The sequence below is a fragment of the Zingiber officinale genome, chromosome 4B (genome assembly GCF_018446385.1).
Source record: "Zingiber officinale cultivar Zhangliang chromosome 4B, Zo_v1.1, whole genome shotgun sequence".
NCBI lineage: Eukaryota > Viridiplantae > Streptophyta > Magnoliopsida > Zingiberales > Zingiberaceae > Zingiber > Zingiber officinale.
In genome coordinates this window covers 131,911,302-131,983,390 of record NC_055993.1, presented here as the reverse complement: position 1 = coordinate 131,983,390, position 72,089 = coordinate 131,911,302, and the positions used below count along the sequence as shown (strand labels likewise).

The 72,089-nt window shown below is 41.5% G+C and overlaps 2 protein-coding genes, 1 non-coding gene and 1 pseudogene across 5 annotated transcripts; 2 read left to right on the top strand and 2 right to left on the bottom strand.

The window, feature by feature from the left end:
• The first annotated feature begins 9,380 nt into the window (after positions 1-9,380).
• LOC121978707 (F-box/LRR-repeat protein At1g67190-like) lies at positions 9,381-10,742 on the top strand. Its single transcript, XM_042531009.1, has one exon. It carries the CDS (start codon positions 9,381-9,383, stop codon positions 10,740-10,742), a length of 1,362 nt encoding a protein of 453 aa, XP_042386943.1.
• Positions 10,743-17,078: 6,336 nt separating this feature from the next.
• Positions 17,079-17,184, bottom strand: LOC121978963. The gene has a single exon (XR_006111273.1). It is a non-coding gene; the product is annotated as a small nucleolar RNA R71 (small nucleolar RNA).
• A 9,473-nt stretch (positions 17,185-26,657) lies between these two features.
• Positions 26,658-32,499, bottom strand: LOC121976798 (F-box/kelch-repeat protein At1g55270-like). Of its 3 annotated transcripts, none has more exons than XM_042529152.1 (2): positions 32,237-32,499; positions 26,658-28,621 (listed from the first exon to the last, which is right to left on the bottom strand). In XM_042529152.1, the coding sequence occupies exon 2, from the start codon at positions 28,360-28,362 to the stop codon at positions 27,220-27,222; it is 1,143 nt and encodes a 380-aa protein (XP_042385086.1). In that variant the 5' UTR covers positions 28,363-28,621; positions 32,237-32,499; the 3' UTR covers positions 26,658-27,219. The 3 variants fall into 3 exon arrangements, with proteins under 3 accessions (XP_042385086.1, XP_042385085.1, XP_042385084.1); XM_042529151.1 differs by having other exon boundaries at positions 26,658-28,473; XM_042529150.1 differs by lacking the exon at positions 32,237-32,499 and adding an exon at positions 32,064-32,229 and having other exon boundaries at positions 26,658-28,473.
• Positions 32,500-33,059: 560 nt separating this feature from the next.
• Positions 33,060-47,111, top strand: LOC121978706 (annotated as a pseudogene).
• Positions 47,112-72,089: the final 24,978 nt, after the last annotated feature.

Sequence of the window (72,089 nt, the reverse complement as noted above, 5' to 3'; positions counted from 1 at the left end):
CTGTTGGTACATCATGCCTAGCATCTGGTCACTCCCTTGACCTGCCAGGACTCCCTAACAAGTGTCCGGTCAATCCCTTTGACCCACTTGGACTTTTCTTTCATGCCAAGTATCCGGTCACTCTCTTGACCTACTTGGACTTCCCAACACCAGATGTCCGATCATCCTTGATCCATCTGGATTTCCCTTGCCTGGCTTCACTCACCAGGACTTTCACCTAGCTTCACTCACTAGGATTTCCATCTGCCTAACTTCACTCACTAGGACTTTCACCTGGCTTCACTCACCAGGATTTCCATCTGCCTAGCTTCACTAACTAGGACTTTCACCTGGCTTCACTCACCAGGATTTCCTTCTGCCTAACATCCCAGTCAGGACTTTCACCTGGCTTCACTCACCAGGATTTCCTTCTGCCTAATATCCCAGTCAGGACTTCCCAGTCAAATATCCAGTCAACCTTGACCTACTTGACTCTCCTTCAATCAGTATCTTATTGTCAAACATCTAAACCCAAACCAAGACTCAGCTTGGTTAACCAGGTCAACCTTGACCTGAGGGATATTGCACCAACAATCTCCCCCTTTTTGATGTTTGACAATACCACAATAACACTTACAATCCCACATGTAAGTTAGGCTAATCCTATAGCCTCCTTCTTCATGCCACTAGGTAATGAACACATAAGTTAAGCTTTTCATTCTCTCCCTAAGAGGGCAAACTCCCTCTAGGTAATGAAAACCTAACTTACTTCCTTTCATTCTCCCCCTATTGGCACACATCAACCCCCTACTAATAAAACACATCAACCCGTCTTTGGACACACATCAACCTATGCTCAAATTTTGGGCACACTTCAACAACTCCATTTGTTGAAGACTCTCCCCCTGAAGAGTTGCTCATCATGATCACAACTTCACTCATTGTGATCAACACAATAATGAAGGTCCCATACCCTTCATTTTTCCTTAACTTCTCCCTCAATGTTGACAAATACCCAACCTTGAGCATTTTCAACCACTTGAGTTGCCACTTGAAATGATGAGGATATCCACTCCCCATTTCTTCCCATTTCAAGTTTAAATGCTCAACCTTGAGCAAGTTCACAACAGAAGTTTAACCACCTTCCAAGGTTCATGAAAAATAATTTTCATGTCTTTAAATAGTCCCTCCCCCTAAAGACATGGTGGTAACTTCTGTCATTGCACTAACAATGACTTGGAATCCCTAAACCATTAGGAAAACCAATTTTAGAAGTTTTGAGGTTCAAATATTCAAAATTTGAAACAAACCTCAACCTAAACTTCAACTTAGCCTTCCTTAACCAATCCATCCTTGTTTTCACATGAAAACACCCTTTTTATGTATACAAATGTATTTTAGGGGTTTGGAATGGTTACCTAGACTAAAATAGGTTCAAAGATGCTGAAATCAGGCCTTCCCAGCCAAAATCAGCAACTTGGATCGATTGGAGTTGGGTTCCAATCGATTGAACCTCTCTGAATCGATCCACTGATCGATTCAGACACCCTGGATCGATCGGCTGATCGATCCAGCGAGCTTCTTCTTGCGGGAATTGCCTTCTGAATCGATCCACGGATCGATTCAGGAACTCCAATCGATCCATGGATCGATCGGAGCTCTGATAGTTGCTGAAATTCCATTTCAGTCAACTTCAGAAACCCCTAGAAAATTCTACAAAAATCCAAAAATTATGAAATTTCGTGTAGACATTATTTAGGGTTTATATAATTAAGGAAAAATAGTTTTCTATGAAAATAATTCATATTTTCAAAGATTGACACAAACTTGAAAACTTGCAAAAACTTTAGTGTTTTCTTCAAGTTTGTGTCTAACTATTCAATGGTGATTACTATCAAAAGATAGCCTTCACCAAGGTTTTCCAAAAGCATTTTGAAAACATTTTCAAAACCAATATCCCATCATGTTCCTTGGGCATAATGCACATGACTTGTACATTAGCTTTCCCAATGATGGAAAAACACATAACTATGTGTTTTGATGAATTTAAAACTCAAAAGAATGCACTAAATCAACATCTTGAGTTTTGTTCATCATCCTAACATCTCACTTGTATCTAATGTGCACTAAAACACATACAAGTCATCTTATAGGTCTTTGTGAGATGTAGAGATTGGTTTTGCTCTAATCTAAGGATCATGCATATCTATCTAGGCATTTTGAGTGGTAAACATCCACCAAGGATGTCACTTGTTAATAAGTGTTGTTAAATGCCATTTGTCCTTAATTACAAGGAATTAAACTAATGCATGATAATGTTATGGCATACATCAAAATAAAATAACTTTCAAGAGAAAGATTCCTATAACTACATGATGTATGCATGTCATGACATGATATTTTTGGATTTTTCATAATAAAACATGAATGCAAAAATAGACATGATGTCATGGCATATGATGGGCAAACAATCATGGCAAGATTTAGCATAGATAAAATATACCTAGATTAACTATCTAAGTATCCTTAAAATCTTAGCTAAACTTACAACTTAAACCTAGATTGCCCTAACATGCTTCAAGAAAATGCCAACGCCTGAATTGGCATTTCTAATTCCCTTGATTAATGTATGCCAATTGAAAATAGGCATTTCCTCAAATGTTGGCATATTTCATTTTTCCACAAGAGTGATTACATAAATCAAGGCCCGGATTGCCTTAAATTTCCAAGAGAATGCCAAAATCCCAACTTGGTATTTCTCAAGGTTATCCCAATTTGTGCCAATTTAAGATAAAATCAAATTTTTCACAATTAGGCACATGTTACTCTTTACAAAGAGTAAACAATAATTCCATTTCATTTTCAAAGGTTAACAAAAACCTTGAAAATGCTCCTTGAGTGTCAATTTCCTCAAAGTTGGGTTAACTACCCTTCTAATCGGAGTTGACACTCTCTAACCCATCTATGGGGTAGAGAAGATGCTCCTAGGAACCCAACACCTATTGGTGCTCCTTGAATGCTCTAGGTACTCACTAGGGATTACTTCCCTAGATACCTTCCTAGTGACCTTATTTGGCTTCTTAGAAGCCTTGGTCACTTTTTCTAGGTCAACTCTAGGGATAGCCTCCCTTGTAACCTTGCTAGTGACTTTCTTAGACTTCTTAGAAGTCTTAGTCACTTTGGTTGCAAAGATACTTCTAGGGATATCTTCCCTTGTATCCTTGACTTGACCTCTAGGCTTAGGGTTTGTTCCATAACTATATGGAACCCTATGATAGCTAGGCACATCCTTTTTAGCTTTGGGTTTGTATCCCAAACCTCTATAGCCATTGGATGGCTTTGACTTTCCTAGCCCTAGGTTTTGCTCATTTTGCCCTTTTTGCCCTTTTAGGATATTTTCCATCATTTTTAGGGTCTTTTCCATTTTATTAAGTCTTGACCTCAAGACTTGATTTTCTATCATTAAATCCTTAGTATTTGGTTTTTCATTTGATCCGTGAGCATTTTTGTTTCTAGGCTTGTATCTAAAATCCTTAGAGTTATTGCCTAGATTTTTACCTACATTCCTAACCTTAGGTGTAGTCTTGGCATGTAGGGCCACATGCTTTTCCTTAATGCTATCATGCTTCCTATGTTCATGGTAAATAGCATTGAAATGATATAAATTTGACCTAGCATGCTTTTTACCATAATGTAAAGGGGTGGGCTCAATAAATGTTACCTTTCTTTTTACCTTGGAGGCTCCCCCTTGAGATGAGCTTCCTCCATGAGCCTTGACCGTCTTCTTCCCCTTGGGGCATTGACTCCGGTAATGCCCCTTTTGATTGCAAGAGAAGCATATGATATGCTCCTTGCTCTTCTTCGTTCCGGGGACGGTCTCCTTGGGCTTCACTTTGCCCTTTTGTGCCACTTGGCCCTTCTTCTTGGCCAACTTGGGACACTTGCTCTTGTAGTGCCCACTTTCTCTACACTCAAAACATATAATATGATTTTTATTTTTAATTGAAATATTTATACCTTTGCTTGTAGGGGTGGCATCTTTTCCTTTGGATCCGGAGGTAGAAGCTTCCTCTTGATCGGACTTTGATTTTCCTCCATTTGATTTTTCTTGACTTGTGGAGGTAGAAGCTTCTTCCTCCTCTTCGTCTCTTGACCCGGATGTAGAAGCTTCTCCTTCTTCTTGATCCGGTGTCACCAAGGATTGCTCCCCCTCAATCCTAGAGGTGGAGGCTTCATCATCTTGAATATGAAACAAGGAGTATGCTCCCTCCTTGTTCCCTTCGTTGCATTCCCTTGAGGATGAAGCTTCTTGGATTTCCTCTTCTTCGGAGGTTGAGCATCTCTCAACCTCGGAATCCTCCTCTTGGTCTTGCTCCAAAGAGTCACCCTCTCTGGATTCTTCTTGATCTTGTACAGTGGAGGGGATCTCTTCATGAAGCTTGGCCAATTTGCTCCAAAGCTCCTTGGCATCTTCGAATTCTCCAACTTGAGCCAAGATGTGGCTAGGCAATAAGTTGACCAAAAGCTTGGTCACTTTGTCATTTGCCTCGCCCCTTTGAATTTGCTCCGAGCTCCATCTGCTTTTCTTTAGAAGCTTTCCCTTGGAGTTTGTCGGAGCTTTGAAGCCTTCCATTAGAGCAAACCATTGCTCTATCTCCATCATAAGAAAATTTTCGATTCTTGATCTCCAAGAATCGAAGCTTGCCGATGTGTATGGTGGAGCCACCCTTGTGTCAAATCCAAGTCCATCTTGGAATTGCATCTTGAAGTTGAGCTTGATAAAATCTTGAACTTAAGAATTTGCTCCAACTTCTTCACCCTCTAGCTTTTCTTGATATGCTTGACCCTTCCGGCGATGATTCCGGTGAAGAGCAACCTCGCTCTGATACCACTTGTTAGGACCAAAAGTAGCTAGAGGGGGGGGGGGGGTGAATAGCTCGTCGCGTTCGCTCGGGTGTGCTTCGTTGCTTGTTTCTTCAAGGTGATGCGCAGCGGAATACAAAGAAACAAAAACAAACGCTAACAAAGTTGGTTTACTTGGTATCCACCTCACAAGAGGTGACTAATCCAAGGATCCACACCAACACACACACCCTCCACTATGAATAACACTCCTTTATGGTAACTACCAAAGGCGGAGAAGCCCTACAACACTCTCAATACAAGAAGAAGAAAGGGAAATACAAGATAAGCAAAAGCTTACAAGATGTGCAGTAAAAACCCTAACCCTAACTTCTTCCTCTTGGCTTTGATCCGCCTCTTGACTTGGAAAGCTTCTAAGAACCTTCAAGAACTGGCGATCACGAGCTTGGAGAGTGCTGTGGAGGAGCTGGCGAAGAGCTGGAGTGAATCGGAGAAGAGATTACCGAAGGAATCGTGCGCCTGCGGCCTTTATCGACGCCAACGGTCGGATCCCGATCGATTCGAATGTTCCCAATCGATCGGGGAGACTTTGGATCGATCCACGGATCGATCCAGAGCGTCTCTGTGCTCTGGGAAAACGCCTGGATCGATCCACGGATCGATCCAGCGCTTATCGCGCGAAGCAGCATCGTCCCAATCGATCGGCTGATCGATTGGGACCTCTGGATCGATCCACCGATCGATCCAGAGCCTGGATCGATCCACTGATCGATCCAGCACTTGGTTTTTGCCCAAAACCAAGTCCCGAACCTCCCAAACCAACATCCGGTCAACCTTGACCTGTTGGTACATCATGCCTAGCATCTGGTCACTCCCTTGACCTGCCAGGACTCCCCAACAAGTGTCCGGTCAATCCCTTTGACCCACTTGGACTTTTCTTTCATGCCAAGTATCCGGTCACTCTCTTGACCTACTTGGACTTCCCAACACCAGATGTTCGATCATCCTTGATCCATCTGGATTTCCCTTGCCTGGCTTCACTCACCAGGACTTTCACCTAGCTTCACTCACTAGGATTTCCATCTGCCTAGCTTCACTCACTAGGACTTTCACCTGGCTTCACTCACCAGGATTTCCATCTGCCTAGCTTCACTCACTAGGACTTTCACCTGGCTTCACTCACCAGGATTTCCTTCTGCCTAACATCCCAGTCAGGACTTTCACCTGACTTCACTCACCAGGATTTCCTGCTGCCTAACATCCCAGTCAGGACTTCCCAGTCAAGTATCCGGTCAACCTTGACCTACTTGACTCTCCTTCAATCAGTATCTTATTGTCAAACATCTAAACCCAAACCAAGACTCAGCTTGGTTAACCAGGTCAACCTTGACCTGAGGGATATTGCACCAACACTAATTGCCCCTCAAATTTTTTAGGTACAAAAGGTCCAAAAATGAGTATAATTTCTCTTAAATTCAGCACTTTATACTAGAATCGAGTATATTTTCTATTAAATTGAGCATATTTTTTTTTCTGTTTTAATTTAATTCCTCTAAAATTCAATACTATGTAAAGAAAATCTAATATATTTTCTATCCAATTAAGTATCATTTAAAGAAAATTTAGTATATTTTCTATCGAGTATCATTTAAAGAAAATATAGTATATTCGAGTATATTTTCTATTAAAATTGTCCTTCATATTTTTAGGTATAAATAGTCTAAAAATGAGTATAATTCCTATTAAATTCAGTACTTTAAACTAGAATTGAGTATATTTTCTATTAAATTAAGTACGACTTTTTTCCTACTTAATATAATTTCTTCTAAATTCAGCATCATTTAAAGAAAATCTAGTATATTTTCCATCCAATTGAGCACCATTTAAATAAAATCTAGTATATTTTCTATCCAATTGAGTACTATTTAAAGAAAATCTAGTATATTTTCCATCCAATTGAGGTGGAAAAAGAATCGTGCTCAATTTGATAGAAAATATACTAGATTCTATTTTAATGTACTGAATTTAAGAGGAATTATATCCATTTTTAGACTTTTTATACTTAAAATATCAGGGGTAATTAGATAAGTATATTTGACTAGGGAGTAGAAACAAAGATTTATTTTAATAGGGATTACATATAAAATTATGTTTGTCAATGGTGACTGCATTCAAATTTTTCCATATAAATATAAGAGAGTGGACTACTTATTCGGTATAAAAAAGTACAAAATTTATAGTTTAATACTTTAATTTGTAATAATACTATCGTACTTGTAAACTATTTTTTATGACTGTAGTTTAATACTTTAATTTGTAATAATTTTATCCTACTTATAAATTATTTTCAAGTAATATTTATGATTTATATTTTTTTTATTTATATTTTGGTTGGCCGTAGTGTTACAGTGCTTGTAAATTATTTTCAGTAAAGTTTATTACAGACAGATTTATAGTTTGATATTTTAGTTAGTAATAATTTTATCATACATGTAGATTATTTTTAAATAATATCTGTGGTTGATAATTTTTAATTTATATTTTGATTGACAGTAATTTTATAGTGCTTTTAAATTATTTTCAACTAAAATTTATTATCGACACTTTTTTATGTTATTTTCAAAATGGATTGATAATTTCAAACTATAAATTGTATTTTGGTTAATAATAAACTTTTAATTATCAAAATAAAATGAATATTATTTTAAAAATTCTAATACAAAATTTACAAGAAGTAGAATATATTCAATTTTAATATTATTCTTATGCATACGTGAATTTAATTTTAAATCATGATTAATTTTAAGTTAGCATTAGCCTTAGAGTGAGAAAGATAGAGTGTTTTAGACTAGGTTAAATAATTTTTAACCCCTCTGTGTTTTTTATCCAAAAGCAATTTGCCCCCCTATATTTAAAAAATGACATTTTGCCCCCTATGTTTTAAAGAAAAAAGAAAAAAAATAATAAATGACCAAAATAACCCTTACTTTTATTTAAATGTTAAAATTATGGTTAAATAAGTCCCTTTTATTTTTCATCCAAAAGAAGTTTCCCTCTTGTATTGAAAAAATGACACTTAGCCCCCTATGTTTTAAAGAAAAAAAGAAAAAAAAAATAGTAAATGACCAAAATAACTTCTTTACTATTCTAAATGTTAAAATTATTCTAACTGGACATCCTTATTTAAAATAACCTTAGATTTTTAGATAAAAAGAAAAGTAAACAATAAAAAATCTTACATAATCATTGAAAGCTTAATCTTAATCAAACATGATTTATATATAGGTTAAAAATTTCACTTCTTCTTAAAAAAACTCTCACAAAATTTATACATGCACCAGTAAAAATTTTGTGAGAGTTTTTTTAGGAACAAGTGAAATTTTTGACCTATATATCAATTAAGTTTGGTTAAGATTAAGTTTTCAAAGATTATGTGAAATTTTTTATTTTTACTTTTCTTTTTGTCTAAAAATCTAAGATTACCTTGAATAAGAATGTTTTTAGAATAATTTTAACATTTAGAATAGTAAAGGAGTTATTTTGATCATTTATATTTTTATTTCTTTTTTTCTTTAAAACATAGGGGGCTAAGTGTCATTTTTTAAATACAGGGAGAAACTACTTTTGGATGAAAAATAGAAGGGGCTTAACGTTATTTAGCCATAATTTAACATTTAAATAGCAAAGGGTTATTTTGGTCATTTATTATTTTTTGTCTTTTTTTCTTTAAAATATAGGGGGGCTAAGTGTCATTTTTAAAATATAGGGGGGCAAACTGTTTTTGGAAGGAAAACATAAGGGGGTTTAAAGTTATTTAGCCTTTAGACTATAAATAATTTAATTTTCTTTTTCATTTATCTAAGTAAACAATTCAAGATATTATCTTATCCACCTTCCTATAAACAAACAAACACAGCAGATATGAAAAAATTGCTTTTACTTTACACGCCTTTAAGTTTTGTTTTATTCATCCATCATCAAGTTTGTTTAATTAAATTAGAAGTTTTAAAAATTATTCAAAATAATTAATATTTAACTTTTATTTACCCCTATTTACGAGTGTGTTTCTTTAAACCCTAAACTACTACTCGTTTCTGGTTTCTCTTGAGGTCCGTATTTTCCCATCGACCGGCCGTTTCATTGATTGACGTGACTGGAAGGTATGCCCCGAGATCAAGTGGATTCGAACGGTGCATCTAATTCTGAATCTGTTCGCTGAGTGTATCTAATTGTGAATCTCGCTGAGTACGGATTGAATTGTGAATCTGTTTGATGCCAATGGTATCTAATTGCGAATCCGGTCGTTGAGTGTGTCTAATGAATCAAATCCTGTTTGATGTGAATGGTGCATCTAACTGTGAATCTGGTCGCAGTGTGCCTTAATGGTTAATTATTTTATTCGAATGCTTTATGTTCTAATTGGGTCAGACTTTTGTTTGTCTATTTTTCTTGTAATTTTTAGTCTGTAGACTTTTCAAATTATTTGTTTCCTCAAATGGTTTTATCCATCTTAGCAGTGAAATTTTCATATGCACTTCATGGAGCACCTTCCTGTGGAAATCATCGACAGCATATTTTCTCGTCTCGGAAGTGCTCGAGATGTTGCTGCTGCATCTGCAACTTGCCGAAAATGGAGAGAAGCCTACATCAAACAACTTCCTTTGGAAGTCATTGGCAACATACTTTCTCGTCTCGAAAGTGCTCGAGTTGCAGTTGTTGTATCTGCAACTTGCCGAAAATGGAGAGAAGCCTACATCAAGCACCTCCATACACTTTCCTTCAATTCTAATGATTGGCCCTGCAGTATCAACCCTAGGCAGCTAGAGACCATTATGATAGAGGTCATATTCGGAGCAAAGGGATTGCAGCATCTTTCAATTCATCTGGACACATTTCATGAATTTCTAGATGGCCCAATCATTGCTTGTCTTTTGCACACCAGTGGAACCTTGCGGAGTTTATCCTACAATGCACTCACAACTCCAGCCGTCAATGTTTTAGATAAATGTGGTCAAGAGAAGCTGGAGGTTCTGGTTCTAGATTATAAATCTCTTACAGAAATCAAACCAAGTTACAAAATATTTACTTGTCTTATAGCCCTCTCTTTAAGACATGTTAAGATCTCTGCTTTTGATCTGGGTCGCGTATTAGGTGCCTGCCCAAGAATAGAGTCCTTGACTCTTGATGCTATGGAAATTGTAACTTCAGATTCTGATTCTCCAATGGAGCTAAGTAGTACTACTTTGAAGTTTTTACTTCTAAAGTCAATAGTAGTGGACAGAATAGTTTTGGAGGCCGATAATCTTGAGAGTTTGCATTTAAATGACCTAAACCTTGATTCTTTTGAGTTAATTGGTAAAAACAATCTTGAACATCTGAAGATCCATGATGTTATTGTTTCTTATTTGAATATCGGTGAATACTTGGGCCATTTGAAGATTGTTGATGTGAGTAACGTTACGATAATGGTTCTCCAATTTTATCATATGATCTCCCGAGCATCTAAATTAAGAACATTGAGGCTATGGGGAGTAGTGTTTGAATATGAGGACGAGGTGATTAATTCTGAATTTATTATTGTTTCGTTCCCAGAACTTAAACATATAGCGTTAAGCTATGAAACTAGCAATGAGCTACTCTATAATTGGCTGAAAAGCTCGTCAATGTTGGAGAACGTTGATGTATTAGAACTGAGATTCACTGTTATAAGTGAGAATTTTGGGCAGTGGATTTTTGGAATGATTGAGAAATCTCCAAATCTGAAGAAATTAGTCATCCATGATACACTTTGGAAGACGAGAATCCCTGAAGAACATCAAATGTTGGCTAATATTAACTTATTTATAGTTTCTCTCATGAGCAAGTATATTCACATTGACTTGCAATTTGTGTATGACTGATTAGCTACAAGTGAACAACACACTGAATAAATGTTTGCAGCTACATTAGATGGAAGGCACAAAAAGCATCATTTTGTTTGCTCCTCTCTCCTTTCTCCTTTCTCCTTTCTCCTGGACATGATAAATACAAAGACATCATTTGGCTTTAGCTGTATGCAACAGTTACTTTTTCATTCCTTTAAAAAACTTTTTGGACGATTTTGTGTTATGGATGCCATTCGATGTACAACTATACAGATTTTACTCTCTTATTTTTTTTTCTTGAGTAATGATGATTTAATTTATCTTTGCAGTCAAAAACACTAAACAAGCTGAATGCTTATTTGTTTATTGTATACTTCTTCCTTTTTTGTTTTATTATTATTAATTTTTTTTGCTAGCCAAGCTTTATCAAAACTGATTTATTTAAATTAGTTATTTGAGCTTGGGTGCCTATATTAATTAAGCTTTTCGAGCAAGTTAGCACTGCAGGTAAGATTCACTGTAGAGATGCTTACTAATCTGAGCTATTGTTGTGTAATAGTGAGCCACTCTAAGACATGGGAAGGGATCAAGGGAGAAATTGGCTTTTGGTAGTTGTTAATGGTTTGTTGCCCTTTTATCTTGTCTGTGTTTATTAGGAGTATAGTGCTTGATATCTGAGACCTTGATATCTGCAGCATAAATAAATAGATTTGATTTATTTTCTAGTTGCTCGTTGGTCTGGTATAGTTAGAAAGGTCTTTCAAATGATCTACTAATGCTAAGGGAGTACAGCATAAAGGTTGATTCTGCATCTCTTCGATTTAGTTTCTCTGTTACTAAACTTAATCACTGGTGGTTGTGAGATCAGGAGGTTTTTACTTAACTGTCTCAATTGCTGTTTTGATCTCTCCATTTTCTTGGTCATTTGTCTATCATACAATACATTGTTCTTTTTTGGAGGGCTTATCCATAACCAAGGTTTAAAATTTCGACCCGTGTCGAGGTTTTGGTCTCAGACCGGAATGATACGGTTTCGGTATCGTATCGTACCGTGCCGATACAGTTTCGGTATTTTTTTATTTATCTATAGTAATTATAAGATAAATATGTTTATGGTGTATATAAAAATAAATTGTATATTGATTTATTATAAGTTCTCAATTATTGAATAATTTAATATTATTAGAAAAAATAATTAAAAATAGTTTTATTTAAATAGAATTGATATATCAATAATTTAAATTAAAATGGATGTATCTATAATAATAATAATAATAATAATAAGTATATAAATTAATATAAGATATTACTTTATATTAATAATAATTATATAAATTAACTATTTATTCATTTAATTAATTATTAATTAAATAATATATATTTTAAATAGCAAAAAAAATCAAGTAAAAAAATTTTAAAAAAATATCAGAATATAAATATAATTTATTAGAATTCTTTTTAAAAAAATAGAATTTTTAATTTTTTTTTAGAATTTTTAAATATTTTTTTTAAAATTTAAATGAAATTTAAAATAATAAAGAAAATATTAGAATATAAATAAGAATTATTATATTTTTTAAAATTTCTAAATTAAATTTATAACATTATTTTTTTCAAAATATTAATTAATAAAATTTATTAAATTTATTTTAATTTTAAATATATTTTTATATATTTTGTTAGGATAATTTAATTAGGGTTTATAAAAACCTCTTCGAAATATCCCATGTCCTCCTTAGGAATTGTTTAATTTAATTAATTAAATAAAATAAATAAATATTAAAAAAGGAAAAAAAATCGCGGCGTACGCGAGATCGCCCGCGATCATCGCGGGCGATCCCGCGGGCGGTGTCCGGCGGCGCTGGAAGCATCGCCGGCAGGGTCGCCGGAAGCTTTCGGCGACGCCTTAGGCGCCGCCAAAGGCGTCACGCGCAACGCCTTTGGTGCCGAAGGCGTCGCGGGACGCCACCAGAGGCGTCCCGCGTCTCCTCCGGCACCGACGGAGGTGTCCCGTGTCTCCTCCGACGCTGCCGAGACCGGGACACCGCCCATGCCGGTTTCGGCCGTCGACGGAACGGTAAAAATCGCCCGTGCCGGGCAGCACGAAACGGTATTTCATACGTTGTCCATAACCAAGTTATTTTTGTCATTGGGGAGACAATGCTGATATACATGCCTAATTAGGTTGTGATACTTTCTTAGAGAAATGAATCATTTTAGAGGATTTTGAATTTAGATTGTTAAATTTTTGCTGATACGCATAGGTGACTCGACAACAATGACCATTGAGTTCCTTCAGCTAAATTACTATCTGAGAGGACTGTTTCTAATGCTGCAAATGAAAAAGCTGATCAGTTAAATTTCTGAAAGGCTGACATCTTTGGCAAGTTTGGAAAAGAAACAAGTTGATGTAATTGGGAATGAGAGAGATGAAGAAATGGAGAGAGTTCTGGAGCAGCAAGCCCATCTGATAGGTCAGTTTGAGGAAGAAGAAAAAGCTCAACAAAAATGGGAGAAGAAATACAATGAGAATAAAACCTCAAATCTGGTAAGATTTTCCTTGTGACATGGAGGCAACTGTGGTTTGAGATCAAATTTAGTTTAAAACTTTTGCAAAGAGTTTTGGCTATTCCATTTTAGAACATTCTTCTTATTGAACTATCACATGTCACAAATGTATTCACCTATAGGCACTGTTGTTGAGTTTGCCACCTATATTCCAAATTGGCTTAAAAGACTCATATCTCAAGTAGCATCTTAGTTGGCTATGATCTCATAAGCCTATCAATCTTATTCTATGTTCTTTGAGTGTTCCAATGTAAGACCTTGATTCTCACAATCATTTAATTTAGAAAACTCAAATCTCAAGTAGGATCTTAATTATATTTTGATCTCATAATTTTATGTTCTAACCTTATGCTCTCATTCCTAAGTAGGATGTTGATTCAAACAATCAAGACTTGATAGGAAAGCCATTGAAAAAATAGGCATTTCTTTAATTTTAAATTACGAGTAGAAAAAAAATAAGTTTTTATCCATTTCCATTATCATCTATTATACTAAAAGTTGGACCAATAAAATTATTTTATGATACTACAACGAACATTTTAATCATATTTAGAAAATAGTATGAAAGGTTCAACCCTTTACAGTTGTATTACATGTTTCACTTATTTTCTTACAATGATGCAATTTTTGGATGTCAAGGTAATAGTGTATATTGAAATATAAATCATAAATTCTAAATTTCGAATACAATTTAAACAAAAGTGTTAAATGGTATAGTCTTACGATCCTATGCTATAATTATTAATTATATAATATGTTCTGATGAATTTTCCATGGTTCCTAGAAAGGATCTCAACCATGACAACATTGACGTCAAGGGATTTTAACTCTACTGAGGACTTGTACTACTTTTTTCCTCATTCATTCTCCTTGTCTCAATAGTGTATCTTTTGTGAAGACACAGCTGTCGCATTCTATTTGCATTTACAAATTCTTTATTGCTTCCGACTCAGGTTTCTTAATGCAGTACTCTATTTTCCGTGTCTGTTTGCTATCTTTCTCCTATTTGTATCTTTGTTTGCTTCACATATCCAATATATTATCTGCAAGAACTAATGATCTAAAAGTACATCCTATATTTTTTTGGTGTGAAGAAAATTTAATAAACAATAGCAGTCTATCAACTAGTTTTGCATTGACTTGTTAAGATTATGATTGACAGTTTGGTACACTTTCTCCACTTTGAAATCATTACCTTGCTGTTCCAGAGCTTGCTTTGCTTTCCAAAACGTGTTCAAAAATTGGTCAGGTCTATATATACAAGTTCTTTGCTATTCTTGTTGAAATTGCTTTCTTAAGCATTGTGATCAGAGAAGCTGCATTTTGTTGCCAAAATTATCACCATTTTGATTGTAAATCATAGAACCAATGTTATTTTCTATTGGTTTTTGGAGCATATAAACATTTTGGCTAATAGTATTGTCAATATTTTTCTCATCCTTTTTCCCAATATTTAGGTCCTTCAAAATCTGGGTGATGTGCGTAGATTATATACTCTTTTATGCATGTTTTTACGCACATTTACATATTTTGAGCATGCTTGATCTATGCATTTTTATACTTCCAGTTTTCCTTTTAGCATATTTACTCTTTTGGTTCGGAGATCTGTTTTTTGTGCATTTTCTGTACACAGGAGTCGAAATTGGTGAAGATTATGCGTCCTCGGACAAGCTTGGAAGGAATTGAAGGGAGAGAGCATCAGGCCGTGTACCACACACGACCGTGTAGTTTTAACAGGAAGGGAAGAGGACATGGCCGTGTGAATCTCACACGGCCGTGTCTTGATTTGAAGAAATTAGAGCAGATCTACACGGCCGTGTGAGGTTTCCAGAGGCCAAGCAGGTGGTGGCCGTGTGCACCACACGGCCGTGTAGCATTTCCAGAGAACAGAAGGGTCCTGGCCGTGTGAGTCACACGGCCGTGCAGCTTTGGCAGAGAAGGAACTGGACATGGCCGTGTGAATCTCACACGGCCGTGTCATGGGGCCGTGTGGCGCCCGATTTCCTCCTCTATTTAAACCCTTCTTCATGAATTGAAAGGGGATCTCTTCCCCTTTGGGAGAAGGCAAGATTTGGTGGTATCCTCCCATTCTTGGGAGGATTTCTGGGCGATTCGAGGGGAGTTCTTGACGATTTCGACTCCGGAGCGAGGATTGGATCCGAAGACGAGGCTTCTTCGTAGATAAGTTTTCTCTTTCCCCCTTTTCTTGGTTTCTTGGATTGGGGATTTAAGAAATGCTTGTAATCTTTATTTCTTCGGGTATTCTTCCTCGATTCATGGAGTAGATCTTGTATTCTAGGATTAAGGGAGTATTTGTATGATGGATTGATGTAATCTCTTATGGATTTGCCAATTTCTTGTTTCAATGACATTGTCTTGCTTGTATCAATTAGATCTTGAATGATTAATGGTGATTTGTGCTTAATTCTCATTCTTGATTGATTGTTTGGATTTCTTGTGGACTTAGTAAAGATAAACTCTCACTCGATCATCCGAGGGATCCACGTGATAGGTGCAAGCCCGTGTAAGGACGTTTGAGAGATAATCTTGAAGAGGAAATAGGAATATTCAAGAGAGTAGGATGGATCTTGTGATTAGTTTCTTGTATCTTGATAGATTAATAAGTTGTGGGCTTCTATGTTGATATCCGAGGAAGGCATAGTAATAGGTGTGCTTCTGTGTAAGGACAACGTAGGTTCACGTCTAATTGATCATATTTAGATACATTTCTCAGTCCTTAGCCGGTTATCTATTGCAAGAGAGAACCGGCAACTTTCTACAAGTGTTTGACAATTGAGGGATAAGAATTAGTGAACCATTTACATTCAAGAAATCTTACAAAGAAACCGAAACTCCTAGAATCTCCCCTTATCATAACCCAAAACACTAAACTCTTGTTTGTTGATCTTTAATATTAGATTTGTTTACCTTCACTTTGCATTTGAAACAATTGGATAGTTGTTTAGCTAATTCGCATTGAGGCATTTCTAGTGCTTATTCCAGTCCCTGTGGATACGATAATCTTTTATATTACTTGCGACATTTCCGTACACTTGCGGAGCGTAACAAGTTTTTGGCGCCGTTGCCGGGGACTGCGATATAACATTAGGAATTATCAATTGAGTTAGACTAAACATAACATTTGTTTTCCTTTCATATTGCATAGTTGCAACTAATCATTAGATTTCTGCTTTTACTTTCTTGTATAACTTTTACTTCTTGTTAATTCTTTTTGTACAAATTCAATTCTGTATTTTTGATTCTTTTATTTTTTTTCTTTTTCTGTTGAATTGTCATTTGCTATCTTGTTCTTGTGTATGCGAAGATCTAACTTTGCAGGGGAATTCTTTCCTTTTGACCCTGAGATTGACAGAACTTTCCATAAAAGAAGAATTTTGCAAAGGCAAATTGAAGAACAGGAACATTTGAACATGACGAATAGACCACTCAAGGATTATGCAGCACCTTATGAAAGAGGTTTTCGATCTAGTATTTCAAGACCTTCAGTGGAAGCTAATAACTTTGAGATCAAACCCGCAATTATATCTATGGTGCAGCAGAACCAATTTGGTGGAGGACCTCATGAAGACCCCAATCAACACTTAGAGGTCTTTTATGAAATATGTGGTACCATGAAAATGAATGGAGTTCCTTCAGAAGCAGTTAGATTATTATTATTTGGGTTTTCTTTAAGAGATAGGGCAAAGCAATGGCTGAATTCTTTGGCCCCTAATAGCATCACCACTTGGGAGCAGTGTGAGCAACAGTTTCTTGATAAATTCTATCCACCAAGCAAAACAGCTCATATGAGGAATTTAATTGCAAGCTTCAAGCAAACTGACTCAGAATCTCTTTTTGAAGCATGAGATAGATATAATAGTATGCTCAGACAATGCCCACATCATGGGTTGGAAAGATGATTATTGTTGCACACTTTTTATAATGGTATCAACTATCATACCAAAGTGTCCCTTGATTCAGCTGCTAGAGGGGCACTTATGAATAAAAGTTTAGATGAAGCTGAAGAAATTATTGACAGTGTAGCACAAAATCATCATCAATGGGCAAATGAAAGAAGTGGTGGCTATTCTTCTGTAAACCCAACAATTAAAGCATCAGGGAAGTTTGATGTAGATACAGTCACTCTTTTGTCTGCAAAATTGGACGCTCTTACAAAGAAATTTGAGAATATGGGGACTAGTGCTAATATGGTCAATGCTATTAGTACATCTTGTGAAGTATGTGGGAGTTCAGAGCACTCAAATGACTCATGTCCATTGGGAGCTATCACTACACAAATCAATCAACTGGAACAATGTGATGCAATCATGAGTTACAATCAAAGGCAGAACAACCCATACTCAAATACTTATAAACCTGGATGGAAGAGCCATCCCAATTTTTCTTACAGAAATAATCAAGATCAAGGACCATCTATGGGGGCAAGACCAAATTTTCAACATCTATCTTCTCAAGGCTTACTAAAGTCAAATATTGAAAAGATGATTGAAGAAATTATCTCAAGTCAGAATGAAATGAAGCAAGATTTAGCAAAGCTCATTCAGAGAATGGATAATTCTGAAAAGCATCAAAAGATCCAGGATAGTCAAATTGCCCAACTAGCTTCCTCATCATCCAGAGCACCAGGACAACTTCCAGGAAAACCTGATGTGAATCCTATGGAGCATTGCAATAGAATTGAGCTTAGGAGCGGACGGACCTTGGGAGACTCCCAAGTGACTGCTCCAAAAGGGATACAAAAAGAAGAAGAGCTCTCTCCTCTTATACCAAATCAGATTCAAGCTAATGAGGAGAGTACCATTGAGGTTGAAGAGACTCTTCCATTGAACCATCAGAGCAAAGCTGTCCCTTTTCCTCAGAGACTTACAATGCTCAAGAAAGATGAAGAATTTGGCAAGTTTTTAGAAAAAGTTAAGGAAATTTGTGTAGAGGTACCTCTTATTGATGCTATTCTTCAAATGCCTAGATTTGCCAAATTCCTGAAGGATCTCATGTCAAACAAGAGAAGAAGAGGAGAGGTTGAGACAATTGCGCTTAGTGAGGAATGTATTGCTATTTTGGAGAAGAACACTTCCCCAAAACTAAAGGACCCAGGGAGCTTTTATATTCCTTGCAACATAGGAAAAGATTTTTTTGAAAAAGCTTTTTGTGATTTGGGAGCAAGTGTTAGCCTCATTCCCTATTCAATTTGTAATAAATTAGGTCTCAAAAACATTAAACTTACTACTATGGCACTTCAACTTGCCGATCATTCCTGCAGGTACCCTTTGGGTATTATAGAAGATGTGCCAGTAGAGGTGGATGGGAATGTTATTCCCACAGATTTTGTCGTGTTGGACATGGAAGAGGACCCCAGGATTCCTATCATATTAGGAAGACCTTTCCTTGCTACAGCTGGAGCTATAATTGATGTCAAAAATCATAAGCTTTCTTTGGTAATTGGAAAGGAAAGGTTGGAATATGATTTATCTAATATCTCTAACCATGTCTCATCTCTTTTAAATGCTTGTAGCAGGACAAGCATTTATAAACTTGAGGAATGGAATTTTCATCCTCATGGAAGGCCACCAAACGAAGGAGACAATGTGGTGGAAGATGTTGGGAGAAGATCTCCCAACAAAAACGAAAAGTATATCTGTCCTCCAAGGGTGAGGAAAAGAAGTGAATGATCAAGTTTGGTCGAGCTAAAGACCTTAAACAAGCGCTTCTTGGGAGGCAACCCAAGGGTTCTTTTAGTTAGTTTTGATTTGTATTTTAATTTCTTTTAGTTTGATGCATTCTTTTGATTTTGTTTTCAGGTTAGGTGCAAAACAGAGCCCGGCCGTGTGCTATACACGGCCAGGCAAAGGTTGCAGAGAAGGGAAGTGCTTGGGCCGTGTCATCCAGACACGGCCGTGTAGGATCTCCCGAGGAGAAAAAGGACTAGGCCGTGTCCCAAACACGGCCGTGCAAAGAATTCCGAGAAGAAAGATGGAGAGGTCGTGTCCCAGACACGGCCGTGCGAAGAATCCAGAGAAGGAAGAGGGGGAGGCCGTGTGGATCTGCACGGCCCGTGTAGGAGAGTTATTTAAGTCTTCTTTCTACCTTACACGGCCAGATCTTGGCCGTGTTCCGCACACCCCCAACTCTCCAAAACATCTCTTTCTCTCCCAATCTCTTAAAAACTCCTCTCTAATCTTTCAAGATCTCTTAGATCCGGATTCTCCTCCTCTCTAAGACTTGGACTTTTTGTTCTCCTAACCTAAGATCTTTGCTCTTTGAAGTTTTGTTCTTTGAGTTTCATTTTTCCAACCCTAGATAATTCTTCCCCTATCTAAACTCATCAAGATGTCCAACATTTTGAAGAAACTTCGCAAAGGAGGTGGTGGATCCAGTGGAGACAAAGAGAAGGAGTCATCAAGGGACAAAGGAAAACAACCAGTGAAGGGCAAAGGCAAAAGGACTTCACGCAACGAAGGTAATGACAATGAATTCAATATTGTGTTTAGAAATGATGATCAAGTAACTAGATTTGCAATTCTTGTCAATAGAAAGATAGTGTGTACTAGATATATGGACCCAACTGTTCTTGATATGCTTGGAATTAGGGAAGATGTAGATTTGATGATTGGGTTTTTGGATTGGAGTGATATTATGTACACACATTTGCCTACATATCCTCGTCTTGTTTTGGAATTTTTAAGTTCATTGGATGTCCATTTTACTAATGAAGATGATTATTTTGGAAAAATCTCATTTAGACTAATGAATCAAGAATTTCTATGGGCATTTAGTGACTTTAATTCTTGTTTTGGATTAACCACCGGTAGCCCTCGTAGGTTTGATCCAAGGTTTAATTGGAATCATTTTTGGAATGTAATAACTGGGTTAGATCAACCTTATGAGCCTTCAAGAGCTAAGGCCTCCCATATGCAAAACCCCATCTTTAGGTATCTACATAGAGTCATGAGTAAAACTATTTTTGGTAGGGGAGAGAGTGATGGGGTGGTTAAAAAGATAGAGCTTTATGCTTTATGGGCTATGCTTTATAAGGTTGAATTTGATTCTGGTTTTCATTTTGTTCAAACCTTATTAAGATCTGCTAGGGCATCATCGGGATCAATTGTTTTTGGTGGTTTGATTACCCGAATAGCTTATAATTTAAATCTTGATGTTGATGGGTTGGAAATAATTCATGGTAATGACATGATTGACATTGATGCATGTCTTGCTATGAAAATGATCGTTCGGGATGAGAATGGTTTCACGTTTCCTAGGAGGAGTGGTTCTCCTTTACCCATTCCTTTTCCTGAACGAACTACTATTCGTAACCCGGCTAATTGGGTAATTTCTGAGTTAGATTTTGAGGATAACCCTTCTATACCTGGAGACACTGAGCCACATCATGAGCCCTCGTCATCTGGACACCCGCAGCCTTCTAGTTTTATAGAGCCTGCTAGGCATTCTTTTGCATATGGCACGGGATCTTCTAGATTTGATTTTTCAGATTTTCGTACGTCTCTAGAATCACTTCATGAGAAGCAAGATGCCCAACGAAAAATGTTGGAGGGGCGCTTCTCTTTATCTGATGATCAGTTTAGGGAGGTACAAAATCATTTTCAGTTTACGAGGAATTTTCAAGGTCAAGTGGCTGAGTTTGTGCAGGATTATGATACTGATCAGGCTAGGATGAGAGATTTTATGCAGAGCATGATGCTTACTAGCCAACAAGTAGATGCTTTATATGAGTATCATAGATCCTTGGGTGAGATTCCAGGTTTTCCTAGTTTTCCTATTGGCCAACCACGTCGTAGACCTCCTTTCCCTCGTCCACCTCCTCCACCATATTGATTTCATCAGGACGATGAAAAGTTTAAGTCTGGGGGGTGTCATGTACTATTTAGTTTGGTTTTCAATTTTTAGTTTTTGTTAGTTTTTCATGTTGGTTCATATTTTCATTGCTTGTTTTTGAAATAATCATGGCAAAAAAAAAAAAAAAATTTTTTTGAGAACATCAAATCTTCACTTATATGCTTTCTTGGATTCAAGTGAAATGTTAGTACGATTATTGTCTTGATTCATGATGTTCGAATGATGCTAGTAGTAAACTTTGTGTAGTTCTTTTTTCTATCTTGGGAAGCATTAATAAGCTAAGAATCTTATGGTGATGAGTTTTAGTTTTGGTTCAACCTTAAGGATTTTATCTTCACTACACTTGTGCTTGATGTTTGAATAGTTGATGTCATTGAAATAGTCATGATTCATCTTGTTTGCTTAGTACTTGGTTTCCATGGTGATTTCTCAACTTTCATTTTGGTTACTGGATGAGGCTCAAATCATTAAAGCTCATTTGGAAAAATCAAAATATCCCAACATGTGTGCTAAAAGTACATTTGTGAATAAGTTTTGCACAATGCAAACACTTATAAATAAAAAAAAAAAGGGATATAAAAAACAGTTGTCATGAGTGGAATCTAGCAAGTCACCCCTTTGAGACCGAGTTAGGTTACTGGGGAAATGACTGCCTAGCTTCCCTTGAGATTGAGCACACCTTTGAGACCTTGGGTTAGTTGAGAAATATGAACCAAGTGAATGGTGAGTAAGTGCCTATCACTGGTTACTTGTCTTTCACTGGAAACATTAGGAATTCAAATTTGATGACGACTTGACTAGGACATAGATTGAAACTTGAAGGGTGTTGAGTTACTTTTACACTGTGCACAAGATTCTTATGCTTGAACCATACTTTACTTGTTTCCATGATCACGCTTGTTAATGAAACTTTTTGATAGAGTTAGGAAAGCGCACTAGGTTTTATGAATGTGTTATAGAACATATGAATTTAGACTGCAGCATTTTGCTTGAGGACAAGCAAAGGTTTAAGTCTGGGGGTGTGATGTGCGTAGATTATATACTCTTTTATGCATGTTTTTACGCACATTTACATATTTTGAGCATGCTTGATCTATGCATTTTATACTTCCACTTTCCTTTTAGCATATTTACTCTTTTGGTTGGAGATCCGCTTTTTTCATTTTCTGTACACAGAGTCGAAATTGGTGAAGATTATCGTCCTCGGACAAGCTTGGAAGGAATTGAAGGAGAGAGCATGTGCCACACACGGCCGTGTAGTTTTAACAGGAAGGAAGAGGATATGGCGTGTGAATCTCACACGCCGTGTCTTGATTTGAAGAAATTAGAGCAGATGTCTTACATGGCGTGTAGATCTACAGTAGTGTGAGGGAGGCCAGCGGTGGTGGCGTGTGCACCCACTACGTGTAGCATTTCCGAGAGAAGAGGGTCCGGCGTGTGAGTCACACTGTGCAGCTGGCAGAGAAGGCTGGACATGGCGTGTGAATCTCACACGTGTCATGGGGTCGTGTGGCGCCCGATTTCCTCCTCTATTTAAACCCTCCTTCATGAATTGAAAGGGGATCTCTTCCCCTTTGGGAGAAGGCAAGATTTGGTGGTATCCTCCCATTCTTGGGAGGATTTCTGGGCGATTCGAGGGGAGTTCTTGACGATTTCGACTCCGGAGCGAGGATTGGATCCGAAGACGAGGCGAGGCTTCTTCGTAGATAAGTTTTCTCTTTCCCCCTTTTCTTGGTTTCTTGGATTGGGGATTTAAGAAATGCTTGTAATCTTTATTTCTTCGTGTATTCTTCCTCTATTCATGGAGTAGATCTTGTATTCTAGGATTAAGGGAGTATTTGTATGATGGATTGATGTAATCTCTTATGGATTTGCCAATTTCTTGTTTTAATGACATTGTCTTGCTTGTATCAATTAGATCTTGAATGATTAATGGTGATTTGTGCTTAATTCTCATTCTTGATTGATTGTTTGGATTTCTTGTGGACTTAGTAAAGATAAACTCTCACTCGATCATCCGAGGGATCCACGTGACAGGTGCAAGCCCGTGTAAGGACGTTTGAGAGATAATCTTGAAGAGGAAATAGGAATATTCAAGAGAGTAGGATGGATCTTGTGATTAGTTTCTTGTATCTTGATAGATTAATAAGTTGTGGGCTTCTATGTTGATATCCGAGGAAGGCATAGTAATAGGTGTGCTTCTGTGTAAGGACAACGTAGGTTCACGTCTAATTGATCATATTTAGATACATTTTTCAGTCCTTAGCCGATTATCTATTGCAAGAGAGAACCGGCAACTTTCTACAAATGTTTGGCAATTGAGGGATAAGAATTGGTGAACCATTTACATTCAAGAAATCTTACAAAGAAATCGAAACTCCTAGAATCTCCCCTTATCATAACCCAAAACACTAAACTCTTGTTTGTTGATCTTTAATATTAGATTTGTTTACCTTCACTTTGCATTTGAAACAATTAGATAGTTGTTTAGCTAATTTGCATTGAGGCATTTCTAGTGCTTATTCCAGTCCCTGTGGATACGATAATCTTTTATATTACTTGCGATATTTCCGTACACTTGCGGAGCGTAACACTGGGATACTGGGTCATGCCACTGAAATCAATGCTGAACCCCAGAAAGATGCATTTGCATGTTTTGAGAAAATAGCATATGAAAACTACCAAGTAAAATTAGATGGTATGGTGATTCTCCCTGGGAGCCAAGAACTTGAATGCCCATCTAAAAATCCTGTGCTTGACATATCGAATGCCGTACAACCTCCTAATACATCAGATGATGAACATTCAGGAAATATTGACAACAGACTCAAAGGAAAAGGTTAAGAATCGAATGCCTTCCTGCCTACTGATCTACCTGGAACTCAAAGTAGAAGTAACTTTTTAGCTAGTGTCGATAGTTCAGTGGTTTAAGTAGGTTAACATGTGGAAGTCAGCGACATCGAGGCCCGCTTTGTTGAGATTGCATTTCCAACCCATGTAAGCACATTGTCTGGCTCTTTTCATAAGAAGAGTGATATTCTAGCACATGAAAACTCTGACATTGGATCTAGTAATAACAATGATATACTTGCACAGAGCCATATCGATTCTCTACCAATTGGAAGCCATTCTGCCACTAATTCCGGGAAAGAGATACAAAAATGGCCATTATCAAGCACTCAAGAACTATTCTACACAAAACCATATCAATCAGCCAACAAACATCTTGGAGTCCTGGAAGCTCTTCACCAATCGAAGATGTCCTTAAAACAAGATTTCCATAGATTGCCTTTGCCAAGTCAAGGCATCAAGACAGCTTTACTATCAGCAAGTACTTGACATACTAGGGCAAATATAGTTGGTGAAAGTTTGAAAGGCCCAAGCAGTTCTTCCAGCCTGTTCAGACTACTGACTGATACTTTTCCTCAGGCACAAAGCTCAGCCTGTTCAGCCTGCTTCTAGCAGGAGTACCTTACCTTAGTCATGCTTGAAAGAAGGCCAGATACCCTTCTCAAATGCAGAGTTCCGTTAGTGTAGATAGAGGAAATTATCCTTTGTTCCGCGTAATAATCGTCCCTCCATGTTTAAATTCCTAGATCCATTATTGTACACTGATTGCTTAATGATCAACTTGGTGAGGATGAAATGAGCAATGTGAATGAGAGTTTAATCGTACATTGAGAGTTGAAATGATATGATTAGTTTATATTGAATCATAATTTTTGATATTTTAAATTTGTATGGATGAAAGGTTTTTTTTTTTTCAGGTGCGCCTCTACCCTCAAGAAGTGCAAATTTAGACTTCAAATTGTACTAAAAATTGTCCAATTAGCACAATTAATGTTTTGCTACTTGAATTGCTTTTTTCGCTGCCTAAAATTGTAACGGATACATTAATGGCCAAATCTTCCCAGTGATAGCATTCAAATTCATCTCAATTGGCCGCATACAATCAATTCTTGGTTGCAAACATGGTCAAGCCATTGTATTTTTAGAAATAAACGTGCAGCAAAACTTTTAACTAGTTTTAAGTACCGCCAAAGAGAATAAATCTATTTTTTAAAAAAATTGTGTCTACCATAAGCTTCGGTAGTATTCAACATACCTTCTCACTCGGCCACTTCATCTACTCAACCCACACCAGTCTACTTGGACGAGTGAACCTACGCTACCACTTTGTCTGCTTGGTACTCGGGTGACTGGACACTTAGCCTGCTTGATTCATTTCAGTATTTGTCTTACACAGTACTCGGCCTGCTTGACACTTAGTCTACTCAATAGCTCAAGTCGCTCAATAGCTCGGATCACTATACACTCAACCTACTTAATCAAATTGGTCACCCTTCCCCACCCCAGTAGCTCATCCTTTTCTGGAAGCTTAGTCAAGTCCATCTCTAAATTTGAATTGAATTTTCGTAATTTTAAATTTAGTAATTTCCTATTTATCTCCTGCAATCTTAAAGAGTAAGATTTGACAGCTGAAATAAATGAAAAATTATTGAATTTAAAATTATTTAAATTTAAATTCTAACTTTGGTCTATCGAAATGGGCTTGACTGAGCCACCAAGCTATATAGTTGGCAAAGTTGTCGAGTGCCCAAGCTGATTGAGTAGGTCAAGTGCTGAGTGAGCTACTGAGTGCTTGAGCTACCGAGTAGGCAAGGTGCTGAGAGAGCTAAGCTGCCAAATAAGCCAAGCTACCGAGTGCCCAAGTTGTCAAGCAGGCTGAGTGGGTTGTGGGCTAAGTGCCAAGTAACCCGATTAAGTTGAGTGCCCGAGTGCTCGAGCAGTCGAACTAGCACAGAAGCCGAGCTACCAAGCTGAGTGTCGATCTGTCTAATGAGTTGAGTGCCAAGTGGCAAAGTGCTAAGTGGATGAAGTGACCAAGTAGGCCGAATGGCTAAGTTCCGAGTAGGTTTAGTCGGCTGAGTGGAAAGGTGTGTTGAGCACTATTGAGGTACAATTTCTTTAAAAATAAATTCATCCAATTTGATGGTGCTTCGGGATTTCACTATATGACTATTTCTAAGGATATAACAATTTAACTATGTTCGTAATTAAGCACTAGTTGCATGTGATAAATTGAATAATAGCCGTATACGATCCATAGGAAGAACAAATTAAAGAAGGATAATATTAAATGGTCAAAATTTGATGAGTCAAAATATATTTTATAAGTTATTATCAAGGATATTTTAATAATATTATATTTATATATTAATTATATGTATATATTACAATTCATTTTTAATTGGTCAGATCAACAAAATTTATTGATTAAAAATAAGATGATGAAAAGAAGGAATATGGGGGAGTTTGTTTCTTCTCAAGGTACGAGCCTGTTTTTATAGGCTCGGAATCTTGGCAGCCATTAACTCCCGTGATTAATGACTTCCTTTGTGGGCTGGCTCGAAACACCAACATCTAGCACGATTAATGGTTACCTGTTTTGATTTGGCCATTAACGTGTCTGCTACCATTAATGCGTCAACTTACAATGAAATAACTGACTAGACTCGATCATGTTGAATGGATTTAATCAAAAATTTCCAACAGATACTACAATGTAAAACAGGATATAAAGACAATATGAGGAGATTAATACAAGCGGACAATTTCCAATGAAACTTCATCTATATGATCTGAGTAAATCAAGACGTGCATAAGAACAATGCATATACTTGTAAATTTAGGCTGGACGGCATCACTCAAATATACTATATATCGCTGGCCTGCAATCAAGAATGGAAACAGCTACAACCACCAACTCACACTTTGTGGATTTCCTTGCTGCTGCTTCCATTCAATGCAGTGCGTAAACTGCGCATAGAATATTGCAAAATTTCCTACTTAGTTCCAGTCTGAAATGATGCATCTTTTTGTTCCCACAAGTTGATGGAGTAATAGCATTCTCCAACCATCCAATATAGAATACTTGAGATGTCAAAAGAAAACCATGATATGCAGGAGAACGAAGAACTTGCAGCTAAAAGCCACCAGACAATGTAGTAACACTAGTGGGTAGTGGGTAGTGGGTCGATCGAGGAACTACTTCCACTTCTTCCATGAGTCATCAAGCTTGAAGCACCTGACAGTGTAGAATATGACCCTTCAATCCACCACGACCTGCAATTGAGGACCAAAGACTTGCTACAAAGTTCTTCAGTTGTCCTTTCCCTACATTTGCCTCCCATACACGAGCACTAGTTGTCTCTATGTTATTTCCTGGATTTGCAACATCAACAATACCGATGCTCATGTTGTTTCGGATGATACCGAGCTTACCATCAAGAGAAACAAATGATGCAGCTTCATAGGCCTGAGAATTTCCTAGATGATGCTTGCTGTCGACGAACTTGCTCCAAGAATCTGTCGCCCATTCAAAGACTCTAAGCTTGCAGCCATCTCTGCAATCTGTTGCAAAAAGCCTTCCATTTAATGAAATGCAGGGATTTCTCAAGCCGGTAATCAACCCACCATGACTGGTGGACCAGGAGTTGGTAGAAGGTATGTAAACTTCACTCACAACCTGGTTGTGAGAGTCAATCCCTTTGAGAAACCATTTGCCCTCGTAAACAACCCCCACATAGGGCACCATCGCAGTGCCCATTTCAGCAATGAATGTCCACTTGTTTTTGTTAGGATCATATACCTCAGCTGAATGAAGAATTCTTTGGTTCCCTTCACATTCACCACCAGCAACATAAAGGCAGTTGTTTACAACACATGAGCCAAAAAGATGGCGTTTTCGGAGCATATCTGGAGCTCTATGCCATTTGTTTGTCCGAGAATTGAAAAAAACAACACGCCTCATTGATCCCTTTGATGGATCTTTACCTCCAAATAAGTAGAGGTAGCAACCACTAAGAACAGCACAACCAAAACCAAGTGCTTCAGAATAATCTGGAGGGAGGGGTGGCAGTGGTTTCCAGATTTGATAGATAGGATCAAAGGCGTGCCAAGATATCTTTCCATCACGGTTTCTCCTGATGACATATACCCATTCCTCTGCTATCCCTAGATTTTTCCGGAGGGAATAGAAGTAATTGTGAGATAAGAGTTGGTTCCATCTTTTGCAAACTAAGCGAAGGTTATGGTGCTCAGCTCGAGGAACCCGAATCAAACAGGCAATAGCAAGATCATCAGGAAGACCAGGTAAGAGGGGTCCCTGATTTTTGTTTCTCTCCTTCCGTGCGATACGTTTTCTTGGTCCCATGGGCACAATTTCAGGTTGGCCACATAGCTTAGCTCCAGGAACAAACTTTCTAGCCCCTGCAACTGTTTTCAAACCAGTGTCTACTTTACAGTAACATGAAATGGAATCGACCTGCAATTAGCATGACAATGGAACACTTCATGGGTTGCATCTTTTAGGGCATGAAACACCAAACAAGTACAATATTTGAAAACACGTGTAGATCTCCCATCATCGCAATGCAATAGGAAAAGTATAAGCATGCTCCAAGCACCTAAAACTATCCAACAAATGACTAAATGATTACAGTGGTTAAAGGCGCTAAATGTCAATGATGCAATGCAACGAAGAATTTAGATTCAGTAATTCAGAACCATGATTATGCTTGCAATCTACAATAAATTTGACTCAAATATAACAGAGGGTTAACTCTCTGTGAGTTAATGAAAAATCAATCAGATATGAGGCATTATCAATAATCAGTTATCCGAGAATGTAGCTGGTGAAAGTAAACTAGATAAATATGACAAGAGCAGGCTTAGATGATGAGTCTAACTGGAAAATAAATAAATAAAGTTGGCAAAAAAATCTATCTAAAGGTTATATCAGTTGGATTCAATCAGAATGGCATTTCCAATTCCAGGACTGTGTAATCAGTTCTAAAAGTTAATAACTAGTCCCATGAAAAAACATAAACAACATACAAAATTTGTCTCATTTTCAGAATAAAGATTATCCTTTACCTAGTTTATCATATGAAATACTTCCCACCATGCGGAGGGCTCATAGTAAACCTATTTCTAGGGATGGGTATCTTGTCTTTGAGGACAATATAATGCAAAGAAGGAAAAGAATAATGCAAACAAAGAAACAAATATGACAGGAAAGAAAATAATTTTTAAAAAGTTAAATTTCAGATTATTCATCTGCAATAAACAAAAATTATGAACACATTAAATGAGGAAGATTTGGTTAAAAACAATAAAATAGAATAAAATTTATTTAAATATAAATGATGATATAGTAGATGATGCGGCGATAAAAGGGAGCCCACCTGTCACGGGTCAATTGACACGGTGTCGGTTAGAGTCAAGACGGTCAACGTTAGAGCTTATGGAAAGAGTCTCGGCCAAAGGTGGTTGTCTGGTTATCCCGGTCGACAAATGAGTGTTCGAGTGGATCACTCGGCCGGTCAGACAAATGGACATCATGGGTCAGTCGAACGAATGAACAACCCGTAGTTGGTTGTTTCGGTCGGCTGAAAAACGAGCTGCTCGGACTGCCCGTCCGGCGCAAGAATGACACTGCACAGGAGGAGACGAGAAAACAAAAGAGAACACTCCGTCTATCATCATTAAGTATGAAGAAGCCAAGACCAAGAAGAACACTTCATTTATCATTAATGCACAGAAGTCAAGACAAAGAAGCCTTCCTCTGGCAATTAATATCATTAAATAAGGGCAGATGAACGATCACAAAGAAAGGTATAAAAGGGTACGTCAGGTATGAGGAAAGGTAAGATTTATCTATTTCTCAAATACTCATTCTCTTCCTGATTCTAACTTGAGCGTCAAAGGGCCAACGCCAGGGACCCTTCCCTGGTTTAGTTTTGTTTTGCAGGATTGAGATCTTCATCCCGTCAGTAGTCACCCTATCCCCGACTTTCCAGCTTCCTTCATTCGGACAGGATCAGTAGGTGAGACCAATGGTATAAAAGGATACATATAGTCAACCTCATCTAGTGGGCTTCATGGTGGTTGTTATTGGTTCATTCCTAATAAAAGGAAAGATATTGAAAATCTTTGAGAACAAAAAAAATTCAATGATCCTGTTTAAAAACTGCAGAGATGACACGCTTGGCACGATGGATAGGTGATTGACCGACAGAAGACCTTTCTCTCCAAGAAGAAGCTTTTCCTTGATCCTGCGCACAAAGAAACAAGCCAACCAGACGTCAATGCCTAGGAACCAGGGGGAATCCTTAGCGAAGGCCCTCCGATGTTCAAGTCAGCACCGATCCGAACAGGTGGATGAAGTACACTAAGAACGTGTGCTGGAGAGTAAAGTTGCAAATGTTCAAAGAACGTACCTTCGCCATAGAGAGGATTCCCCTTTATATACCTCCTCACCTAACCTCCGCAGTCATGAGGTGGCAGAATGTGCAGAGTTTGTTAGGTAAAGGGAATTGTACCACATCAGAAATGTGTAATTATCTGAGGAATCTTCCCTTTACTCACATGTTTACCTCTTTTGTCGTTTGTGGCTTCTATTATTACTGAGGTTGTTAAAGAATATGTAATTATAATTGGTTTGCTGATGAAAGACACGATGGTTCCGAGAAAATTTCCAGAAGAATATTCTCTAACATATTGTTGTTATGTTGACATGCTATAAGGAGTTGTCAGCTGAGTATGTCTCGGTCAGTCTTTAAGGCTGGTCGTCCTTATTGAGCTGCTCAGTCACATTTTGTATAGTTCGCTCTGCCGTATATTATACTGCGTGTATCTTGGTCGACCTGTATGGCCGACCGCCTTTATATTTGTCTCGGCATTAAGTCGTTCAGTTATGTTTATGCACATTAGTGAATCCTTCACTTGGAGAATAATAATATAATGTCTTAGTCAAATCAAAGATCTATTTAATAAATAATTAGGATGTCCTGTGCTCCCTGAAAGTCCGTCTGGGTAGTAATATGGAGATAAGTGCTTTAAACCCGGACGTTGCTCAGGCGGCCCCTCATAAAGAGGCTCGTGCCTCAAGGAGGTCGACCTATACTCTAACCAAACCTATGGCTGGTCGACTGAGAGATGGGTTGGACCTATCGGCCATCCTATAATGTTGGCCGCCCACAACTCGGTCGGTTATTAAATGACTAGACGGGTTATCTTTTAGGTAAAGTACAAAACTTTGTATATTCGACCGACACTTAAGCCGGTATGCCATTGATCGCCCGACCTGTAATCTAGCTTGACTGGACCTGAAAGCCTTAAGGCTAGGTAAATGAGGAAGCCAAATAGGGGACATTCTCTCCCATTGACTTTGACCACTACATCACTTTGACCTCAAGCGTTACGTTATCTCTTGGGTCCACTCGTTATATCCCGTATCATTCAAGATCTAAGCATCTGAAATAAATAAATCAACCAGAGATTTAAATTTTATTATTTGGTAATTAATATTTTCTATTTTGGTAAAAAAAGAAATAATTGTAATCCCTATTAGATTAGTTTATTTCTTTTATTTAGAATATTTATTTCCATATTTACTGTTGAGTCTAGTCTAAAGAAATTTCGAGTCATATATTTTAATTATTTTTGAATTAATATAATTTTCAATTTGACTTATCTGTGTGAGAGTGTTTCCTCTAGGTGAGGTTATTTTCTTATTCGCTTCATCAATTTCGTTCTTCAACAGTTCGAATTTGGTGCTGCATCACAATAAGAACCACAAGAATGCAAACCATACAATAAGTAAAAACTACGCCACATAATACAACAATCTTTCAAGAGTAGCGACCTAATTGTTTAAAGAGTAGCGACCTAAAACACTTTAGGCAGCACAGCTTTTCAGACTACAAACGCATCCCTTGTTCCGCTCCAAAACAAGTAGATTTAGCTCAAAGCAGTGAGAAAAAAAGGCAGGTCATGACCATACTATGCATTCAAAAGAGCATGATTTATTTGCATCGGCGAAAAAGATCGACTTACGAATCTCCAACTTACCACTGATCTTCCGTAAATCGCACAAAAAACAGATAAAAGAGGGGGAAAAGTTGTTTTTTTGCCAACCATTTCACCAATAATTCCCTAAGTAGAATTCTCTAAGGATCTCACCTAAAAATCCTTGCATAGACAACAAATCCCGATAGGAAAAAGGAAGCGACGAGGAAATATACCAGCGGAGCTTGTACGCGAACAACGCGGTGCGAGTTGCGCAAGCTTTCCGGCGCCGTCCTTTCCATTACTCCAACGAAAAACTCCCGACTATGATCAGCAGATCCCCGAGAAGCGGAAAGGGGGGAAAAAGATAGATATGGGGAGGATTTGGTCACGAAACCTGCTTCCCACTTCTTCCCGATTCCTGACCAAATCCTGCTTCACACTTACTTCCCGATTCCTTAATCAAGCGCGTTTGTCTCTCTCTCGTTGGTCTACTCCGCTGACTATTTCTTGCTTTGGTATACCAAGCCCATTTAGTCGGCATTACAAAAATTTCCGTGTTACCCCTTCAATTTACCCTATTTCTAAAATTACACCATCATATTTACACACATTCCTCCATATTCATGCAATCGACAAAAGAGGATCGCTAATACAATGGATCTATATTTTTAAAAAAATAAAAGTACGGATCTACATTATTAAAAAAATAAAAGTAAAATTTTTTTAGACAGTTATTATTTAAAAAAAAAACAAATTGTAATTTAGGGGGCTTCTATTGGGTGAAATCCGTACAGGACGAGGGTTGGGATTGCGGAAGTACCCACCAATTCAATAAAATCCGGACTATCCATGATCTGCGATCTGCCTGTTCTAGCCGAGGGTAGATCCTCTGGACCGCTTTTTGCGGTCCAGAGGATGATCCTTAAGTATGTATTGATGGAATACATGATCCCTATTTATAAAATAGGTGGGGATCATTCATTCCCATCAATACATGCTTAGGAATCATCTTCTGGATTACAAAAAGCGATCCAGAGGATCCGGACTCGTTCTGACATGCATCAAACAAGGGTATCAAACCCCCTTGTGTTCTCGTGTATCTCGACGTCAGCATTTGTCGCCAAGTCTACTTTAAATCTTAGATCAGTCTATTCTGCTCTGCATCAATTCGTTTCTCGTCAGCCGTTTCACGGAGACTGGAAGGTATGCCGCTCGATCCAGACGCGGTAATTTTTTGTTTTGTTAGGTTCGAATGATTGAAGTTTTGATTTGTAGATTCAAATGATCATTTCTTTTCCAAGGCGAATTAATTTGATGGGAAGATTTTCATGTTTGTATGAACTTATTTGATCATTATGGAGGCTAGGAAAATCTTGTATTCTACATTTTTTTAAAAGAAAATTTATGATTTTAGATTTTCAGCAATTGGTGGGATTTCTTTTCCTTCAAATGAATTTAGTCTGTCTTTCTTTCAAATTACTAATTTAGTCTGCCTTCCTCTTAATTCATTTTGGAACTGCTAGAGATGTTGTTGTCGCATCTTCAACTTGCAAAAAATGGAGAAAAGCCTTCCAGAAGCATCTTCATACGCTTTCCTTAAAGATCCGATTATTGGCCCAGCAATATTACTACTAGTAAGCTAGAGGTACACCGATCATATTCCAAACGGAGGGATTGCAGTGTCTTTCAATTCATGTGGACAGTGCTCATGAGTTTGCAGCTGCTTCAATCATTGCTTGGCTTATGCACACCAGAGAAATATTGCGGAGTTTATCCTACAATGTTGGAACAACTCCATATGTGAATGTTCTGGAGAAATGTTGTCGGCAGAATTTGGAGGCTTTAGATCTAAATCATAAGGCTATAATCAGAGTTGCACCAAGTTATCAGAGGTTTACTTGTCTTAAATCCCTCTCCTTAAGGCATGTTAGTATTTCTTCCTTGAATCCGAGTTTATTCTTAGCTGTCTGTCCGAGAATAGAGTCCTTGACTCTTGATGCCATAGAAATTCTCACTTCAGGTTCTCAATCTTTAATTGAGCTAAGCAGTCCTATCTTGAAATGCATATTTGCAAAGTTAGTAGTTGTTGATAAGATAATTTTGATGGCAGATAATCTTGAGAGTTTACACTTAAGTGCCTTGAACCTTAATTTTTTTGAGCTGATTAGCAAAAATACTCTTAAGCATATGAAGATCAAAGATTGTCAAGGTCACTGATTTGGATATCAGTGAGAACATAAACCATTTGATGGATGCCGATGTAAGTAACTTCATGATAGTGTTGCCCAAATTTTACCAAATGATCTCCAAAGCATCTAAACGGAGAAGGTTGAGGCCATGGGGAGTAGTGCTTGATGATGAGTATAAGCTCATTGATCCTGAATATATCGCTAGAACTTAAACATCTAGCATTGAATTATGAAATTAGAGATGGGTTGCTACATCATAATGAGCTACAAGACTTATTGACACTAGAGAATGTTGTGTTAAGACACTCCGGCGAGCAGGGGGAGGGGGGATGGGATGATTAACTCCAATCGTTCTTCGATGATGAGTTACAACGGAAAACATTCGAAGCAATGCTAATACCCAGATTTACTTGGTATCCACCTCAACAAGATAACTAATCCCAGAATTCATACAGAGTACATTCTCCATTATGAAAATACTCTTTCTCGGAAATACTCTGGAGGTGGAGAAAACTCATACAAGCTCTCACCAAGAAAATACAACAAGGAAATGAATAAACAGTATAATGAACACCTTGTTTGATCTCAATTTATAGATGTCTAACTCAGAAATACAACAGCACTTTGCCTTGAATCTTCCAAGAACAGGAGGTGAAGAGTGGAGAAGTAGAGCTACGTTTGAATCTCGTCAAATGCCTTTATATGTCGCGATCTAGAGTTCCCAATCGATTGGTCTTACCTCCTATCAATTGCCACGTTAGATCCGAGTGATTTCAGTCGTCCAAACCTCGCAACGACTCACTTTTACGTCTCCCAATTGATTACCTGATCGATTTATCACTTCTAGATCAATTACCCAATCGATCAAGAATGCCTCTGTGTTCTCGCAAAAACTCCTCTCAATCGATTGCCCAATCGATTACTCGACTTTTATCAATCACCTGATTGATTCAGAAGCCTATTGTTCGCTTTGTGAACTTCTCTCAATCAATTGAAGTACTTTTCCAATTGATTCAGTATAGAAAACACGGTGCTTTGCGAAATCCCCCTTCAATTGATTACTTAATCAATTGACTTCAGGTGATTGCGCGTCGCGCAAAGATGTGCTCAATTGATCAGACGCAGCTCTAAATCGATTACTTGATCGATTGTCCAATCCTAACTGTTCCTGCAGATTGCACTAACAGTCTAGTTTTGATATATGACAAATAGATTAAAGTTAGATCGATTGTTTGTCTAACGTTTCTACCAAGTGTACAGGAGTTGACTGGTCTGAATGACCTGTCACCAGGCTGAAATCTAGCTAGGACCGGGGGCCCGATAACTGGTGGGAAATCTAGCTAGGTCTGCGGGGCCTGATAGCTAGTGCGAAGTCCAGATAGGTCCGCAAGGCCCGATATTTGGTGGGAAGTCTGGTTGGGTCCGCGGGAGCTGACAACCAGTCAAAGTCCAGTTGGGTCTGCGGACCTGATAATTGACGGGGAGACCTGGTGGGTGCAAGTCGAGTGACTGCAAGTGGCAAGTAAAGGTAAGCAACTGAAGGAGAGATCCAGTGAGGACGCGTTCCCCGTTGAGGGAACTGTAACGTCGGTCCAGCTTAGGTCTATTTGGGAAACCTAAGCTGAGACCTTAACTGGATCCTAGTCTCAGGGAGACAGAATCTAATTACTACTCATAATCTATTATGTTGTGCTAACTCTGTTTTGCATGGTCAAATATATTTTTTTGATTGTCTGGATTAACCTTTTCTTGCAGGTGGAAAGGATGAAGAAAAGGGGTCCGAGCGCTCGGACCAGGCTCGCCTGGGCAAGGCCATGGGCGCCCAAGCGGTCCGGGTGCCCGGACTTGATCCAGGCGTCTAAACTCGAAAATTGATCCACAAGCTTATGTGGAGTGCGTCGATTGGCCGAGCCAAATGGTCCAGGCGCCCAAAGGGGTTCCAGGTGCATGGAATGTGTTGGTGCAACCTTAGGTCAAGGTTGACCTGGTTGACCCGACTCGAGTTGACGTGACTCGAGTTGTATTTTGATGTTTGACTTGGGAAGATTGTTGATGCAACCTTAGGTCAAGATTGACCTAGTTAAGTTGTATGTTGATGTTTGACGAAAAGAGAGTTCTATTCTTGATGTGGGACAAGAATAGATGGTTGGGAGATTATTGGTGCAACCGTAGGTCAAGGTTGACCTGGTTGACCTGATTCGGGAAAAGTCCAAGTATGGAGACTTGGCACTGGAAAAGTCCAAGTATGGAGACTTGGCACGCGAAAAGTCCAAGTATGGAGACTTGGCACTCGGAAAGTCCAAACAGGGAGTTTGGCACGGGGAAAAGTCCTGGTGAGTGAAGCCAGGCAGTCGGGAAATCCTGGTGAGTGAATCCAGGTAAAAATCCTAGTGAGTGAAGCTAGGTGAAGGTGAAAGTCCTGGTGAGTGAAGCCAGGCATTCGGGAAAATCCTGGTGAGTGAAGCCAGGTGAAAATCCTAGTGAGTGAAGCTAGGTGAATGAGAAAGTCCTAACTGGGATGTTAGGCAGTGTGGAAATCCTGGTGAGTGAAGCCAGGTGAAAATCCTAGTGAGTGAAGCTAGGTGAAAGGTGAAAGTCCTGGTGAGTGAAGCCAGGCAGTTGTGGAAATCCTGGTGAGTGAAGCCAGGTGAAAACCCTAGTGAGTGAAGCTAGGTGAAAGTCCTGGTGAGTGAAGCCGGGCAAGGGAAAATCCAGATGGATCAAGGGTGATCGGACATCTGGTGTTGAGAAGTCCAAGTGAGTGAAGCTTGGCATGTGGAGTCGGAGAGGGCTCGGTAGCTCGTTCTCCGAACTAGGTTAGAGGGCACTCTAAAGCAGGAGATGGATCGGTGCAGTGACCGATCCGGTGATCTCGTTGCCCGATCGGTGCGGTGACCGATCGAATCGATCGATGGCTCGCGGATTGCAATCTGATCGGTCCGGAGACCGATCGGCAACTACTGAACGTAACCGTGATCGGTCGGCGGACCGATCCACCCGGTCGACCGATCAGGTGCATATATCGCGGATGGGAGGAGCTCGATCGGTCTATGGACCGATCGGATTCGATCGCGATACCTGATCGGTCTAGGGACCGATCGGCAAAAGCCTCATGCGCCTAGGCTGATCGGTCTGCAGACCGATCGGGGTTCTAGCCGTTGCGACGCAACGGCTAGTTTCTTCGCTTATAAAGGGGCTGAGGGCTTCTATAGGGCTTCTTCTTCTTCTTTCTGGAAGTACTCTTCTGCCTGAAGCTTTTACTTCTTCTTCCTGCTGAGCTTTGTTGAGCTCGTTGGGTGCTAAAGCTTCGCGTGAGCTTCTTCCCGTTGCTGGTTTTCTAGCTAGGCTTGGATCCGAGAAGCTGCTGCTTCACCAGGGTTCCTGCTGGCTTCAAGAAGGCAAGCAAGTGTTGTTTACATTTCTGTTCTTGTTTTCTTGTTCCTATTTGTACTTCTATTGCTGTTGCAAAGATTGTGGTGAGGTTTCTCCACCCACAAGGAGTATCTATTAGCCGGGTTTCCGGGGACTCATCCACCGACGGATTGATAGGCTTCGTCCACCTTACGGACACGCCGAGGAGTAGGAGTTCATCTCCGAACCTCGTTATATGGTTTGTCTTTCTTCTCCTGTTTTCTTTCTGCATCTATTTTTCCGTTGCGCTAACCCTAGTTTGTAGAAAGAAACGAGCGATTGGGGTCGGCTATTCACACCCCCCCTCTCTAGCCGAGTACGAAGGGATCCTAACAGAATGGACCTATTTAAATGTCTTCGACCCGGAGCTTCAGAACAACAACTGCAATGACTTTCTCTTCTGCTCGGTGCTCCGAAAAAGCTCTTGCGACGCTGTGAAGTTCCTCCGACAACCGATGATTAAGATTCTTTTCTTTTTATTGTCGGTAACACTATTTTATAGTTCTTGTACTTGAAATTTGTAATAATTTCTAACTATTAGTGGATTGCCCAACGAAAGCACTCGACGAGTGCGGGCCTTGGAGTAGGAGTCGTCGAAGGCTCTAAATTAAGTAAAAATTTGGTCGTGCATGTTAGCATTGCTTCTTATTCTTCCGTTGCGTATCTATTTTTAACCGAATTTTCGACGATCGCTATTCATCCCCCCCCCCTCTAGCGTTCTTTCCGATCCTACATTAACTTGCTTAACCCAAGTCTAGGGTTCCCTTGCCCAATCTCTAGTCAATCGTAACTTGTTGGGACTTCTCCACCAAGTGTCTAGTCAACCTTTTGACCTACTTGGACTTTGTCAACTTTTCATTGTACTGCCGATCACTAAGTGTGGTCCTCTTTGACCCACTTAGATTTTTCTCTTGACTAATTGTAGTTAGAATTTAACCTTACCAACACGTTGTCCCCCTTGACCCATTTGGACTTCCATTTGCTTAACTGCAGTTAGGGTTTTCCTTTGCCAACATGCGGTTCTCCTTGACTCACTTGGACTTTCTTTTGTCTAACCGCAGTTAGGACTTTTCTTGCCGCGTGCAGTCTTTCTTAACCCACTTGGACTTTTTTTGCCAACATATGGTCCTCCTTGACCCACTTGGATTTTCCTTGCCAATGTGTGGTTCTCCCTAACCTATTTGGACTTTTCTTTGTCAACGTGTGGTGCTTCTTGACCCACTTGGATTTTTCTTTGCCTAACCACAGTTAGGGCTTTCCTTTGCCAACGTGCGGTCCTCCTTGACTTATTTGGATTTTCCCTTTGCCTAACCCTTGAGTTAAAACTTACCTTGTTAACCTTTGAGTTAGGATTTTACAATTGCCTAACCCCTAGTTAGGACTTTACCATTATCTAACTCCTAGTTAGGATTTTACCAATCAAATATCGATCTTCTATGACCTACTTGACTTTTTTCTCATATGTTTCACAATATATTATTTATAATATATTATTCAAATATCAAAACTCAAGCTCGACTTCATTCGAACTTGGTCAAATTTAAAGAAATTAGTCGTCCACGATGTACCTTGAATAATTTGGTGATATTATAGAATTGTTTTTTCTGAAAATGCACTATGGGCTTAGCGTTATGGATGTGGTGCATACTTATTTGTTAGTAAAAATATTAAACAAGTCTTATACTTATTTGCTTATAGTATGATTTAGGGCTTGAAATTTTGACTCAAAAGTTTGGGCATAAAATCTTAGTCAAAAATATATTTTTAAATAATCGTTCACGTGTTGCTCGACGCTAAATGTGCACAGATCGCATGCTATGTCAACAAAAAATGAGAAACAAAAGCTGAAAAAAATGAAAATTTTGATTGATTTTTAGTTTTTTTTTGTTACTTAGGAAAGTCTAAGGGAAATTTTGAAATAAAAAAAAACTGAGAAAAAAATATCAAAAACATTAAAATAGTAAAGAAAGGATTTCTTCTTTTTTGTTGAGAATCATTTTTATATCATTTTGACGGCTAACTTTATCAATTACAAATCATACCGATATATACCGAATATAACAATATTTTTCAATTATATATAGTACTAAAATATTGAATAATTTTGATATCAACGTTTGATAAATCACTTTTGTCGTGATACGATTACAATTTAAATTAATATTGAACCGATCTATAGTAATGTAGTATAGAGTAAGGGTTGTCTCTAACAAGAAATAAAATTTGTATCCCATAAATTTTTGGATTGAATTATTTATAAATGGCTGGGGGTTTTTGATATTTTAAATTATTAACAATTGTAATTAAAGAAACAAATAAACACAGAACATTCTCTTAACAAAAATTACATAACCTACACTACCAATGCAAGCCTATATAAAAGAGATCTAAAGGAAAACAAATAATTAAACTTAACCCTAACTACTGTGGAGACAGAAAACAAGCAATCAATCCTAAACAAAGCATGCAGACATGCAGCAATTAAACGTCTAAACTAACATTTCACATTCAATACTAACAGAATTTAACCAAAGTTGAATTGAACATTCGAATCTTTATGCTACAAACCAAATGAAAGGCAATTAAAACCAAGAATGCTCACAACACAAGCTAGGGCAACCCCAAGTTAGTTGAGATTGGAGAAGATGATTGAGTGATGATGACGATCTGTGGAAACTCCAATGAGAGTAAAATTGATGACGGAATGGATGGAGAAAATGTGTTAATAGGATATATTGAAGGCGTAGGGAAATCCCTTACGTCTTCTACAGCTCCAGTGAGGATGAATTTAGCTTGGCGACAGTGATGATGGTGGAGGTGCAATGTGGATGTCGTCAGTTGGAAATAGGATGTGGAGGTTTGGGATCGGGATTTGGAGGAGAGAGCCACTTTCTTCTTCTTCGGAGATCAAATCTAAGTTGCGGTGGTGAAGGAAAAATATGAATGGTCGATGACGGATTGTGGAAGAATATGCTTGGATTGCGTTGATAGATGGAAGATGGATGGACGATCGCCAGAGAAAGGGAATCCCCTTGACCTCGTGTTGATCAGAATTTAGTGAAGGAGGGAACCCCTTTCTTCTCCGGCAATCAAATTTCGATGGTCAAAGTGAAGTTGCGATGGTGAAGGAGGAAGATGGATGGTTGGCGGTGTATTGTGGAAGAATAAGTTTTATGGATTGTGTTGGTGGATTGAAGGTGGATGGATGATCGCCATAGGAAGGAAATTTCCTTGACCTCGTGTTGATCAGCATTAGTGGAGGAGATCGAGTGGAGTTGGCTGCTAGTGAAGGATTGAAGCCCCCAAGAAGAAGACAGGCATATGTTAGTTTGATCATCCCAAATCTATATCAATGGTTGTGAACTCTCCAAATCCTATCCAATGGTAGAGAATGTCTTCAAATCTAATCCAAGGCTCAGATTTAGATCAAAGGTCCTTATTTACTCTCTCTTAAATATGGACAACTCATATCTTTATGGATGATTCAGTTCGCTCCTTATCTTGGATGAATAATCTAAATTGCTTCATATTAGTTCTCCTCATTTAAACCTAGCTTTTGAACTCAAATTGGTGTGATTTAACTCGAGCCCCTGACCCTTAATTACTTACAAAGAGAATATTCAAATATTTAGATAAAATACTATAAATATGAGATAATTTACATCAAACCCCAAAAATGAATCCATCCTATAAGTGACTCATGCGAATTAAAGTCAAGAGAATCCAAAACTCATATAGAGAAGCCTAAATCTCGCATCAAAACTGTAGGTTAAGTAAAAAATTTAATCATACTGAAAATTTAGTATACTAAAATTTTAATAATTAAAATTTCAATACTGTATTAATATATATTTTTTAAATATAGAAATTTTTGGTAGGATAGTGATCCTGTATGAGAAGCTTGACAAAATAGAAAGCTGGGAGAAAACCTCACCGCTGATGAAGAATAATATCTGTGGAATACCGATCCGAGAAACCCAAAGCGGATCCAGGAGAATGAATCCATAGGACGCCGTCCTCGTACTAAGATCCAAAGAAGAAAGGAAAGCTCCCGTGAAAAATGCCAAGATCTGGAACTACGATGACTTCCTACGCACCAGAGAACCGCCAACACTATCGTCAGTGACCTAAGACCGGGGTGGGAATCCCTGGCTAGGCCCTCCGACGCTCAAGTTAGTGATCTCTCTTGGTATGGAAAAGCAAAAAGGAAGAAGATGAACAGTAACAGAAATTAGGATTTGTAATGGATAGCTGTGGGTGTGGTGAGCGTGAGCATACCTAGCTAACGGAGAGGATTCCCCTTTTTATACCACTTCATATAATCTCCGTAGTCATGAAATGGACCTCGGTTTGTTAGAGCTTGTTATGCAATGACGTAAGTCATGTACTTGCAGAAAATAACTTTTTAAGGAATCTTTTTTGTACCCCAGATATATCTTCTTTGTCGCCTAGTGCCGGTAGAAAAGTCTAGAAACATTCTTCCCGCCAAATTAGCAAACCTGTTATACAATCACATACTACAGATATATTTATAAATATTCTCGAAATATTTGTTACCCTGGCCGATATTAGCTTATATTTTCTTAAACATGTTATCCCGGCCGGTATTGACTTATACTTCCTTAAACATGTTACCTCGACCGATATTGGCCTATATTTCCTTAAGTCTGTTATCCCGGCCGATATTGGCCTATATTTTCTTAAGCATGTTATTCCGGCCGGTATTGACTTATATTTCTTTAAGCATGTTATCCCGACCGATATTGACCTATACTTCCTTAAGCATGTTACCCCGACCGATATTGACCTATATTTTCTTAAGCATGTTATCCCGGTCGGTATTGTCTTATATTTCTTTAAGCTTGTTATCCCGGTCGATATTGGCCTATATTTCTTTAAGTCTGTTATCCCGGTCGATATCGGCCTATATTTTCTTAAGCCTATTATCCCGGTCGGTGTTGGCCTATATTTTCTTAAACATGTTATCCTGACCGATATTGACTTATACTTCCTTAAACATGTTACCCCGGCCGATATTGGCCTATATTTCCTTAAGCCTGTTATCCCAACCGATATTGGCCTATATTTTCTTAAGCATGTTATCCCGGCCGGTATTGATTTATATTTCTTTAAGTATGTTATCCCGACCAGTATTCACACCTGTTTGATTCTGCTATCTTTTTTTCCCTCTTCCCCGGAGACCTACTAAACCTAACCCATATAAGATAGGATATACCATCTTAGAATGCAACAGTCATTTTTTCATTTAATATTTTTTTACCTTGATTCCTATTTTCTACAAGCATTGTACTATATGTTTGAATTTTGATTACGTGATTTTTTATTGAAAAGTTTCAATCTATAGAATAATTTCTTTTGAAAATAAACTCTGGTTAGTGCTAAAATTATTTAGGGTTAACGGCCTCCTCTTAAATTACAAAGATGCTCAAAGAGTTACAATTTTTTAATGCAAATTTTATCTTTATTAATGTGATTCTCTCTTAGTGTTCCAATGTAAGACATTGATTCTAACAATTATTTAATTTAGAAAACTCAAATGTTAAGTTTGATCTCAATTATGTTTTGATCTCATAATTCTAACTCTATGCTCTCATTTCTAAGTATATCCTAATTCTAAAAATCATGGCTTAATTAGAAAGACACTTTAAACAGTAAACATCTCCTTAATTTTAAATTCTAAGTAGAAAAAAATGTTTTTAACCATTTTCATTATCATCTATTTTAATAAAAGTTAGACCTATAAAAATATTTTTGGTACTACTATTGATATTTTAATTTTGTTTAGAAACATTGTGGAATTTTTAACCCTTCACGTTGTATTACATGTCTCATTTATTTTCTATAATATGCAATTTTCACTTATTTTCTATATTATGTATTTTTTAAATGTTCAAATTAATAGTATATATCAAAATATATACCATAAATTCTAAATTTTAAATATAATTTAAGTAAAAATGTTAAATGGTACATTCTTATGATCCTATGCTATGATTATATGATATGTTCTATTTGTTGGTTGCTACTCGGAAAACCTATAGGTTCCACTGTACAAAAATTTTGTACAAAGGTCTGAACCTTTTCCTAGCTACCATGTGTTCTTTTAAATTAAATTTTGGATCGCCTGCGGAACTTAACACGTTTGATCCAAAACTTAATCTATTTGTTCTTTTAGGTTTTGACTTGGATCTCCTGCGGAACTTAACACGTTCGACCCAAGTCTCCTTAAGTTATTAATTCCATTAAATATTAATTTCCATAATTGGTTCCCAGTACTGACGTGGCGAGGCACATGGCCTTCTTGGATATGGGAGCAACCACCACCGACTAGACAAAACCTTTTATAGAAAGCTAATATTTAATTTCCTAAAATAACTTTAGGTTAACCGAAAAGAACAATCAAATCACAAGGAAAAAGAAAACAAAAGAACACAACATCGAAAAACATATTCGAAATACTAGAATCGCATGCCTCTTGTATTTGGTATAATTTCCAAAAATAACTAGTATGATGCGGAAATAAAAATTACTAGTTATACCTTTTGGAAAGACCTCTTGGTCTTCTACCGTATTCCTCTTCTAACCTCGGACGTTGTGTGGGCAACGATCTTCCGAGATGAGAAACCACCAAAGCACCTTCTCCTTTCTTCAAATTTCGGCCAAGCACAAAGCTTCCAAAAGATGAAGATCTTTTCCACCAACCAAGCTCCTAGGGATATAAGCTTTCTCTCCTTCTTCTTCAAGCTAGATCCGGCCACCAATTAAAACTCCATGAGCATGAAGAGGTTCGGCCACAAAGAGAAGAAGAAGAGAAGAAGGAAGGGCCGGCCACACCATCAAGGAAAAGAGGGAGAAAAATAGAATAGAGTCGTTCACCATGAAGCCTTCTCTACCCCCTCTTTTATAATCCTTGGTTTTGGCAAATAAGGAAATTTAATTAAAAACTTCCTTAATTATTTTGCCATGAAAAAGAAAATTTTATTTAATTAAAAATAATTTCCTTTTTACAAATACAATGGCCGGCCACACCATTCCACAAATCAAGGAAATTTTAATTCACACAAGAATTAAAACTTCCTAATTTGCTTTCGGAAATTTATAAAAATTTCTCAAATAATTTTTCCCTTCATGGTGGTTAATAAAAAGGAAATTTTATAAATTAAAATATTTCTTTTAAACATGTGGATAAAAAGAAAGTTATCTCTAAAAATTAAAATCTCTTTTAATCTACAAATAAGGAAAGATATCAAATCTTTTCTTAATCTTTTGTAGAAACTTATAAAAGAGAATATTTAATTTTAAACTCTCTTTTAAATCATGAACATGATTAAAATTGAAAGTTTTCTTAAAATTTAAAATACTCCTTTAATTAACAAATAAGGAAAGATTTCAAATTTTAAACTCTCTTTTAAACATGTAGATGATTTACAAATAAGGAAAGTTTTTACCAAAAATTAAAACCATCCTTTTAATCTACAAATAAGGAAAGAGATTAATCTCTTCTCTTAATCTTTTGTAGAAAGTTATAAAAGGAAATTTTTAATTTTTAAACTCTCTTTTAAAATCATGATATCCACATAAGAAATAATTTTAATAAAAATCCTTTTAATATTCTAGTGGTCGGCCACCTAAGCTTGGGACCCAAGCTTTGGCCCACCTACATGGCTCATCCACTTGGACTTGGCCGGCCCTAGCTTGGGTTCCAAGCTAGCTTGGCCAGCCCCATTGGATGGGTAAGAAGGTGGGTATGCGGTGGGTATAAATCTCTATATACTAGAGGCTACGATAGGGACCGAGAGGAGGAATTGGTTTTGGTCTCCCGATGAAATTAAGCATCCCGTGTTCGCCCCGAACACACAACTTAATTTCATCAATAATAATTCATTCCACTAAAGAACTATTATTGAACTACCGCACCAATCCCAAATTACATTTTGGGCTCCTTCTTATTATGAGTGTGTTAGTCTCCCTGTGTTTAAGATAACAAATGTCCACTAATTAAGTAAGTTCGACAACTCACTTAATTAATATCTAGCTCCAAGAGTAGTACCACTCAACTTCATCGTCATGTCGGACTAAGTCCACTGCAGGGTTTAACATGACAATCCTTATGAGCTCCTCTTGGGGACATTCTCAACCTAGATCACTAGGACGTTTCCTTCTATAATCAACAACACACACTATAAGTGATATCATTTCCCAACTTATCGGGCTTATTGATTCATCGAACTAAATCTCACCCATTGATAAATTAAAGAAATAAATATCAAATATATGTGCTTGTTATTATATTAGGATTAAGAGCACACACTTCCATAATAACTGAGATCTTTGTTTCTTTATAAAGTCAGTATAAAAGAAATGACCTCTAATGGTCCTACTCAATACACTCTAAGTGTACTAGTGTAATTATATAGTTAAGATAAACTAATACATAATTACACTACGACCTTCCAATGGTTTGTTCCTTTCCATTTTAGTCGTGAGCTACTGTTTATAATTTATAAGGAAACCGATAACATGATCTTCTGTGTGTGACACCACACACCATGTTATCTACAATATAAATTAATTGAACAACTACATTTATCATAAATGTAGACATTTGACCAATGTGATTCTTATTTCTAGATAAATGTTTATACCAAAAGCTAGGCTTTTAGTATACACTCTAACACTATTGACTTTTTTTTTTTTATGTTCTTAAAAAAGATTTCAATCCAGACCACATTGACTTCAAGGGTTTTACTGAGAACTTGTACTTCTTTTTTGCCCATCATTCTCCTTACTTGATAGTGCAACTATTGATAAGCCACAACTCTCATTCTATTTGTATATACTAATTCTTTATTGCTTCCGGCTTATGTTCCCTAAATATGGATGGTATATTGTATAGTATCAAAAAAAATTATATTATATTGTATACTATATTAAAAAATTTGATATTTAAAAAATATATATTGATATCATATTAAATTTTTGATATGGTACAAATTTCATATAGTTTATACCAAAATTATTCAATATTTTGATATTTTTGTTATACTAAAATTATAAAAGAAAAAATATATATATACCCAATCATGTCCACCAAAATTATTTTGTAAATCTCATACCGATACTGGAAATTTCAATATGAGAAGTAGTCTTTGATGACAAGTACAAGGTCATTGATCCTGCTTCATTTCCGAACCATAAACATCTAACATTGAGCTCTGAAATTAGATATGTGCATACCATAATGGGCTGCAAGACTTCTGGAGAATGTGCATTAGAACTAGGATGGATTGTTATAAGTGAGAACTTTGGGCATTAGATTTTTGGGATGGTTGAAAGATGTCTACATATGAAGAAATTAGTCATCCATAATGCACTTTCGGAGAAGAAAATGCATGAAGAGCGACAAACATTGGTCATTATTAGCTCATTTTTTGTTGCTCTCATGAGAAAATATATTCATATTGATGTCCAATTTGTGGATGAATGATTAGCTGCAAGTGAGCAAGACATTGCTCTCATAAAATTTTTATTGGTGTATCCATGGAAGTGAATCAGATAGGAGGCACAAAAAACATCATTTTGTATGCTCATTTCTCCTTTCTCTTGGACATAAAATACAAAAATATCATTGAGTTTAGCTGAATGCAACCATCACTTTTTCATTCTTTGATTCCTATTTTCTACTAAAATACATGGATTTTTTTTTTTTTTAAAGTTTCATTGCATATGAATAATTTGGTGATATTCTAGAATACTTTCATCTGAAAATGCACTATAATCCTAGTGTCATTGATGTCATTTAATGTGCATATTCTACTTGTCTTTTTTTCTATTTATCTTTTTAGTAAAAATATTAAAATAATTATTTTAGCTTGGATGCTTATTTCAATTAAGCTTTAGTGTTAAAATTATTTGTAAGTATCCCGTGGTAGTTTTGATATGATCAACTAAGTCAAATTAAGTCCTATTATGTTTTGGTATCTTGTGCCTGAGTGTACAGGAACTTAGGAGTACAGAAGGTCGAGCGAAAGACGCAGCTAGTGAGAAGGACGACACTGTTAGATTATATAATTAATTAGAATTATTTGTTTATAGCCTTGAGGACAATTTAGTCTTTTACCTTCTCAGTTAAGGTTTGTTTAGATTTTTTCTTTAGATTTTTTCTTGTAATTAACTATATAAGGCATTGTACTCTTTATCTTTTGATTCATACATATAAAGATGACTACTCTTTTTCTTTGGCGTTAATTTCTACATGGTATCAGAGCCTTTATTTCTATCTTTTTGATAATTTGATTGAATCATTGTTAATTCGATCTACAATTTTCGCGGATCGTACAGTTTTGATTGGGTTCCTTTTGTTTTCGCAATACTTGGTTTTGTTTGGTGTTTTCGCAATACTCGTAGAGAAGAACGACGTCTTGTCCAGTTCTTGATGGCTCTTCGCGATGACTTTGAAGGATTGCGTGGAACAATTTTACATCGTAGTCCTCTCCCTTCTGTTGATTCAGTAGTACATGAATTGCTAGCTGAGGAGATTCGCCTTAAGTCCCAGGTTGATAAGAAGACTATTGCGTCATCTACGCCATCAGTTTTTGCAACACCACAACGATCTATGCCACATAATCAAAGTAGGTCGACTTCGAAGGTTTCTATTGATGAGTGTGCCTATTGCAAAGAAAAAGGACATTGGAAGTCTCAATGTCCATTACTATTGAACAAAGGTAAACAACATCAGCAGCAAAGATCTCAGTCCCCACCATTGCAACATCAGAATGCTTCGTGGAAATCTAGTAATCAACCACAGTCTGGTAATGCAGTGGCTGCCCCCTCTTTAGATCCGCATATGCTTGAGCAGTTTCAACAATTCCTTGCTTCACAGCCCTCTGCCATGTCTGCTTCTTCTCATATAGGTTTGTCATCCTCTAGTGCATCAGGTATATCTTCCTCTTTATGGATCTTAGATTCTGGAGCCTCTCATCATATGTCACCTAACTTGTCATCTTTTATCTCCTTATCTTCTAATTCATCTGTATCAGTTATGACGGCTAATGGTACTCCGATGCCATTATTAGGTGTTGGTTCTGTTGTTACAACTTGCTTATCTCTTCCCGATGTCTATTTTATTCCTAGTCTTACACTTAATCTTGTTTCTGTTAGTCAATTGTCTGAGTCTGGATATTTAATCTCTTTTTCCTCATCCAATTGTTATGTGCAAGACCCGCAATCTCAGAAGGTGATTGGGATAGGCCGTAGGCAAGGGGGACTCTATGTTTTGGATAAGCTTCAAGTACCAGATGTTGCAGCTTCTAGTATCAATTTGTCATCTTTCCGATTGAGTCATTCTTCTTCTGATTTTTATTTGTGGCATACTCGTCTAGGTCATGTTTCAGCCTCTCGTTTACAATTTTTAGCTTCATCTGGAGTATTAGGAACTTTAAAAAGTCATGATATTTCAGATTGTAGTGGTTGTAAACTAGCAAAATTTTCTACACTATCTTTCAATAGAAGTCTATCTTTTTCTCCTAATCCTTTTGATCTTATTCATTCTGATGTATGGGGGCCTTCTCCTGTTACTACAAAAGGGGGATCAAGATATTATGTTTCTTTTATTGATGATTGCACTCGCTATACTTGGGTTTATCTTATGAAACACAGATCTGATGTAACGACCTGACTCCTAGGTACTAGGCTGTGAGCCGGATCGCTACATTAACTACTGAAGCTACTGTGCTGTACTGTGCGGAAACTGGGTAAAATAAAATTTCACTAACTGACTCTATTAAACTGACAACTGGTACACCCATGCTGTTATAAGGAAGGGTTCAAGACCTTTCCAGTTGGGGTATATGTGCTAAGGAGGATACTTGACCTCCCATCTGAGCTAGAACACAAAGCTGACTTCCCAGCTAGCTGCTGTTCGATCCACGGATCGATCAAACTTGCCACGATTTTGTGCTCTGCTGGATCGGTCTGCGGACCGATCCAGCAGAGGCTGGATCGGTCGGCAAGACCGATTCAGGTGTGTCTGGATCGGTCTGTAGACCGATCCAGGCACCTGGAGACGCTGGGATGCCTACTGTTCGATGCTGGGTCGGTCGGCTGACAGATCCAGGGAGATACAGTAGGCTACTGTATCCATCTGGATCGGTCGGCTGACCGATCCAGGAAAAGGAGTAGCACTGGATCGGTTTGCTGACCGATCCAGGTTCTGATAGTCTGAAACGAAATCAGAATTTCTGATTTCCAGCACTGATTCGTGCCAAAAATCACATACACAAGCTCTAGATACATGAAAAACACTCTAGCATGTAAATACTAACATTTTAAACATGATAAACTAAACAAGACATAGTTTACTAGGCTATAACACCTAGTAACAAGACTAAGTCATAAAACTAGACATGTTAAGTACTAAAACTGAAATAAAAGCGTATAGATCCCAAGGATCTTTATTCCAGACCCCTTGCACACACACATCATCGTAGCATCGCCCTCCAGCCTCCGCTAGTCCACTTTTCTTTTACCGGTATCTGCAGTATAAGAAAAGTAGCATCTGTAAGCTAAGAAGCTTAGTAAAAAACCATCTATCTCACAAAAACATGCAACGATGCAATTATGGTTTTAAAACATGCTGTTTGAAAACTGAACTGAGCATGGCAACATGGCATGGCATACAAACATGTACTGAACTGATCATGGCATACAAACAAGCTGAGCATAGCATACTGTATCTGAACTAAGCATAAATACTGAACTGGTCATGAACTCAAATCATGAAACTTAACTGAGATAATTAACTGAAACTGAAACTAAGTTAGTATTTTCATCACTGATTACATATTTGGAAAATTATATATAATAATAGATGAAAATACTAAACATGCTGCTGGGGCCCTGGCAACTGTATTTACTATGCGCGCATCCCTACGAGACCCGGGATTGCAAGTTCCGAATCCAGCAGGATTACTAGGTTATCTGAACCTAGGGACGACTGTGGGAGTCCAGCCCATGGATATCTGATCCAAGTACAGTGCCAACTGAATAAAAGTAAAATACTGAATACTGTTTTATTTTACTTTGCTGTTCTAGGTTATCTGAACCTAGAGCTAGGTTATCTAAACCTAGAAGCTACTGTGGGAGCCCACTCAATGGATATCTAATCCATATAGCTGTAATAACTGATAATAAGCTGAATAAAATATTTCTAATACATTTTACATGCTGTTAGGACGCCTACTGGTGCATCCTTCTGAACTGGGCATTCTACCGAATGCTTGGTGCGCACTAAAAGCACACCCTAAAAATGAAAACTGTAGAACTACTGAACTAACGCCAAAACTAACAAGCGAGAGCAATTATACTGCAGGTGAGGGGTTTCTTACCTCCTGTTCGTAATTTCTTACGATTCTATTCGCTAGGATTCTGGTGGAGATGATCTTCTCGACGATCCGCTCGCGTCTTCGCGTTCCTCTCGCGGAGAAGAACCTTTTTCGTGTTGGAGTCATCGCCGGAAGATGTTCCCTTGACCCTTGGCTTGGTGTGCCGTGCGTGAGGAAGAGGGGAAGAAGAAAGAAGCGGCGGTGGTGTTAGGAGGGTTTCGGTGGAGAAGGATGTGCCGAACCAAAATAATATAACCCAACCCCAACTTAAGTTTATATTTATATTAAGTGGGTAACTAGGCCCAACTCAAATATAAATATAAATGTTTCCCTTCTCTTTCACCACGGCCCTGCTGGGTTCAACTGGTTACTAGCATTATCCCTTAAACCATAGGTCTCGGGTTCGATTCCCGCCTAAGCTATTTTGCGACTTATTTGTTTTTGCTACTTCCGGTACTCCAAAAATTATGTAAAAATATCCTAAAAATATAGAGAAATCATAGGATATTTCTAAAATAAATTCGAGAATTTTTCGGGCTTTACAATCCCCCATACCTTATAAAAAGTTCGTCCCCGGACTTAAAACAATTCTGGGTACTTCTGTCTCATGCTGGCCTCTGTCTCCAAAGTCGCCCCTGCTGCTGTGTGATTTTGCCAGCTGACTTTGACCAATGGTACTTCCTTGTTCCGTAATTTCTTTACTGCTCGGTCTATTATCTGAATAGGCCGACTGTTATAGCTGAGATCATCACAGACCTGTACCAACTGGGGCTCAATCACCTGGGTGGCGTCTGGAATATGCTTCTTCAGCATGGAGACATGAAATACGTTGTGGACAGCTGACATCTCCTGAGGTAGCTCTAGCTCATATGCTACCTTGCCCACTCTCTTCGTGATAAGGTATGGTCCCATATATCTGGGAGCTAGCTTGCCCTTCTTCCCAAAACGCATGACTCCCTTCATGGGAGCTACTCTGAGGAAAACTGTATCCCCAACTGAAAACTCTAGGGGTCTGCGTCGTGTATCGGATAGCTCTTCCGACGGCTCTGGTTGTCTCTATCCTCTGGCGAATCTGTATGCTGTGGTATCGCTACTAGATCCGTCTCAAGCTAGTTCCTTCGCTCACCACTCTCATACCAGAAGGTGATCTGCACCTCCGCCCATAGAGTGCCTCATAAGGTGTCATGCCGATAGTGGCTCGATAACCATTGTTGTATGCAAATTCTGCTAGACTCGGATATTTGCACCAACTTCCTTGAAATCTAGGGCACAAGCCCGAGCATATATTCGAGTACTGATTTACTCCGTCTGACCATCCGTCTGAGGATGAAAGGTCTTGAATTTTAACCGGGTGCCCATAGTGGTACACACTTCCAGAAGTGTGATGTAAATCTGTTGTCTCTGTCTGATATAATGGTTCGTGGGACTCCATGTAGCCTGACAATCTCCTTGAGATACAACTGAGCTAGCTGCTCCATGGAATAGGATATTCTGATAGCTAAGAAGTGGGCCGATTTAGTCAACCTGTCGACTATTACCCAGATGGCATCAAAACCATTCGTGGTTCTGGGTAATCCCACTATGAAGTCCATAGAGATATCCTCCCACTTCCATTCTGGAATCTGGATCGGCTGCAGAACTCCTCCTGGTCGCTGATGTTCTGCCTTAACCCTCTGACAGGTTAGACAGATGCTGACGTATTTGGCGATATCTTGCTTCATCCCAGGCCACCAAAATCGTTTCTTTAGATCCTGATACATTTTGGTGGAACCAGGATGCATCGCATAGGGAGTCCTGTGAGCCTCGTCTAGAATCTATTTTCGTAGTTCCTCCTGATCTGGAACACAAAGTCTGTCACCACAGTACACTACCCCACTGGCGGACACTCTGAACTCTCCACTTTCTGATTCTACTAACCCTTGCTTGATTTTCTGGATTTCAGGATCCTGCTCCTGAGCTGTCTGGATATCATCAAGCAAGGTAGATGCTAAGGACATAGTGGAAAGCTGCCCGACTATAAACTCGAGACTAAAAGCTGTAATCTCCTTCCTTAGGGGTGGTGACATAGCTGCTAAAGATAATAAGGTAGCACTGGACTTCCTGCTGAGTGCGTCTGCTACTTTATTAGCTTTCCCTGGATGGTAGAGGATATCTATGTCATAATCCTTGACCAGCTCTAACCATCTGCGCTGTCGCATATTCAAATCCTTCTGAGTAAAGAAATACTTCAGACTTTGATGATCTGTATACACTCTGCACTGAGCTCCGTACAAATAATGTCTCCAAATCTTGAGAGCGAACACCACTGCTGCAAGCTCAAGGTCGTGAGTAGGATAGTTCCTCTCATAATCCTTGAGTTGTCTGGAGGCATAGGCGATCACCTTGCCCTGCTGCATCAGTACTGCTCCTAATCCCAATTTAGAGGCACCATCCTTGGAAATGATGTGACCTAGAAAGGCTACATGGTCTAGCCAAAATTCACATTTCGTGAATTTGGCGTACAGCTGGTTCTGCTGAAGGATCTGCAAAACTGTCTTCAGATGCTCTGCATGGTCCTCCTGAGTGCCTGAATAGATAAGAATGTCATCGATGAATACGATGACAAACTTGTCTAAGTATTCTCTGAATACCCTGTTCATGAGGTCCATGAAAGTAGCTGGAGCATTTGTCACGCCGAAAGGCATGACTACGAACTCATAATGTCCGTATCTGGTCCTGAAAGCTGTTTTAGGTATATCACCTTTCTTGACTCTAACCTGGTGATATCCTGATCTGAGGTCAATTTTAGAGAACACTGTGGCTCCCTTTAACTGGTCAAACAGGTCATCTATCCTGGGGAGAGGGTACATGTTTTTAATTGTGACCTGGTTCAAGGCACGGTAGTCTATGCATAGGCGCATGCTTCCATCCTTCTTCTTCACGAACAACACAGGTGCTCCCCATGGTGAGTGACTAGGGCGTATGAAACCCTTGTCAAGAAGCTCCTGTAATTGCTCCTGAAGTTCCTTCAGTTCTGCTGGAGCCATGCGGTACGGTGCCTTGGAAATTGGATTTGTGCCGGGAATGAGCTCTATCTCAAATTCAATCTCCCTGTCTGGTGCTAAGCCTGGTAGCTCTTCAGGGAAGACTGCTGGTAGTCACAAACGACTCGAACCTCTGATAGCTGTTGGTTCTTGTCCTAGCTGGTGTTGACTACATTTGCTAAAAATCCCATGCATCTTGAATCCGATAGCTGCTGTGCTTTCAATGCTGAGAGAAACTTCTTGGCTTTTCTCTTTGGTTTTCCCATGTACTCAAACTGTACTCCTGCTTCAGGTTGGAATATGACCTTCTGTTTACGGCACTCTATAGAAGCGCCGTATCTGATCAGAAAATCCATTCCAAGGATGACGTCGTAGTCAGTCATTTCTAGCACTATCGGATCACCAAAAGTTCTCTGTCTGCTATAATGGATAGCACTGCTCGGAGCCGTAGATGCCATAATGTCTCTCGAGGGTAGTGTTGTCAAGAACTTTGAGTACCTCTCGAGGTGTTGCTAATTTCTCGAAATGCCCTGGATACATAAGAGTGGGTTGCCCAGTATCGAATAAGGACAGTTGCATTTCTTTGTAAAATACCGATCTGACCTGTGACAACTGTCGAGGCATTTGCTACGTCCTCTGGTCGGTGAGAAAATTCGCATTCGTGATAGCCGTGGGGCTTCTAATGCCTGATCGATCGTGGACCATCTAAGGCGACATCGGTGTAGCTGCTTGGTGAAGCTCCATCTTGTATCGGTGAGGCCGAGGAAGACCTGTTCTTGTTCGAACCTGTTTAGCCATGTGTCCTTCCTGTCCACATTCAAAACAACCTCGCGTACCCTTGCGGCAAACTCCTGGATGATGTTTCCCACAAGTAGCACACTTGGGATGTCTGGAATGTTTTCCAGCTGGTCCTCCTTTTGGGTCACTGCTTGCCTTGCGTTTCCCCTTCCAGTTGGAGCTATGTCCCTGTTGTTTCTGCTGAGTACCTGAGCTAGCTTGTCCCTTGGGCTCTGTGGAAACCTGCTTCTGCTGGGTGATGCTGTGCTGATAGTGCTCGGTGATCAGAGCACTACTCACTAGCTCCTCTGTGGTTTGTGGCCTATGAACGCCACCAGCCACATTCATTGCGATCTCTGGTCTGAGCATCTTCAGCATCAACCGTACTCGTTCCTTCTCTGTGCTGACTAGTTCTGGACACAGACGGGCCAACCTGTTGAATTTCTTCACGGCTTCCTGAACTGATAGGTTGCCCTGACGAAATTCTGTAAACTCGTCATAGTGTCGGTTCGTGACTTGCATGTGAAAGAATTCCTCGAAGAATTCTTTCTCGAAGTTGACCCATGTCATCTGGTTTACTGGCCACTTCGATTTAATCCGCTCCCACCACATGCGTGCATCTCCTGTTAAACAAAAGGAGGCACACTTCACCTTTTCGTGCTCTGGCCAGTCTAGAAGCTCCATCGTGCTTTCCAGAGTTTTAAACCATGCTTGTGCATCCCATGGTTCGCTGGTGCCTGAGAAGTTCTCGGGCTTAATTCTCTGCCACTGGATAAGGTAAGCTTCTCTCTTAGCCTCTGCTACTGGGGCTACTGGGACTGGTACTGCAGGCTGAGCTGGTACAACCTCTGTGATTACTGAAGTCGTGAGGTTCGGTACTGGAGTGAATGGGGGAGTAGTCTGCTGGTTAGCCTTTAAGGAGGCTATCTCCTGCTGCTGTTCAGCTAACTGCTGCTGTAGCTGAGCCCACTGCCTGCCTCATGCTGGGGCTCAGCCGCTGATGCTTTCTTAGCTGGACGTCCTCGTACCATTTTCTAAATAGCAGAGAACACATATATATAACTAGGCTATCATGTTATAGTTAACTACTGGTAACATGTTAAATACTATCACTGTAAACATGAATTAATTAACTACCAACATGAGAGCAAACATGAAGCACATATAACTGATATGAAAGTTGAAAACAAAACTGAGTGAGAGATGTTCTTACTTGGAAGCTGTAGGCACAATGCTGATGTGTGTGTAGGAAGTAAGGAACTTGCTCTGATACCACTCTGTAACGACCCGACTCCTAGGTACTAGGCTGTGAGCCGGATCGCTACATTAACTACTGAAGCTACTGTGTTGTACTGTGCGGAAACTGGGTAAAATAAAATTTCACTAACTGACTCTATTAAACTGACAACTGGTACACCCATGCTGTTATAAGGAAGGGTTCAAGACCTTTCCGGTTGGGGTATATGTGCTAAGGAGGATAGTTGACCTCCCATCTGAGCTAGAACACAAAGCTGACTTCCCAGCTAGCTGCTGTTCGATCCACGGATCGATCAAACTTGCCGCGATTCTGTGCTCTGCTGGATCGGTCGGCAAGACCGATCCAGGCACCTGGAGACGCTGGGATGCCTACTGTTCGATGCTGGGTCGATCGGCTGACAGATCCAGGGAGATACAGTAGGCTACTGTATCCATCTGGATCGGTCGGCTGACCGATCCAGGAAAAGGAGTAGCACTAGATCGGTCTGCTGACCGATCCAGGTTCTGATAGTCTGAAACGAAATCATTTCTGATTTCCAGCACTGATTCGTGCCAAAAATCACATACACAAGCTCTAGATACATGAAAAACACTCTAGCATGTAAATACTAACATTCTAAACATGATAAACTAAACAAGACATAGTTTACTAGGCTATAACACCTAGTAACAAGACTAAGTCATAAAACTAGACATGTTAAGTACTAAAACTGAAATAAAAGCGTATAGATCCCAAGGATCTTTATTCCAGACCCCTTGCACACACACATCATCGTAGCATCGCCCTCCAGCCTCCGCTAGTCCACTTTTCTTTTACCGGTATCTGCAGTATAAGAAAAGTAGCATCTGTAAGCTAAGAAGCTTAGTAAAAAACCATCTATCTCACAAAAACATGCAACGATGCAATTATGGTTTTAAAACATGCTGTTTGAAAACTGAACTGAGCATGGCAACATGGCATGGCATACAAACATGTACTGAACTGATCATGGCATACAAACAAGCTGAGCATAGCATACTGTATCTGAACTAAGCATAAATACTGAACTGGTCATGCATATACATCTAACTGGTCATGAACTCAAATCATGAAACTTAACTGAGATAATTAACTGAAACTGAAACTAAGTTAGTGTTTCCATCACTGATTACATATTTGGAAAACTATATATAATAATAGATGAAAATACTAAACATGCTGCTGGGGCCCTGGCAACTGTACTCACTGTGCGCGCATCCCTACGAGACCCGGGATTGCAAGTTCCGAATCCAGCAGGGTTACTGGGTTATCTGAACCTAGGGACGACTGTGGGAGTCCAGCCCATAGATATCTGATCCAAGTACAGTGCCAACTGAATAAAAGTAAAATACTGAATACTGTTTTATTTTACTTTGCTGTTCTAGGTTATCTGAACCTAGAGCTAGGTTATCTGAACCTAGAGGCTACTGTGGGAGCCCACTCAATGGATATCTGATCCATATAGCTGTAATAACTGATAATAAGCTGAATAAAATGTTTCTAATACATTTTACATGCTGTTAGGACGCCTACTGGTGCATCCTTCTGAACTGGGCATTCTACCGAATGCTTGGTGCGCACTAAAAGCACACCCTAAAAATGAAAACTGTAGAACTACTGAACTAACGCCAAAACTAACAAGCGAGAGCAATTATACTGCAGGTGAGGGGTTTCTTACCTCCTGTTCGTAATTTCTTACGATTCTATTCGCTAGGATTCTGGTGGAGATGATCTTCTCGACGATCCGCTCGCGTCTTCGCGTTCCTCTCGCGGAGAAGAACCTTTTTCGTGTTGGAGTCGTCGCCGGAAGATGTTCCCTTGACCCTTGGCTTGGTGTGTCGTGCGTGAGGAAGAGGGGAAGAAGAAAGAAGCGGTGGTGGTGTTAGGAGGGTGATCCGGCAGTAGACCAAGGGTAGGCTGATTAAGCGAGCCGAGCAGCTGGGTAGGTCCGAGCGGAGCTAGAGTTAACCCATTCATGGGCTCAAGTTTCCGACGCCAGGACAAGGAGATTGAAGAGCCGAGCGGGAGTACGCTCGGCAGAAGCATAAGGGCCGAGCGGGAGTCCGCTCGGCAGAAATAGGGGCGAGGGTGAAAAGGTGGCCGAGCGGCTCATGCGCTCGGCCCAGGATCTGGGATATTAGCAGGAGCATGTCTGATGATTAGGCCGTACACAAAATCGCGAGATGGAGGATCTCACCGTCACATCATGGGAAGGTGGGTGCAGTAACAGTATGGTCTCAAGACGTTTCCCTGACAGATCCATATTCGGGCATGGTCCTTCTGATAAACCCATACTTGAGCATGGTCAAAGGCATGTGGTTGATTTGACCGGAGCATTCAGGTCTCCTCCAGAGGTTTATATAAGGCCTCCATTTCTTCACCGGAGGTATGCGAAACCTTAATTTGAGAGCCACCTCTTTGTTATCCCTCGCCTGACTTGAGCGTCGGAGGACCGTCGCCGGGACACCCCTCCCGGCTCGGTTTTGTTGCAGGTTCACCGGAGCATTCGAGGATTCCACAGGAAGCGCCACGTGCCCAGCGTCCCTTGACTCCTGATTTGGACAGGATCAAATTGGCGCCGTCTGTGGGAACGCTCCTGCATCCGATCGGAAACAATGGATGAGGCTGGATGACAACCCGTGGTGACGCTTTCAACCGAAGAACTCGAAGCTCTGGTCGAGATGAGGGCTGCCAAACTAGCGGAGCAAAGACAAAAAGCAACAGCCGAGCGGCCGGAACAACAAGCGACATCTGCGTCCGGTGGCCGAGCGGAAGCACCTCAAGCCACCGTCGCATTCCATCGGGCCTTATTTCGCACCCCTGAAGCAGCACCAGCTCGAAGAGATAGAGGCTCCTCTTCAGACGAAATGCCAAGGCGGGATGACAGAAAAGGGAAAGCCCCCCGGACGGACTCATCTCCCGAGCGGACCAACCGCCAATTTTCGGAGGCCATTCTGCGAGATCCTCTGCCCAAGCACTACGTACCCCCTACGATCGGCGAGTATAATGGAACAACGGACCCGGATGATCATTTGGGTAAGTTTGATAATACCGCCACGCTCCACCAATACACTGATGGAGTGAAGTGCCGAGTCTTCCTTACCACGCTCTCGGGATCGGCTCAGCGGTGGTTCCGTAGGCTGCCGGACGGATCCATCACAAGCTTCAAGGACTTCCGAACGGCCTTCCTCCACCATTTCGCCAGCAGTCGGCGTTATCAGAAAACAAGCGTTAGCTTGTTTGCCATCAAACAAGAGCCAAAGGAATCGCTTCGAGCTTACATCCAGCGATTCAACCAAGTGGCGATGGATATCCCAACAGCCACATCGGAAACGATGATGAACGCCTTCACACAAGGCCTTGTTGATGGGGACTTCTTCAGGTCGCTCATCCGAAAGCCGCCCCGAGACTATGATCACATGCTACATCGGGCCAACGAATACATAAACGTGGAAGAAGCGCAAGCCGCTCGGAAAAAAGAAGCTCCAACCGAGCGTGCGCTTGTTCATGCCGAGCGGAAGCAGCACTCCGCTCAGCAACCACCTAGAGGACCGAGGGCTGAAGCAATTCGATCTCCCCACACCAGATCGCACGTACAAGAAGTGGCTGCCGCTCGGCCCAAGCCAAAGAAGAGGTGGACTCCTATGTTCTGTTCCTTCCACCAGTCAGATATGCACAACACGAGGGATTGCCGGAGTCTTCCCTTCGTGACTAATCCCGTTCCCAGGAGGGTTGAGCGCCGGTCTCCTCCCCGTGACAGGAGGCAAAGGGCTCAGGAAGCCGACCGGACCCGCATGGAGAGGCAACATCACCAGACGCCCGATCGGCACCGATCACCCAGACAAGAGAATCGCCGGGTGTCCAGGGAACGGTCCCGACCACCCACTCGGGAGGAAGAAAACAGGAGCAATACTTCCCGGGGCGAAATCAACGTTATTGCTGGCGGGCCGACCGGAGGAGACTCCAACCGAGCAAGAAAGGCGGGCGTCCGGCAGCTGCAGATCCACGTGGTCGGCTGTAGCCAAGAGCGGGCGACCGGACCAGAAATCACTTTCGGGCCCGGGGACTTAGAAGGAGTAGAAGTGCCCCATGACGACGCGTTGCTCATTAAAGCGGTAATAGCGAATTACACCATTCACCGCATATTTGTTGACACAGGGAGCTCGGTCAACATCATATTCAAGAAGGCGTTCGATCAGTTGCAAATTGATCGAGCCGAGTCCATGATAACCCGCTCTCACGGGTTTACAACGGTTCGGACGGATCCGGTACCGCCACCTCAGGAGAAGAGCCGCTCCGGAGGACCAGGACAATAAACTTCGTGGTGGTCGACTCTCCATCATCCTACAACGTCATCCTGGGACGACCGGCGCTCGGCGAATTCCGAGCGGTTGTTTCAACCTTCCACCAGAAGATAAAATTCCCCGTGGAAGACAAAGTAGGAGAAGTGCGTGGAGATCAGCTAGCAGCTCGGCGATGCTATATAGAGATGATCCGAGCAGAAGCTTCTTCCGCTCGGAAGGCCCCCCGAATCGAGGTACACGCCATAACAGAGAAACCTCCTGCTTTAATTTATGATGAAAAGGAGGAAGTTCAGATCCATCCGACCCGATCGGAGGCCACCACTTTCATCGCCTCGGATCTGGAGGAAAAACAGAAGGAGAGGCTGATCCAATGCCTCCAGCAAAATCATGATGTCTTTGTCTGGTCGACACATGAGTTGCCCGGAATTTCGCCAAGCCTGGCACAAGATGAATTGCATGTCCGACCGGACGCTCGGCCATGAAGCAGAGAAAAGGGACTTCAGCGCCGAATTATCCGGGCGGAAGTAGAAAAACTTCTAAGGGCCGGCCACATACGCCCGAGTTGGCTGGCCAACGTAGTCTTGGTCTCCAAGCGGGCGGCAAGTGGAGGGTGCATCGACTTTCGAGACCGAACAAAGCATGCCCAAGGATTTTTATCCTCCTGCCGGATAGATCAGTGGACTCTACGGTGCGAATTAATTGCATGCTTGATGCCTACCAAGGGTATCATCAAGTGCCGCCCGGAAGATCAAGAAAAAGTAAGCTTTATGGCACATATTGCTACAATGTGATGCCGTTCGGATTGAAGAATGGGGCCACCTATCAACGCTTGATGAACAAGGTGTTCAAGGAGCGATCAAATATGGAAGTTTATGTGGACGACATCCTTATCAAATCCGTCCGAGCGGTGATCTTTTCAAAGATATGGAAGAAACCTTCCGAACTATGCAAATATGGAGTCAAGCTAAATCCCGAAAACTGTTCGGAGCTAAAGGAGGCGTTTCTTGGGGTATATAGTGACCGAGCGGAATCAAGCAAATCCCAACAAGGTGAAAGCCTGCAAGACATGCCGCCCCGAGAAATACAAGAGAAGTGCAAAGGTTGACCGGTCGGATAATTGCTTTATCCAGATTCATCTCTAGAACCGCCGATCGGAGCCTTCAAGATTCTGCGACGAGCCACTAAGTTCCAGTGGGATGAAGAGTGTGACCGAGCATTTGAAGAGTTGAGGACATATCTAAATTCCACACTGTCGCCAAGCCGATCGGGGCGAGTCATCAGATATGTATCGTCAATCGAGCATGTCTGAGGCTCAAGCACTTGTGAGGCGGCGAGCGAGTGTATTTTGAGCCATATTTTGAAAGATCGTGAATCTCGCTACACCGGCTCGAGAAGTTGGCCTTTGCTCTAGTTCTAGCGCCTTCGACCGTATTTCTTAGCCCACACAATCATTGTCCGGACGAGCAGTCCACTCGGAAGAGTCCTGTTCCAGGAGCGTCCGGACGGCTTATCAAGTGGACAACAGAATTAGCGAATTTGATATCCAGCTCCGCTCGGCGATTAAAGCCCAATCCTTGGCTGATTTTGTGACCGAGGTACAGAGGCCAGAACTGGAAGCTCTATGGAGGATATATGTGGATGGGTCTTCCACTCGGCTCGGAAGTGGGATTGGGATATTGCTCATCTCACCGCAAGAAGAAAAGATGCACCTATCAGTCCGGCTGGACTATAAGGCCACCAACAATGAAGCAGAGTATGAGGCTATTATAGCCGGATTACAGGCAGCACGGCATGTGGGAGCCGGTCGGGTGACACTCTATTCCGATTCACAGTTGGCCGCTCAACAACTTTCTGGCACCTTTGAAATCAATAGCGTTCGTCTTAAGCTCTACGCTGAAGCCTTTGAAAAACTCAAAGCTACTTTTCGAGAAGTGCTTATTCAGAAGATTCCCCGAACGGAGAACCAGGTGGCCGATGAATTAGCCAAACTCGCGAGCTCAATAACGCCGATCGCCATTCAACAGCCAATTGAAAAAACGCTGCTGGTGGCGCACGTCGATCAGATGGAAGGGCTCTCATTCCCAGACGACTGGAGGACATCCATCATAGAGTTCCTCCGATCGGAAAAAACACCTGCCGATCGGGATGAAGCCCAGCTGCTCAGGAGGAGGGCCGGTCGGTTTACACTCATTGGAGATCAACTGTACAAGAAAGCTTTCTCGCGTCCTTTGTTGAAATGTGTGAGCTCAGAAGACTCGGCGTACATCCTTCAGGAAGTACACCAAGGATCATGCGGCGGTCATCCGGGCGGGCGCTCGTTAGCCAAGAAGATCCTCTTGGCCGGGTACTTTTGGCCAACATTACAAGCAGACGCCGCTCGGACAGTGTCTACCTGCCTTTCGTGCCAGAAGTATCACAACTTCTCCCACCGACCGGCAGAGGAGATGAAGGCATCAACCATCTCGTGTCCGTTCGATCAGTGGGGAATGGATATTGTAGGTCCATTTCCGATGGCGATCGGGCAGAGGAAATTTTTACTAGTGGCGGTAGATTACTTCTCCAAGTGGGTGGAGGCCGAGCCGCTCGCAAAGATTACTGAACAAATGGTGAAAAAATTCATCTGGCAACACATCATTTGTCGGTTCGGCATCCCTCGCCGACTAGTGTCCGACAACGGGAGGCAGTTCACAGGGAAGATGTTAGAAGATTGGTGCAATAGCTACGGCATTGAGCAACATTTCACATCCGTGGCCTATCCTCAGAGCAATGGCCAAGCTGAAGTCGCCAACCGGGAAATTCTTCGTATTCTGCGCGCTCGGCTCGATCATTTGGGAGGAAGTTGGCCAGATGAAGTGCCGAGCGTCTTGTGGGCCATCCGGACGACGCCAAAAGAAGGGACGGGAGTCACACCGTTCCATTTGGTATATGGCGGTGAGGCCGTCATCCCGGTTGAAGTCGGCGTTGAATCCGCTCGGATCCAATGCTATGATGAGGGCAACGCCGAGCGGAGAAACATGGAGCTGGATTTGGTCGAAGAGGAAAGGGCAAAGGCGTCAGTTCGGCTGATGGCATATCGTCAGCGGATGAAACAAAACTACAACCGACGCGTCATTCCCAGATCATTCCAAGTCGGCGATCTTGTCTGGAAAAAGGTCAAGCCGGTCGGCAACGTCGGTAAGCTGGAGGCTCCATGGGCAGGTCCTTTCAAAATCATCGAAAAGCTCCGCTCGGGCGCGTATTATCTGGAGGATGAGGGCGGTCGACAACTAGATAGGCCGTGGAGCGCGAACCACCTCCAGCCTTACCGGGCGGGGTGAAAGGGGTATCACTGTAAACCACCGCGTGTACATTTTTTGACTGATTATTGAAAATGCAGAAATGAAAAGTCAGAGGAGCAAAAATAAGACCAGATCATCAAGACTCGAAGACCCCAGGCCGCTCGGCCGGGCTGCGTATAGAACATAAGCATCGTTCAGACTCGAAGACCCCAGGCCGCTCGGCCGGGCTGCGTATAGAACATAAGCATCGTTCAGACTCGAAGACCCCAGGCCGCTCGGCCGGCTGCGTATAGAACATAAGCATCGTTCGGACTGAAGACCCCGAGCTCGGCCGGGCTGCATACAGGCCGCTCGGCCGGGCTGCGTATAGAACATAAGCATCGTTCAGACTCGAAGACCCCAGGCCGCTCGGCCGGGCTGCGTATAGAACATAAGCATCGTTCAGACTCGAAGACCCCAGGCCGCTCGGCCGGGCTGCGTATAGAACATAAGCATCGTTCAGACTCGAAGACCCCAGGCCGCTCGGCCGGGCTGCGTATAGAACATAAGCATCGTTCAGACTCGAAGACCCCAGGCCGCTCGGCCGGGCTGCGTATAGAACATAAGCATCGTTCAGACTCGAAGACCCCAGGCCGCTTGGCCGGGCTGCGTATAGAACATAAGCATCGTTCAGACTCGGAGACCCCAGGCCGCTCGGCCGGGCTGCATACTATTATGGCAGGATGGGAGACCAAAACCCTGCGCTGTTCAGGATGATAGAGGTAGGTTATTACCTAGAAACGAAGGCCTGAGCCGCTCGGCCAGGTACATTACCGCCAAGACTACCTCGGGGAGGATTATATCCGAGCCCAGCGCTCGACGTGAAGGCCCGAGCCGTTCGGCCGGGTATATGGTATCCGAGCCCCGCGCTCGACGTGAAGGCCCGAGCCGTTCGGCCGGGTATATGATATCCGAGCCCCGCGCTCGATGTGAAGGCCCGAGCCGTTCGGCCGGGTATATGGTATCCGGGCCCCGCGCTCGATGTGAAGGCCCGAGCCTTTCGGCCGGGTATATAGTCTCACTTGAAGATCGACGAGCACCGTCGTTAAAAATCGAGAGTCGGACCGGCGACTATAAACCTCCCGGCCGACCGACCATGAGTCGGGACGCAGTCGGACCGGCGACTATAAATCTCCGGGCGACCGACCAAGACTCGGGACGCAGTCGGACCGGCGACTGTAAATCTCCGGGCGACCGACCAAGACTCGGGACGCAGTCGGACCGGCGACTATAAACCTCCCGGCCGACCGACCATGAGTCGGGACGCAGTCGGACCGGCGACTATAAACCTTCCGGGCGACTGACCAAGAGTCGGACCGGCGACTATAAATCTCGCATCGACCAAGACTCGGACGCAATCGGACCGACGATCAGAATCTCGGGCGACCGACCAAGACTCGGACGATCGGACCGGCGACTATAAACCTCCCGACCGGAAGACCGTGAGCCGACGTAAGACCGGCGACTATAAATCTCCGGGGACCCAACAAGACTCTCGCCCTTAGGAGCCCTGCCCTTGTAGAACACCAAGGTCTCATCCCGACCAAGACTCGACGATCGGACCGGCGACTATAAACCTTCCGGCCGGAAAAAGATCGGACCGGCGACTATAAATCTCCGGCGACCGACCAAGACTCGGGACGCAATCGGACGGCGACTATAAACCTCCCACCGACCGACCATGAGTCGACGCATCGGACCGGCGACTATAAATCTCCGGCCATCGACCAAGACTCGGACGCAATGACCGGCGATCAGAATCTCCGGCCGACCAAGACTCGGGGCCTTGATCGGACGGCGACTATAAACCTCCCTACCGACCGACCATGAGTCGACGATCGGACCGCGACTATAAATCTCCGGCGAGCCAAGACTCGGACGCCAATCGGACCGGCGATAGAATCTCCCAGGCGGCAAACCAAGACTCGGGGACGCAATGGACCGGCGACTATAAACCTTCCGGCGATCGACCAAGAGTCGGGCCGGGATCGGACCGGCGACTATAAATCTCGGGCGACCAAGACTCGGGGCTTGATCGGACCGGCGATCAAATCTCGGCGGACCAAGACTCGGGGCCTTGATCGGACCGGCGACTATAAACCTCCTACCGACCGACCATGAGTCGGGACGCAGTCGGACCGGCGACTATAAACTCGCCGGCCCCAAGACTCGGGACGCAGTCGGACCGGCGACTGTAAATCTCCGGGCGACCGACCAAGACTCGGGACGCAGTCGGACCGGCGACTATAAATCTCCGGGCGACCGACCAAGACTCGGGACGCAGTCGGACCGGCGACTATAAACCTTCCGGGCGACTGACCAAGAGTCGGGACGCAGTCGGACCGGCGACTATAAATCTCCGGGCGACCGACCAAGACTCGGGACGCAGTCGGACCGGCGACTATAAATCTCCGGGCGACCGACCAAGAGTCGGGACGCAGTCGGACCGGCGACTATAAATCTCCGGGCGACCGACCAAGAGTCGGGACGCAGTCGGACCGGCGACTATAAATCTCCGGGCGACTGACCAAGAGTCGGGACGCAGTCGGACCGGCGACTATAAATCTTCGGGCGATCGACCAATAGCCGTCTAGCCCAGACGTTAAACCGTAGAGTCGAACCAGCGACAATAAAAACTCCAGCTGGAAGATCGTCTAGCCCAGACGTTAAACCGCCGAGCCGCGCCGACCGGCTATAAAAACCAAGACCGACGAACACCGTCGCTAAAAATCGAGAGACGAGCCGGCGTCTATAAATAATCCGAGCGGAGAATCGACGAGCACCGTCGTTAAAAATCAAGAGCCGCGCCGAACGGCTAAAAAACCGAGCTGACGATGGGAAGACCTCGTGCCGCTCGGCCGGGAGTATATGGACCGAGCCAAACGCTCGATGGGAAGACCCCATGCCGCTCGGTCGGGAGTGTAGTCTCACTTGAGACCGACAAACTGTCGTTAAACATCGAGAGTCTCTCCGACCGGCCACCAGTTTGCCAACACTTGGCATTCGCTGAATGTGAGCAGTATGAATCCTCTAAGCGATTTAAACGAGTAGAGCTTAACTGATTCTACGAACGAGCACCAAAAATACAAAGACAATGAAGGGTAAACAATTTTAACAAAGGCAGTTGCGCCGAGCGGCAATTACAAAAATTTTACATCCGCCGAGCGGATGAAATACAAAGAGTGCTTGAATGACGCACATCACTCCGGATCCTCAAAATTAAAGAAAGCATCGGGGATATCATCAAGCATGGCCATCAGATCGGAGGCGGGAATATGCATTCCTTCAAGAAGGTGGCCGCTCTTCTTCAGATACGCCACGGTGACCTTGACCGCCTCGGCGAAAGTAGAAGAGACGTGACCACCAAACTTTACGTCGAACCTCTCCGACTGAATGTATTCTTGGCGCGCTGCAGCTAGGCGACTCGGCTCTCCCTCCTGGTATTTTTTGAGCAGCGCCCGGGAAGCAGTTAAGGAATCTTGGAGGCCCTTCAAGTTTGCTTCAGCCTGTGTGCGTTCGGCCGAACGGACCTCCCGTTCGGCGTTCAGTTGGGCCTCCAGATCCTTGGATTGCTGACCTAGCGCACGGACATCCACTTTCATTCTGTCCAGGTCAGCAATCGCCTGCCTCTTCCGGCTACCGGCGCGCTTCACCTCTTTGTCACGTTTCTTCACCAAGTCCCCTAGCCGAGCTACCTCAACAGCCAGGTCGGCAGCCTTTTTCTGTTCGGCCTCGAGGATTTGTTTCTCCCGCTCGGCCGTGGGACCTTCCGACACTTGAAGTTTTTCCAGAAGGCCCTCTAACTCGGCTAGCCGACGGCTAGTGGCAATTTGTTCAGCCCAGCGCTGTAAGGGAAATAATAATATCAGGAATCAAACAATAGCATGACACGGGAATGAAGGTGGGTTTACCTGAGTCGCCTGCTGCATATTATTATCGCCGAGCTGCTTGGGCGTCATGAGGGCCGCCTGAATCTGGGCGTCCTCGAAGAGCTTGGCTAGCGGACCCGTCAAGGTTATTTCGTGGACAGGGCTCGACGGCCGATCGGCGGATAGCAAATATTCCTCCGATGGGAATCGGAGGGTGGTCTTGATGGTCGGATGGCCGGACGCCGCTTCTGCAGCTGCAGCATCCTTGCCCGAAGACTCCCCTATAGTGGAAGTTTCGCCGAACCGTCGCAGGCGACGACGAGTCCGGGGAGGAGAACCGGAAAGCTGTGCCGATGGCGAAGCCATAGGGGTCCCGACCTGCGATGGAGTCCGGTCAGGCGGAGTAACGCCGATCGGCGCTGGTGGTTCTTCCTCTCGGGTCGGCGGAAGGTTCGGGTCTCGTCGACGTTTTCGCCGAACCTCCAATGGGGAATCCTCGACATGCGGAACGCCTAGCTCGGCGGGAGCCGAGGAAACAGGATCAATTTCCGCTTCAACCTCCGTTGAAGCGGATGGGTCAGCTTCTGTTTCAGGAGCAGACTGTGCCCCCCCCTCTCCAGTATCTGCCGGGCGGCTAGGTATGAGACCCCGCTCGGCGAGCTCCTTTTTGGTGGCCGCTTCAATCTCATTGGACTTCAGTTTCAAATGAGTAGTAGCCTTAGAGCGCCACATGACTTCAGCTGCAGGGGAAAAAATTAAAATCAGTTAGACAAAAAAGGCGAAGGGAATGAAGAATCCTTACCCATGCGGTATGGGAGATTGGCCCGAACGGGAGACAACCCAAAAATGTACAAGACCCCTTTGAGCAGCAGCTGGTCGATTTTGTACCGCTGACCAGATAACCAGTTGGCCGCATGAAGGTAGGCCGGGTTGCTTCTGAATTTGCCGAGCTCTGGCTGGGTCGGCACAGCAGTTTGCCATTTGGTTCGGAAAGCTGGCCGCTCGGGAAGTCGAATATAAAAGAAAAACTCCTTCCAATGCTTGTTGGAGGTCGGCATGTTATCAAAAAACTTAAAGCCTATTCTGCTTTGGAAGATAAAAGTGCCCGGTTCTGATTGTTTGGGGTAGAAGAAGAAATGGAATATCTTAGGGTCGAGAGGAATGCTGTGCAACTTAAAGAGTACGACCATCCCGCTCAGCAACCTAAAGGAATTCGGCACAAGCTGGCCGAGCGGGATGCGGAAGTAGTTACACACTTCCAAAATGAAGGGATGAGTGGGAAATCTGAGGCCGCCCTGGAATTGGTCTAGAAAGAAACAAATAGAGCCGGTCGGCGGGTCATTTGGCCGATCGGTCGGGTCGGCTATGATTATCTCGTGGTCATCAGGAAGCTCATATGTCCGAACGAGGCGCCGGGCGTGCTCCTCGTCGAATCGGCTCTCCATGGTCAAGTACCAAGGGCCCAGAACGCTACCAGCGGGTTCGGAGGAGCTTGCCATCTCAGAAAGGCGAAAGAATGGCGAGAAATTGAAGAGAGGGGAAGGAAAGGGGGCGAAAAGAGCAGGAAAAACCTAATAAGTGAAGGCAGAGGACTCACGGGGAAGGAAAGAGGTCGGAAGAATCACCGATGAGGGGATCGCCGCCTAAACCCAGACACTAGATCGCCGGAGGCCGCAGCAACGGAATGGAACAGAAGGCAACGCGCAAGTAAGCATGCGGCGAAGGAAGGAGATGGAGGCTTTATACTACCAAGGCAGGTCAGCCTCCACCGTCCGATCCAGGTCACGAGAAACGAGGACGCCATCGGGCCGTCCATTTCAAACGAGCGCATCCCATCGTAAGTGACGTCGCCGCCGCACAAGGATCGACACGTGGCGCTCCGTCACCGAGTGCAATTAATGCGCGTCATACCGCGCATGCTGTGACTTAATGAGAAAGATTTGCGCGATTCTCGGGAGATTTAGGCGAATAAACATTTATCTGGAACGACAAGGCATCCCAATTGAATAGCCGAACGGCCTAACCTGGCATAAGGACCGAACGGCTCAAAGAATATTATAGGCGACGACCGCCCGCTCGGACATGCAGTCCAGTCAGTCGGACTTACTGCCTCCTTCGACTAGACTTGAAGGGAAGGCAAGTGATCCGGCAGTAGACCAAGGGTAGGCTGATTAAGCGAGCCGAGCAGCTGGGTAGGTCCGAGCGGAGCTAGAGTTAACCCATTCATGGGCTCAAGTTTCCGACGCCAGGACAAGGAGATTGAAGAGCCGAGCGGGAGTACGCTCGGCAGAAGCATAAGGGCCGAGCGGGAGTCCGCTCGGCAGAAATAGGGGCGAGGGTGAAAAGGTGGCCGAGCGGCTCATGCGCTCGGCCCAGGATCTGGGATATTAGCAGGAGCATGTCTGATGATTAGGCCGTACACAAAATCGCGAGATGGAGGATCTCACCGTCACATCATGGGAAGGTGGGCGCAGTAACAGTATGGTCTCAAGACGTTTCCCTGACAGATCCATATTCGGGCATGGTCCTTCTGATAAACCCATACTTGAGCATGGTCAAAGGCATGTGGTTGATTTGACCGGAGCATTCAGGTCTCCTCCAGAGGTTTATATAAGGCCTCCATTTCTTCACCGGAGGTATGCGAAACCTTAATTTGAGAGCCACCTCTTTGTTATCCCTCGCCTGACTTGAGCGTCGGAGGACCGTCGCCGGGACACCCCTCCCGGCTCGGTTTTGTTGCAGGTTCACCGGAGCATTCGAGGATTCCACAGGAAGCGCCACGTGCCCAGTGTCCCTTGACTCCTGATTTGGACAGGATCAGAGGGTTTCGGTGGAGAAGGATGTGCCGAACCAAAATAATATAACCCAACCCCAACTTAAGTTTATATTTATATTAAGTGGGTAACTAGGCCCAACTCAAATATAAATATAAATGTTTCCTTCTCTTTCAGCACGGCCCTGCTGGGTTCAACTGGTTACTAGCATTATCCCTTAAACAATAGGTCTCGGGTTCGATTCCCGCCTAAGATATTTTGCGACTTATTTGTTTTTGCTACTTCCGGTACTTCAAAAATTATGTAAAAATATCCTAAAAATCTAGAGAAATCATAGTATATTTCTAAAATAAATTCGGGAATTTTTTGGGCTTTACATCTGATTATCTTACCATCTTCAATAACTTTAAAGCTCTTGTCAAAACTCAACATTCAGCAGTTATCAAGTGTTTTCGTTGTGATTTGGGAGGTGAATACACTTCCAATACTTTTTCTCACTTACTTGCATCAGAAGGTACTATACATCAAACATCATGTCGAGAAACACCTGAACAAAATGGGATTGCAGAGAGAAAACATAGACACCTTGTTGAGACAGCCCGTTCTTTCTTATTGTCTGCAGATGTTCCTAGTATTTTTTGGGGAGAAGCAGTTCTTACTGCTACTCATGTAATTAATAGGATTCCAACTTCTCACAATTCGGGTTTGTCTCCTTTTCAAAAATTCTATGGTCATGCTCCTGATTATTCCTCTTTACGTGTTTTTGGTTGTACCTGTTTTATTTTTCGACCACACATCGAGCGTGATAAAGTGTCCTCTAAGTCTGCTTTATGTGTCTTCCTTGGTTATGGTGTTGGTCAAAAGGGATATCGTTGTTTTGATCCAGTCAGTAAAAAATTATATGTCTCTCGTCATGTTGTGTTTCTTGAGCATATTCCTTTCTTCTCTATACCTCTTCTATCACATGACATGACTCATGCAGATCTTATTCACATTGATCCCTTCAGTACCAACACCGACGAAGCCTCCCCCACGGCTACTCTTCCACATGACAGCTTCAGTGAATCTGGTATTCTCGAGACACCAGCTCCAGCTCCAGCTCCACCTCCACCTCCCCCTCCTGCGCCTGTTCCATCACCTCAAGAGATTGCGGACAATCCTATTCGTCGGTCTACACGTCCTCGTAAGTCTACTAGACTACCCGATTTTGCTTATTCTTGTTATTCCACTTCCTTTGCTTCTTTTGTTGCTTCTGTTCATCGTCTTTCTGAGCCTCTGTCCTATAGAGAAGCTGTTAGTAATCCTCTTTGGCAAAATGCTATGGACGAGGAATTAACTGCTCTGCATCATACTCATACTTGGGATTTGGTACCTCTACCACCAGGAAAATGCGCCATTGGTTCTCGTTGGGTCTATAAGATTAAAACTAAATCTGATGGTTCTATCGAAAGGTACAAAGCTCGTCTTGTTGTTAAAGGTTACTCTCAGGAATATGACATGGATTATGAGGAAACTTTTGCTCCTGTTGCTAAAATGACCACTGTTCGTATGTTGATTGTTGTTGCCTCTGCTCGTCAATGGAAAATATCTCAGATGGATGTCAAAAATGCTTTCTTGAATGGTGATCTTCAAGAAGAAGTGTATATGATGCCTCCTCCTGGAGTTTCTCACCGTTCTGGTGAAGTTTGCAGGCTTCGCAAAGCTCTCTATGGACTCAAACAGGCACCACGTGCTTGGTTTGCG

Excerpts from the sequence above, each read along its gene's own strand:
- LOC121978707 (XM_042531009.1), top strand. The coding sequence starts at position 9,381 with ATGGAGCACCTTCCTGTGGAAATCATCGACAGCATATTTTCTCGTCTC.
- LOC121976798 (XM_042529150.1), bottom strand. The coding sequence starts at position 32,132 with ATGGTTGGCAAAAAAACAACTTTTCCCCCTCTTTTATCTGTTTTTTGT. Across the intron at positions 28,474-32,063 it reads CGATTTACGGAAGATCAGTG|GTCGATTCCATTTCATGTTA; the intron begins GTAAGTTGGAGA and ends TGCTAATTGCAG.